The sequence below is a fragment of the Anomaloglossus baeobatrachus genome, chromosome 5 (assembly GCF_048569485.1).
Source record: "Anomaloglossus baeobatrachus isolate aAnoBae1 chromosome 5, aAnoBae1.hap1, whole genome shotgun sequence".
In the NCBI taxonomy this organism is placed as follows: domain Eukaryota; kingdom Metazoa; phylum Chordata; class Amphibia; order Anura; family Aromobatidae; genus Anomaloglossus; species Anomaloglossus baeobatrachus.
In genome coordinates this window covers 410,055,752-410,127,840 of record NC_134357.1, presented here as the reverse complement: position 1 = coordinate 410,127,840, position 72,089 = coordinate 410,055,752, and the positions used below count along the sequence as shown (strand labels likewise).

Sequence of the window (72,089 nt, the reverse complement as noted above, 5' to 3'; positions counted from 1 at the left end):
ATCAACGACCTCCTAACACAGTCCCAACGCCCGCCGAGATCGTTATACAGGTCGCTGAGTTGGATTGAGGCACTTTATGAACTTTGGACTAAACATTTTAGTATGGGATGAATGGGTCAAGTCATCCTCAAAAGTCCACCTAACACTGTTGAGTCCGAATAGTCACGGTCCATGGTCTCGGAGTGTGATGATCATTGTGGATGGATGTAAAGGCGTCCGTATACTTTTATCCATGCAGGGTATCAACAATGGACGGCAAGTTCTAAGGTAGCTGCTATGAAATGAAAATAGGAGAATGCAGATTCACGTACACATGCTCTCATTTGAGCAAAGCTGATAGGAAAGCAGAGGTCTGAAATATTTCATCTCTAATCACCGCAGAAAAAGCAGAGAACTGATGAAACTGTTCCAAATGAGGAAAAATTTTTCCTGAAACAGCAAAAATCCATCTACTTCCCATAGCACATAAGAGCTGAGCTGGCATCTCATATGTTTGATGCAGGCAGCGCGCTCCAAACTGCTGTTCTCCCGAGCAGATGGTGCGAACACGCGTATAGCAGCCGTGTGCGAAGAGTGGGGGGGACTGTTATGACAGACTGCAGCAGTCCTGGCCTCTGTTTCCTAACCACTTCCTGCAGGAGCCGCACATTGCCAGGATAGACGCCAATAAGAGCTACCTACGGAGAATGTGAAACTTTCTACCCAGAAGTCTCTGTGCAAGACACGAAGTAATCACCAGGAGCTTTCCAGACACTGGAAGCAAGTTCTCCAGAATACAATCAAGGGTTTGTCTATTTATAACAGCTCTCATACGCTATAAGGAATTCCTCAGGGCATAGCGGTCACAAAGGCCATCTCTCCCTCCGGAGGACCGCTCCTGTATTACACAACTCACTTGAATGGGCACAGTGCCATTTTCAATCTCACCTGTGGGGGCACTGCAAGCAAATGTAACACTTTGTGCCAGCTTTCCCTGACTACTTGAAAGTTTAAAGGGAATCTGTCACCAGGTTTTTGCTCCCCCATCTGAGAGCTGCATACTGTAGAGACAGAGACCCTGATTCTAGCGATGTGTCACTTACTGAGTTGTTTGCTGTCATTTTGATAAAATCAATGTTTTCTGTGCTGCAGATCTAGAAGTTAGACTCCCTGATGAAGCAAGAGTTCACATTTCTGTGAAACGTACGTTGGAGTCCTGTGCTGGGGGTAACCTCCTCTTCACCATCCTGACCTGTTTGCACTTTCTCTGGCACTTAGCGCTCATTTACTGGTATGTGAGAAGTTCTCTTATGCGCCCTGTGTTATTTACATGCTTTCCCCTGTTCCATTCAAGCTTAGAGCCGCCACAGTTCATTTTTTGGTGTAACAATATGATTACTTATAACCTTTTCTATGATAATATTGATTAATTCAAGTTACTCTTATGAATATCTGTTCCCAGCTTGTTGGAATTATTGGGGATGTAACCAATTGACTTGAGTCCATCTTCCATTCTTATACTGGTTAAGTTTACACTTCTATCTACGATTTATCTTGTGCCATTCAGTCAATGTATATTGTGGTGTACCATTATTATTTCTGTGATGTGTACATGGGTTTTGTTTTTACAAATACCCTTCTATAGCAGTTTTCATCATATACACAACAGGTCAGGATTTTGCCTTTTAACATAAACACAATTGAAGCATTATTACTCGTCTTTTCTCTTGTTTTTTATTTCCTATTTGAGTAGCTTTGCATGCTGGGAGTGATCCTATTTTTTTTAGGACCCTCCTGATTTTTTCTCTGTACATGGACTTTCTGTGTCTAAATCTAGAAGTTAGGCCTGTTTCACACATCAAGTGAAAAACACAGACATTTTTCACTGATGTGTAAAAAACGCATGTGTCGCTGTGTTCCGTGATTCACGGCACACGTGGGTTGTCCATGTACAATCCGTGATATGTACTCCGTGATTGCACATGGAGATAAACTCACCTGTCTTCGCTCCTGCTGTCCGTGGTGCTGAACTCTTCGGCTCTGCTGTGTTTCCGGCCGGCGCTGATCCCTGCTGCAGCTACTTCTGGGTCGGCTGTGGCTGCATACATGAATATGGATGCAGTAATGAGCTGGCCAGGAAGCAGTGGCAGCAGAGGCCAGAGACAAGCAGCGCTGGAGAAGGCAAGTTAAAAATGTTTATTATTTTCAAAGTCCGTGTTTTTCTGGTACGTGTTTCATGGAGAACACCACAGTGTGGTCCGCAGGACATCAGTGATTCCAGAAAAAAAACAGACTCATCTCCGTGCGGCAATCATGGACACACGTGTACGTCGCACAGAGACACTGTGGGTGACAAATCACTGATGTGTGCGCAGACCCATTGATTATAATGGGTCTGCGTATGTCCGCAATTCTAGCACGTATAAAAACTAGAACATATGTACCAGAATCACTGACGTGTGAAACAGGCCTTATACAGAGCTCATGAACGCCATGATAAAATCACTGTTTAAACAGCAGGAGATTATCAAAACTACACTAAGCAGCCCAGTAAGTAACACATCGCTGAAATTAGGGTTTCTGTCTCTACATTATGCGGAAGAAACCTGGTGACAGATATGTCTTTTACTGAGTTGCTTTCTGTAGTTTTGATAAAATCACTGTTTTATCTACAGGAGATCATTATTAGTATTAGAGCACTAGTAAACATGTTGCCCTCCATATTCCGGAGCACAACACCCCTACCACTGATTGGCAGCTTTCTGTGTACACTGTAAATGGGCAGAAAGCTGCCAATTAGTGGTGTGGTGGGGTTATACACAGCTCAGTTTTCAGAGAATTTTAGATCTGCAGCAGATGAATGTGATTTTAACAAAATGACAGCAAACAGCTTAGTAAGTGACACATCGCTGGAATCAGGGCCTCTGCCTAAACGATATGCTCCTCTCAGATGGGGTAGCAAAAACCTGGTGACAGCTTCCCTTTAAGGGGACCCATAATTAGAGATGATCGAGTACCTATGACATCAGAAGATCGTACTGTCTCTTTTACGATTCCATTGACTATAAGTAGAAATACAAATCACTGATCACCCATCTTAAGCAGTTATCTCTGAAGCAATATACAGGAGAATGCAGCCTACTTATTCATCGAGGACCATTAACATCAGCGCTGCCTTTTATGACTAATAATCATGAGATACTGGCTCCCCATAAATTGATAGGAAGCAAGCTCGTGAAAATTGATTCAGATAAACGGCTGCCTCCTTTTCTAGTAGATAACACACGCAAATCCAGGCATTATCTCATGTAGGAGTTGAACGGCGCAGACACATCTGACGGTTTACTGCAGTATTACTTGAGTCTTAAAGTCTTGAAATCTGGACTAGCCAAAATATCAGCATTTAAAAAGAATCTGTCATCAGGTTTTTGCCACTTAATCTGAGAGCTGCATAATATAGAGACAGAGACCCTGATTCCAGCGATGTGTCACTTACTGGGCTGCTTACTGTAGTTATGATAAAGAAGGGAATTTTGTTTACTTACCGTAAATTCCTTTTCTTCTAGCTCCAATTGGGAGACCCAGACAATTGGGTGTATAGCTACTGCCTCCGGAGGCCACACAAAGCATTACACTTAAAAGTGTAAGGCCCCTCCCCTTCTGCCTATACACCCCCCGTGGGATCACGGGTTCCTCAGTTTTAGTGCCAAAGCAAGAAGGAGGAAAGCCAATAACTGGTTTAAGAACAAATTCAATCCGAAGGAACATCGGAGAACCGAAACCATTCAACATGAACAACATGTGTACCCGAACAAACAAAAATCCCTAAGCAAACAGGGCGGGTGCTGGGTCTCCCAATTGGAGCTAGAAGAAAAGGAATTTACGGTAAGTAAACAAAATTCCCTTCTTCTTTGTCGCTCCTAATTGGGAGACCCAGACAATTGGGACGTCCAAAAGCAGTCCCTGGGTGGGTATAATAACCCCTCGTGATAGGACCGTAAAAACAGCCCTACCCTACAGGTGGGCCGTCGCCGCCTGAAGGACTTGTCTACCTAGGCTGGCGTCCGCCGAAACGAAGGTATGCACTTGATAGTGTTTGGTAAAAGTGTGCAGACTCGACCAGGTAGCCGCCTGGCACACCTGCTGAGCCGTAGCCTGGTGTCGTAATGCCCAGGACGCACCCACGGCTCTGGTAGAATGGGCCTTCAGCCCTGAGGGAACCGGAAGCCCAGCAGAACGGTAAGCTTCAAGAATTGGTTCCTTGATCCACCGAGCTAGGGTGGATTTGGAAGCTTGCGACCCTTTGCGCTGACCAGCGACAAGGACAAAGAGTGCATCCGAGCGGCGCAGGGGCGCCGTGCGGGAAATGTAGATCCTGAGTGCTCTCACGAGATCCAACAAATGCAAATCCTTTTCAATTGATGAACTGGATGAGGGCACAAGGAAGGCAAGGAGATATCCTGATTAAGATGAAACGGGGATACCACCTTAGGGAGAAACTCCGGAAGGGGCGCAAAACCACCTTGTCCTGGTGAATCACCAGGAAGGGAGATTTGCATGACAGCGCTGCTAGCTCAGACACTCTCCGGAGAGACGTGACCGCTACTAGAAAGGCCACTTTCTGTGAAAGGCGAGAAAGGGAAACATCCCTCATAGGCTCGAAAGGCGGCTTCTGAAGAACAATTAGAACCCTGTTCCGATCCCAGGGCTCTAACGGCCGCTTGTAAGGAGGGACGATATGACAGACCCCTTGCAGGAACGTGCGTACCTGAAGAAGTCGTGCTGGGCGCTTCTGAAAAAATACAGATAGCGCTGAGACTTGCCCCTTGAGGGAGCTGAGCGACAAACCTTTTTCCAACCCGGATTGCAGGAAGGAAAGAAAAGTAGGCAAACTAAATAGCCAGGGAGAGACTCCCTGAGCAGAGCACCAAGACAAGAATATTTTCCACGTCCTGTGGTATATCGTGGCGCAGGTAGGTTCTCAGGCCTGTCTCATGGTGGCCATGACCTCTTGAGACAATCCTGAACCCGCTAGGATCCAGGACTCAATGGCCATACAGTCAGGTTCAGGGCCGCAGAATTCTGATGGAAAAAACGTCCCTTGAGACAGCAAATCTGGTCGGTCTGGTAGTGCCCACGGTTGGCCTACCGCGAGGTGCCACAGATCCGGGTACCACGACCTCCTTGGCCAGTCTGGAGCGACGAGGATGGTGCGGCGGCAGTCGGACCTGATCTTGCGCAGCACTCTGGGCAACAGAGCCAGAGGTGGAAACACATAAGGAAGCCGGAACTGCGACCAATCTTGAACTAAGGCATCTGCCGCCAGAGCTCGGTGATCGTGAGACCGTGCCATGAAAACTGGGACCTTGTTGTTGTGCCGGGACGCCATTAGGTCGACGTCCGGCATCTCCCAGCGGCGACAGATTTCTTAAAACACGTCCGTGTGAAGAAACCATTCCCCTGCGTCCATACCCTGGCGACTGAGGAAGTCAGCTTCCCAGTTGTCCACGCCTGGGATGTGAACTGCGGATATGGTGGAGGCCGTGGCTTCCACCCACGTCAGAATCCGCCTGACTTCCTGGAAGGCTTGCCGACTGCGAGTTCCTCCTTGGTGGTTGATGTATGCCACCGCTGTGGAGTTGTCCGACTGAATACGGATCTGCTTGCCTTCCAGCCACTGCTGGAAGGCTGGTAGGGCAAGATACACTGCTCTGATCTCCAGAACGTTGATCTGAAGAGTGGACTCTTGCTGAGTCCACGTACCTTGAGCCCTGTGGTGGAGAAAGACTGCTCCCCACCCTGACAGACTCGCATCTGTCGTCACTACCGCTCAGGATGGAGGTAGGAAGGATTTCCCCTTTCGACAATGAGGTGGGAAGCAGCCACCATCGAAGAGAATCCTTGGCCGCCTGAGAGAGAGAGACGTTGCTGTCGAGGGACGTCGACCTCCCGTCCCATTGGCGGAGAATGTCCCATTGTAGTGGACGCAGATGAAACTGCGCGAAAGGGACTGCCTCTATTGCTGCCACCACCTTCCCTAGGAAGTGCATGAGGCGTCTCAAGGGGTGTGACTGACCTTGAAGGAGAGATTGCACCCCTGTCTGCAATGGACGCTATTTGACAAGCGGAAGCTTCACTACCGCTGAGAGAGTATGAAACTCCATGCCAAGATATGTTATCGACTGGGTCGGGGTTAGATTCGACTTTGAAAGTTGATGATCCACCCGAAACCCTGGAGGGTCTCCAGCGCCACGTTCAGGCTGTGTTGGCATGCCTCTTGAGAAGGCGCCTTGACCAGCAGATCGTCTAAGTAAGGGATCACGGAGTGTCCCTGAGAGTGTAGGACTGCAACTACAGCTGCCATGACTTTGGTGAAGACCCGTGGGGCTGACGCCAGACGAAAAGGCAGGGCTACGAACTGAAGGTGTTCGTCTCCTATAATGAAGCGTAGAAAACGCTGATGCTCTGGAGCAATCGGTACGTGGAGATAAGCATCCTTGATGTCTATCGATGCTAGGAAATCTCCTTGAGACATTGCGGCGATGACGGATCGGAGAGATTCCATCCGGAACCGTCTGGTTCTCACGTGGATGTTGAGAAGTTTTAGGTCCAGAACGGGACGGAAAGACCCGTCCTTTTTTGGTACCACAAACAAATTGGAGTAAAAACCGTGACCCTGCTCTTGAAGGGGAACAGGGATCACCACTCCTTCCGCCTTTAGAGTGCATACCGCCTGTAGGAGCGCATCGGCTCGGTCGGGAGGCGGAGACGTTCTGAAGAATCGAGTTGGAGGACGAGAACTGAACTCTATCCTGTACCCATGAGACAAAATGTCTCGCACCCAACGGTCTCAGACCTGTGGCAGCCAAATGTCGCCAAAGCGGGAGAGCCTGCCACCGACCGAGGATGCGGAGGGAGGAGGCCGGAAGTCATGAGGAAGCCGCCTTAGTAGCGGGTCTTCCGGCTGTCTTTTTTGGGCGTGACTGAGCCCGCCAAGAATCTGAACTCCTCTGATGCCTTTGAGTCCTTTTGGACGAGGAGAATTGGGACCTGCCCGAACCTCGAAAGGACCGAAACCCCGACTGTCCCCTCCTCTGTTGGGGTTTGTTTTGTCTGGGCTGAGGTAAGGATGAATCCTGACCCTTGGACTGTTTAATGATTTCATCCAAGCGCTCGCCAAACAACCGGTCACCCGAAAATGGCTGGTTAAACATTTTTAGGAAGCAGAATCTGCTTTCCATTCCCTTAACCACAAGGCTCTGCGTAAAACCACGGAGTAGGCAGATGCCACTGCCGTACGGCTCGTAGAGTCCAGGACAGCATTAATCGCGTAAGACGCAAATGCAGACATTTGAGAGGTTAAGGGTGCCACCTGCGGAACAGATGTACGTGTGACCGTGTCAATCTGTGCAAGACCAGCTGAAATAGCTTGGAGTGCCCATACGGCTGCGAATGCAGGAGCAAACGACGCGCCGATAGCCTCATAGATGGATTTCAACCAGAGCTCCATCTGTCTGTCAGTGGCATCTTTTAGTGCAGCCCCATCCTCCATTGCAACTATGGATCTAGCCGCAAGCCTGGAGATAGGGGGATCCACCTTGGGACACTGGGTCCAGCTCTTGACCACGTCAGGAGGAAAGGGATAACGTGTATCCTTAAGCCGATTGGAGAAACACTTATCTGGATAAGCGTGGTGTTTCTGGAGTGACGCTCTAAAGTCAGAATGGTCCAGAAAAGTACTTAATTTCCGCTTGGGAAATCTGAAATGGAATTTCTCCTGCTGTGAAGCTGACTCCTCCACTTGAGGAGCTGGGGGAGAAATATCCAACACTTTATTGATGGACGCGATAGATTGTTCACTATGGCGTCACCATCAGGAGTATCTAGATTGAGAGCGGTCTCAGGGTCAGAATCCTGATCAGCTATTTCCGTCTCATCACACAGAGAATCCTCCTGCTGAGAGCCTGACCAGTGAGATGATGTAGAGGGCCGCTCATAGCGAGCCCTCTTAGGCTGTCTGGGACTGTCGTCCGTGTCAGAGCCATCACCCTGGGATGCGTGGGACACCCCCGAAGCTGTTCCAACTGAGGGGGGCCAGGGAGCAATGAATCAACAGCGCCCATGTCTGAGTTACTGGTCTAGACTGCATAGTTTCTAGAATCTGAGGCATAGTCACAGATAATCTATCCGCAAAAATTGCAAACTCTGTCCCCGTCACCTGGACAGTATTCACAGGTGGATCTCTCTGGGACACCTCCAGCAGAGGCCCTGGCCGAGCAGGGGGCACAGGGACCGAACACTGCACACAATGGGGGTCAGTGGACCCTGCCTGTAGAACAGCCGCACAAGCGGTGCAAGCAGCATAGAAAGCCTGTGCCTTGGCACCCCTGTTTTTTGCGGATGACATGCTATATTCTCCTCCAGGAGGGTATATAGCCAAGAATCACCAGCGACTTAGTGCAATGTATAGCATGCATGCATAAAAATACAAATGAACACTTTCACTAGTGGGGTCAGCACCGGAGGGTGCCGCTTACCGCCCGCTAAGAGCGGGTGTGTAGTCGCCAGAATCCCGTGCCTGGGTGTCCCAGAACTTGTCTCCCCTTTCCAGCTCAGCCTGCACATCAGGAATGGCTGCCGGCGTTCTGTGAAGAGGGGCGGACCGTGGGCGTGCCTCAGACAAAGTGCGGGAAACTGGCTTCCCACTGTGCTCAATGTGAGGGCTGGAGTATGTAAAGCAGATTCCAGCCCTCGGCGCTGATTTTCTGTATAGCGTCCCGCCCTTCCCCTGACTGGCAGGCCTGGGGGCGGGAACGAAACGGAACTAGGCCGCAAAAGCCGGGGACTCTAGTAAAAAGCGCGGCCGACAAATCTGCACGGCCAGCGCGGAAGTCCCCGGCGCACCACAAGTCCCAGCCGCGTCACAGTAAAAACTGTCAGCAGGGGCCGGCGCGGCAGTTCCCCACACACTAACTCCCTTAGCAAGCTGTGGAAGTGTGGCACAAGCGCAGCAGCGCTATTGTCCCCGGCGCACTAACACACCCAGCAATGCTGCAGTGTGTGCGCGGTCTGTACGGGGACACAGAGTACCTTGGCGTAGCAGGGCCCTGTCCCTGACGAAACTCCGCTCCATATCCAGCAGATTCCCCAGGGGCTGTGGACGGAGCACGGTCTCTGTGCCTGGAGACCGGTAAATCCCACTTCACCCAGAGCCCAAAGGGGGATGGGGAAGGATGCAGCATGTGGGCTCCAGCCTCTGTACCCGCAATGGGTACCTCACCCTTAACAAACACCGCCGACACAAAGTGGGGTGAGAAGGGAGCATGCTGGGGACCCTAGTATGGGTCCTCTTTTCTTCCATCCGACATAGTCAGCAGCTGCTGCTGACTAAAACAGTGGAGCTATGCGTGGAATGTCTGACCTCCTTCGCACAAAGCTTGAAAACTGAGGAACCCGTGATCCCACGGGGGGTGTATAGGCAGAAGGGGAGGGGCCTTACACTTTTAAGTGTAATGCTTTGTGTGGCCTCCGGAGGCAGTAGCTATACACCCAATTGTCTGGGTCTCCCAATTAGGAGCGACAAAGAAAATCACTTTTATAAGCAAACATCATCATTAGAGAACTAGTAGACCTAAAGTTGGGTAGCCCTCCATATTCATGAGCGCCCCCACCACTGATGGCCAACCTTCTGCCTATGCACAGTGTACACCGAAACCAGCCAATCAGTGGTGTGGGCAGGGTTATACAGAGTTTAACATTCATAGAACTGGGAGATCTGATCCAGATAAAACAGTGATTTTATCAAAATTCCAGCAAGCAGTAAATGATACAGCACTGGAATCAGGGCCTCTGCCTAATCATCATGCTTCTCTAAGATGGGGTAGGAAAACCCTAGTGACAGGTTCTCTTTAAGGACTGTTGTTTCATACAGTTGCTCATTATAAACACATAACGAGCGTAGCGCTTCATTACCATAATATAGATTGAATGAAGCTATAGTGCACTTAGTGATGAGCGAGCACCACCATACTCGGGTGCTCGGTACTCGTAACCAGCAGTTGAACGCTCAGACAGGCTCAATTTGTGTGCAGAGTATAATGGAAGTCAATGAGGAAATCGATCATTGTAATAGAAGATCTTCTGGAAAAATACTTGGGTTCCCTATTGACTTGCATTATACTCCGTACACAAGTCCGTCCGAGCCGCCAACTGCCCATTATGAGTACCAAACACCAGAGCATGGTGGTGCACGTCCATCACTAGTAACCACTGAAGTTGAGTGAAAATATCTGCAGGACCTTGGTCCAACTTCTTCGTCCAGCACTGGAATGACGGTATTATAATTACTAAGCCTCATAAGACGCCATGACTTACTCCAATCAAACGTCACAAGAATGGTGGAATTGATACCCCCTAACGTACACTAGATCTTAAGGGTCCAATTGATCATATATTTTATCACCCGCCCTATGCTTTTCATAGAAAAAACCCTTTGATTTTGAGGCGCAGCCACAGAAAACCTCCAGATGTTGGGCTCAGCATATTGGGGGAGTGCTGATCTGCAAGGTCCGTGTACTCTATTATCCACCCACCCTTACAAAACTGTTTTTAAATTAGAATGAAGTATCACTGGATCTTATCCTTCCCTAGGTCATGAACTGAGGTATCTTTACAATGTCGTTCCATCTATAAGAGGTCAGGTGGAATATGGGCTGACACACTGATCAAATTGAGATGCTGGGTGAAGAGCGGCCATGTGGTGTGGCACACCAGTTTCCAGGCCTTTGGCTGTCTCGGTCTGCACAGTCACATGTGGCCCATAGGCTGCACTTTTCCCAGGTCTCCTTTAAATTATTGATGATTGTTTTTATAAAGCCTTCCATACACTTTAGACAGTTTTCAGACGCACAATAGTTCTAGCTCATCAGACTCTCCTATACACAGGAGCGCTCGAAGCATCCAAAATGAGACGTGCCCAATCCTTAAAGGGAATCTAGCAGCAGATTTTTGCTACCTCTTCTGAGAGCAGCATGAGGTAGAGACAGAGTCCAGTGATGTATTACTTAGATTACTGGCTGCAGCCGTTCTAAAACAATGTGATGTCTTAGGTTTAGTCATGTAGTAGAGCCCAGAGAGCTGTCCCTGCCCACACTAGGCCATCAATAGATTACACTGCCATGAGGTGCAAATCACAGCAGGGAGTGTGCTAGACTTCTCTGTAGGTGGGTTTCTACTCCTGTAATGATAATGGTCCTGCTGCTTAAATAAACATAGCAAATAAACAAAAGGTTGGACTACAACTGTGATGGTGGGGTATGGTGTACTGTGTATCATGCTATGTAGGTTCGTATTTTACGATTGGATCACTGTCCATTATTTGTATTGCTTCTGTGTACATTGTATTGTCTGTAGGTAATTACCGCCTGTAGTGTTCCTGTCCCTAAGTCTGGGGGAGGGGGCCTAGGATCCACCTACTGTAAACTGATTTGTCAGTCTGGCTGAGCAGGAGAAGAGAGAAGGGCAAAGATTGATGCTCTGAGTAGAGGCCGACACCCCAGAGAGACTGAGACACCCCGATTTGCCTGGAAAAGGACTGCTGGAGGATTGTGACTCATCCCTGGGACAGTGATGCCATTATTAGAATATTTTACCCTGTGTGATGGATTATTTGATGGACATTCTGGATTGCATGGAATAAATATGCATTGCTCACTCATCTCTCGCTCTGTTTATTGTGTGATATGGGATTTTTGCTACCTCAACTGAGAGCAGCATGAGATAGAGACAGAGTCCAGTGATGTATTACTTAGAAGGGCTGTAGCCAGTAATCTAACACAAGCTGAAGTCTTAGGTTTAGTCATGTAGTACAGCCCAGGGAGCTGACCCTTCCCACATCAGGCCCTCAATAGATTACATTGCCATGAGGTGTTAATCACAGCAGGGGGCGTGCTGGACTTCTCTGTAGGTGGGTTTCTACTCCTGTAATGATAATGGACCTGCTGCTTAAATAAACATAGCAAATAAACAAAAGGTTGGACTATGATAAAACAGGCATGTCTGAACTTTGTGTTAACCCTTGCAGCATGCTGGCTTCAGCTTGCATAGCAAAAACTTGCTGACAGATTCCCTTTAACTCTACAGACAAAGATCAGTTAGGAGTCCACATACACATACACATTAGAATGTCGGCCAAACCTGACGATATTGGTTGACGTTAGTGTAATGCCTTAAGCGTTATAGCACATAGTACATTGCGAATCCTCCTTCATTCTTCACTGCAACCCAGACACAAACACCCTCCAAATCCCATATCCCTATAATGCAGATAGCTTAGCAAATGTTTTTATCAAAAACTAATGTGATCGAAATTTATATTTTCAGCATGTTCTTTGAAAAGCGAATTTAACAAATATCATCCACAAGCTAAACCTTTTTCTCTTGCTTTTTACTTAATGGAACCATTAAGCATTGTGACGAGTCCACTCTCTACATTGTGCTGAGCTGAGGGGAAGACTCGAGAATGCAAAAAATGGAAGGTCAAAGAAAGTGATGGGTAACCTTGGGTTCCACGGCTATTGACAAGGCTGACTGTATTGTTAGGTATTCTGCGTACACTCAGTAACTCCTGAAAGTATTGCACGCTCTGTATACCAACGAGAGCCCGGGATTAATTAGAAGAGTGAAAGTGAAGTACTTCTTCTATACAAATCTGAATTTGCTTTAATGCAAAGAGCCACAGAACTCAGGCTAAAGCTAGATCTAGAACTAATTACTAGTGTAGTACTCCCTTCTCCGCAGGTTACAATGGGGGGGGGGGGACAAACACTTTAAAGATTACATTTAAAGTGAATGCCCGCCTTTTAAACCTACAAAATAGTTCTTAGCGTTTGTAGCGATAAATCTCTGAATACAGCTTTACAACAGTTATTACACAGCTCCAAAAACTTACTACAGCCTTAGGGGTAAAACATTAAATTCTGCATTCCTACTGCCACCACTAGAGGGAGCATACAGTAATAACGTTCTATTATTAACTTCAATGTATAGTTTACACTGAGCTCTCAGCTCCCCCTATGGGTGACTGCAGGAAGAGTGTTTTATCATTTAAGTGGACACTATACTGTCAGCCAAATTGGTAAATTGACAAGCAATTAATTTAAAAATTATATTCTGTCTTACCTCCCAAAAAATTAATGTGAAATGCCAGCCACTAAGCGTCTCCCTAGCTGTCCACTTTCTGTTGCCAAGTATAATATTTCAGTAGCTGCAGAGATCTCAAGACAGATTATATAGGGGTAAGGGGGGAGGAAAAGCAGTATTTGTCTCTCTGTTCATGTTTGCATGCAGGCATAAAAAAAAAAAAAAAAAAAAAAAAAAAGAAGATGTGTACTATCACTCCAAGACAGGCAAACCACTGGACAATGACAGGTGCAGTGGAAAGTGAAGAATAAGAAGGTACAGTACCTATAGTGCAGGCAGAATGCTGATAATATAGTGAATAGCAAGTTACCGAATCAAGACATATATACACACACACATTATATATATATATATATATATTATATACACACACACACACACATATATATATACTAGAAGGTGGCCCGATTCTACGCATCGGGTATTCTAGAATTTACGTATTGTGTAGTTCATGTATGATTTTTGTTATATATATATATATATATATATATATATATAGAGATGTTGTTGTGTGTAGTTACCAAGTGTTTGTGTAGGGCACTGTACATGTTCTGAGTGTCGCGGGGGGTGAGAGCGGTGTTGTATGTGTGTTGCGTGTGTTGCGTTGTTTGTGGAGCGCTGTGTGTCTGTAGCGTTGTGTGTGTGTGTGTGTTGTGCGGTTTGTGTGGGTGTGGTGTGTTTTGGGGGGAGGTATGTTTTGAGCAATGTGTGTGTTGTGCAGTATGTGCGTATATTTGTGTGTGCAGCGTTGTCTGTGTGTGTGGGTGTCTGTGTAGGGCGTTGTTTGTGATTCCTAGTGTGTGTGTGTTGTGCAGTGCGCGTGTGTGTGTGTGTTGGGGGGAGGTGTGCACCTCCCATCGTGCTCCATCCCCCATGCTGCGCACTCCCAAATGTGCTCCATCCGCCATACTGCGCACTCCCCATCGTGCACCATCCGGCATGCTGCGCACTCCCAAACGTGCTCCATCCGTCATGCTGCGCACTCCCAAACGTGCTCCATCCGTCATGCTGCGCACTCCCAAACGTGCTCCATCCGCCATGCTGCGCACTCCCAAACGTGCTCCATCCGCCATGCTGCGCACCCCCCATCATGCTCCATCCGCTTGGGAGTGCGCAGTATGCCGGATGGTGCACGATGGGGAGTGCGCAGTATGGCGGATGGAGCACGTTTGGGAGTGCGCAGTATGGCGGATGGACCACATTTGGGAGTGCGCAGCATGGCGGATGGACCACGTTTGGGAGTGCGCAGCATGGCGGATGGACCACGTTTGGGAGTGCGCAGCATGGCGGATGCAGCACGATGGGGAGTGCGCAGTATGGCGGATGGAGCACGTTTGCTCAGCCTCTCTCCTTCCAGCCTCCCTCAGCATCAGCCTCCCCCTCCCAGCCTTCCCCAAGATCAGCCTCTCTGCTCCCAGCCTCCTCCAGCACGCCGTGCTCCTCTGCCGACACTCACCCACACCCGATCGCATCCACTCACCCACACAACCGATCGCATCCACTCACCCACACAACCGATCGCATCCACTCACCCACACAACCGATCGCATCCACTCACACACACAACCGATCGCATCCACTCACACACACAACCGATCGCATCCACTCACACACACAACCGATCGCATCCACTCACACACACCCGATCGCATACACTCACACACACAGACACTGACGATATTGCACATACGCGCTGATACTCACAACATCCGGGGATATCACATGCTTCTGGCCATGTGATCCTCCGTCAGGTCCTGGAAGCTCACAGCACAATATCGCCGCCGAGAAGCAAGCGATATCCCAGGATGTTGTGAGTATTTGGATGCGATGTGATGTGTGTGTGTGAGTGAGTGTGATCTGATTTGTGTGTGTGTATGTGTGTGTGTGTGAGTGAGTGTGATCTGATTTGTGTGTGTGTATGTGTGTGTGTGTGAGTGAGTGTGATCTGATTTGTGTGTGTGTATGTGTGTGTGTGTGTGTGTGTGTGTGTGTGTATGTGTATGTGTGTGTGTGTGTGCTGTTATGTGTGTGTATGTTCCGCAGCTGCAGGACCTTGATGTGTGGATGCAATGTGATGTGTGTGTGATGTGTGTGTGAGAGTGAGTGTGAGCCGGTGTACACTGGTAACTATGATACACATCGGGTAACTAAGGGACCTTAGTTACCCGATGTGTATAATGGTTACCAGCTTTCACGGCCTCCGTTAAGATCCCAGCATCGCAAGGTTATGTCTGGCGCTGCCGGGATCCTGACGGAGCCGGTGTAGAAGCAAGTGATATCCCAGCATGTTGTGATGTGTGGATGTGATGTGTGAGGTGTGTGTGAGAGTGAGTGTGATCTGATGTGTGTGTACTCACCTGGGAATCGGAGCCCCGTGTCAGTTGGGCCACAGCGAGCGTGCATTGCGTGAGGGGGGCGGGGCCTGCAGAGAGCCGGGGCGAGAGGCCAATCCGTGTGGGGGGGCGGGGCCATGGCGAGCCCAGCGGCCAATCAGCTTTGTGTCACCGTAAGGACACAATTTCGGAGCATGACAGACAGACAGACAGACAGACAGAATGAAGGCAATTATATATATAGATATATCTAATATAATATATGTATGTCTATATATTATATATACACAAAAAAATCACACACACACACATATTATATATATATACACACATACACATACACTATATATATGTGTGTGTGTGTATATATATTAGACTGGCATGTGCCCTCTAAATCTATGTTTGGAGCTCTGTAACAAACACTAAGGCCCAGGCAGAATGATGTATTATGAATCTGATCCGCAACAAATTAGGAACTAATATAAAAAGTGAACAAATCAGAAGATTCAGAGTTCTACAAAAAGAGAAAAATAAACCTGCTTTCTCCCATATGTAACAAACCTGTCCGTGGGTTGCGTCTGGAATCGCAACTCATCTCCAATGACGTTAACGGTTCCTAAAAGGAACCTGTCACTCGATTCACACTGCCCTAACCACGAGCAGCATGACTCAGGGCCTGGCTACATGATTGTACTCAGTATTATTCTGATATGCTCCAGCATTTCATGGTGGGATGATGTCCCCAGCTGGCTTTACCTCACCCAGTTTTGGGTGATTGACAGGTCTCTCTCATCTGTGTACATGGGGAGAGATATGTCAGTCACCTGGAGCAGGGCAAGGAGAAGCCAGCTAGGGGGTGCATTCAACTCATTAGGCCTCCCCCTCTGGTCCTCAGATGGTTATTCCAACTTTCTGTGAAATGCCAGAGAAACAAACCTGGCTGAAAATCGTGGGGTCAGTTCTGATTCATGCTACGAGTGGTGGTGACTCAACTGACAGGTTCCCGTTAACAAGAATGCCGATAGGCAACTTCATGACAGGTATGGCGTTGGTTTTTCCAATTAAGAAGATACGTTTTCCTAACACTGAACAATCCCTTTAAGTTGAAATCAAATTGCTTGGACATAAAAATACGTAGACATTCCTACACTGCAGTCACCTGTGCTCAGTGAATAGCGAGATCTTCATTCTTGATACTTCCCTTGAAGGGGAAAAGGTTTTGCTGCTGTAAGCAATCTTCAGTAATCGCTCTGCTCCCAAGATGCCAGCTACATAACTGTGTGCGTGCGGCTTCACAGGATGGCATAGTCTTTGCACATGATAAAGAACAGACCACTTCTGAAGACCCAGCCCCCTCCCCACGTGCCCCTTAGTGAGATTAGCCTAATGACGGGCATATTTAATTCCACAGTACTCTTGTAAGATGGAATGCGTTTAAAGGATAGTGATGCACAATACAAAATAGGAATTATTTATGGTCTCCAAAAACAAAAGAAATCTCTACTGACTTTGAAGCATCAGTGGCTGAGCCTCACAACGTAACATAGAAGCTCCTGCAGGTACGAGAATGCGAAGACAAGGTCAAAGCAAAGTAGGTAACATCACAGTCATGTCAAGCAGTCTGTGGTTCGGATTGCTGGATCCAGCATCTCAATGCCAGACACACCCCGATAAAGGCCGATACAACCTGAGGTGTCTTGGTCGAAATTTATCTTACCAACCATTGGTTAAAAACTGCATATATAAATACCCCATTGTTCAATGAAATTTCATTATGAAGTCACAGACCCTAACCAAATTCATATTCCTGGGGTAATAAGAGTTAATGAAATGAGGACCCCGAGACTGTATCCAGCAAACTGACCGCAGACTGAACGGTCAACGATAACGATAACTTGGAAAATGCAAGTTTATAGTGAGGAGATGCTCTAATCTTATGGAACGGTATTAAAAGCAAAATTAAAAAGCTTTTTTTCTTTAAAAAAAAAAAAAAAAAAAAAAAGAAGAAGTTTACCCCCTGCACTGTTTGGGGAAAACAAAAATTTGGGGTCAGAGGGCAGCTATGGAAAGCTTGCAGTCTCAGCCCTTAACGTCTACTCCAAAAGTCCTCCATGGAGATCGGAAACTTCTCTCCGCCCCTATAAATTAAGGTAAAGTTCCGGCAGGGAAACACCTGCAGGGAGGGCAAGTCTATTATTCTCCCTGCTCCTCACAGGATACGGGAGACAGAAGGCTCAGTCTGGCCACGTGGCAAAGGAGAGTAGGGTGGCAACACACACAATGTCGGGGAGGTAAAGATAGAAACCTCCTCTCTCACCCCCTCCCCCACCAGTGTCTCTCATGCGATGAGGAAGAGGAGAGAGCGGCTCCAGATCAAGAGTGGATTATCTGTACAAGAGCTGGATTTTAGGATTGCTTCAGGCGCTTGCGAGGAGGGCCCAGGAAAGGGCACTGAGCCGAGGCCAAGGAACGGTATGCTTCTGCCACCAGGTGTGGGTGTGAGACCACCATAGACTTCCATCCTGACGTTTCCATGACATCAGACGCATGGCTGCAGGGAAAGAGAAGAGGAACATGAGGCAGGCGGCTTATAGTAGAGCCACAAGATCTTACAAAGTACATAGGTCTTTTGAGTTTGTAGGGTGAGGCATAGCTACAAATTCGCTGTATAGTCATAAATGGAAACTTTCTGGCTTCTTGCAGCCACCACTAGAGGGAGCAGTTACACTACTGGCTCCATTGTAAAACAGTATAGAAAAGTGCTCAGCTGAAGCCAGACAATATGAAGGGAGCTCTCTAAATGGACAATTGTAGTGACCACAAAAGACCACCACACAATGATATAATAATCTGGATTACTAACAATGGAGAACCATGTCCAAATTAATAAATACAAATCACTTACTAGTTGATGAAGTCCACGGCCTGAGTCTTGAGCTGGTCTGCACTGTGCAAGTCAGCCAAGATAAGGATCTCAGCGGCGTTCTCCACGGACAGGTTACTGCACAAAGCCTCCTCGCACATCACCTTCAGACGTTCCAGAGCATACTGTGGACAGGAGCAAAAATCGGCTTAGACTGTGGCAGCATTGCAAGGGTTAAAAAGAAAGCCCACCTATTCTAATATTTTGTTTTTTTAAGTCAAACATCAGTACAGAATAATTTCTTAGGGGTCATCCCCAGTGATCGGGATGTGATCGGTGCAGAGGATGCTACTTTGGCCTGTGCCAGCCGCGATGTGTGGCTGACCGGTCAAGTATCAGGCACTTGTCGTATTCATTAGAGCAGGATACCCACTGACCAATCACGTCCTGGCAGGCACCTAAGCTCTTGGAGATGGGAATACCACTCTAGCTCAAGGTCAGGACACCCAGAAATCAGGCCGGGTTTCCCGATCTAGGCATGGACCTGTGAACCCGGCCTTAAAGACTCGAAAAAAGAAGCGCCACCTGCTGTGACAACCCCATGTCTACAGTTGGACAAGGAGATCACAACGTCCATCATCAGAGACCTATATAAAGAAATCACTATACAGGCAATTCCCTTATATAATAGAGTGGATTCGTCACATATTGAGGATTCGGTGAGATAACAGAAGATGCAGCGTCCGTTCCTCCGGAGCTGCGCTTCACACATTCACAGCTGATGAGCAGCAGCAACACGTTCGTCTTGTTCAATTTCCCCGCTGTCTGGTCGTATATATATCTACTTTACAGAGTTTACACCGCATCCCTGCGGCTTTCTACAGACGGCTGGAAGTCTTTTCCTCAAAGAGCTGTAATTACTACAACTTTGTTGCATTATTGACACGGCCGCTAAATCCGCCTGTAGCTGAAATACATTCTCCTTTACGATCCCGCCTCTTATTTATAACCCGGTGGCATGAACAGATCGCCTCGTCTTTATCACCCCGTGCTCCGGATCAATCAGCGGCTCCCTAAGTGAGGTATAAGCACCGATGGAGGGGTCACTTCTGGCCGCACAGCATGACCAATGAAAAGCTGGAATAGATGGAGGTTTTTCACACTTGCTGACTAGGTGAGTGATCAATTACGTCATAAATGGAAGGCCAAAAACCACCACCAAGTGAACCCCATGACCATTAGCCGGTACGACTGATGGTTGACCCCCCTCTACAATGTACATTTTTACCCTAAGGCCATGTGGCCACGGGGAAAGTGTCCTGCGGATATATCGGCAAGAGCTCCCAGAAATCCGCAGCACAACTTTGTCCGAGTTGCGCTGCGTTTTTGGTGCGGAGGTCCTGCGGATATGCTGCGGTCATTCTGCATTGAGGACACAGCACCATGGCTTGGGCACTGCATCCTCAATGCAGAACAAGTGCTGCAGTGATCGGTGAGTTCATACTTACCTGTATCGCACAGCAACTTGGTTTCCGGCTGGCTCCCCGACTAGCTCCGGCTGTCAGATGACCGGAGCTTGAGCGGCCACATGACCGCAGCTCGTGCAAGCCCCGCCCACCTCTTGCAGCCCACTCCTAGCTCTGTCCCGCTCTTCTACACCGAAGGAAGAGTCTCCGGTGTCTTCAATCAAGGCAGGTAAGTATAGAGATCCATGCGGAAAAATCCGCATGACTAATTGACATGCAGTTACGTGCGGCTGCCACAGCATTTTTCGCCGCCGTACATACCGCATTATTGATACAGCACTCCCCAAATCCTATATGATAAACATGGGGAGCGTCTGTACTAGCGTAAACCTGCGGATTTGTCTGGAAAATCCGCAGGCTTTCCACAGCAAAATCCGCAGGTAATTTCTCCCGTGGGCACATAGCCACGCTATGTGCCCACAGGAGCTCGCACCTGCGGATATATCCGCAGGTACGTCCACAGGTTTCCCGCAGCAGCTCCACAGAATCCGCAGCTATACATAACTGCGGGATTCCGGCGAAATAGCTGCAGTAAACCTGCAGACATCCGTGCGACTTACCTGCGGAAGTCCCGGCCTCTATCTCCATAGTGGAGGGCCGGGATTTCCGCAGGTATTTCCGCTGGAATAATTAGCATGCAGTTACGTGTGGCTGCGGGACATCCGCAGCCGCACATACCGCAGCATGGACACAGACACTCCCCATGTCCCATAGGATAACATGGGGAGTTTCTGTAATTGCTAAAACCTGCGGATTTATCTAGAAAATCCAGATAAATCCGAAGGTTTTCCACGGCAAAATCAGCGGGTACAGAGTCCCGTGGGCACATAGCCTTACAGTATACTGACTTGGTTTGCACAAATTAAACAGCTCCTCTAAGTGCAATTCTACAAATGAAAAAAGGGTCAAAAGTGAAGATTTACTAAAGCCGGGGCAAAGTAATTGTGGAGCAGTTTTTCACTCACGGCAACCAATCAGATTCCAGCTCTCATAGTTCAGAAGCCCATTTAACAATGAAAGAAGCTATCTGATTGGTTGTTGTGTGCTAAAGCCACACTTTCCAAGCCTTTAATGTGAGATGAAACCTGTCAGAAACCTCCACGCCCCAAAAACTATTTATATGACTGTGTAGCCCTTTAAAAAAAATGAGCAGTGATACAAGCCTTCAAGACGTGATCTCTCGCTGCTGGAGCATCATTTTGGGGGGGGGGGGGACCATAACAGGGATCAACATGCTCTACACAATAATATAAATGATCTGGGGGGTGTATAAGTTTCTGACAGGTTCCCTTTAATGGCCTGTTCTGTTAGACCATCAATCTCAGATTGGTGGGGGTCTGACCGCCAGCAGACCACTCATTGAAGCTGGCAAGGCTCCAGCGAGCACCACATCCCCTTTATTTTTTTTGCAGGGACAGCTCTATATATTTGGCGGTGGTTGTACCTAGTACTGCATCTTTCTATGGCTCAGTACCATTCGAATATATACAGAAAACTACAGAGCTGTGCCTGCTGAAAAAGACTGGCAGAGGGGCTCAGAGACAGACATCACCGATTTGATATTAATGGCCAGCCTAAGGACATGCCGTGCATACTGAGGTGATGGAAACCCCCTTTAATAAATCTCCCCCTGTGCATTATGGGTAAAGGAGCAGAGAGCCTGCTGTAATCAGCCCAGCTCTGCCGCCTTGGCTTTCACAGACTCAATAAATGAGAGGTCTATGTAGCAAATCAAACAATAACGCAGTGTCAGATATCACCAGATATGCCCCTGAGACTGGCGGAGGAGCGAGCCCGGCTGTCTGTTATTCCTCACTGGCGAGATTGTGGAGGATTACGAGCAGGGAGAGGATGAGGAGCGTTTCTTCTGCTGTACTTATAAAATGTTTACAAGGAGATGATTCAGAAGACGAGAGGAAACAAAAAAACCTTGTACTTCAACTTGTGGCTGAACCGGTGAAGATTTGTGCTGGGAGGATTCAGGCCTCTTCTGGGCCAAGAGTTAATCATTTGATTGCATCTAAAACCAGTACAAACCAGTAAAGCTGGGACAATGTGACCCTGAACTGCGCTGAGGTTATGCTGTATGGGGAGCTGCTCATCAGAGGAGCAAACACCGAGATTTGGATAGGAACCATCTCCTAGTACAATATTGCAGGATAAATACACAGTATCTCCCAGCAAGGTCTGACCGGTGGTCTACATGTGGGTGCCAAGTGTCACTAGCCCCTGCTTCCCCCACTACTACTACTGCACAGATGTTTAGGTTAATCCCAGAATGACAATCAGGGTACCATCTTGTGCATTCAATAAACAAGTCAGCACTTCACCGCCAAAGATTGAGCGACTACGAGACAAACAGGTAAGATGTTCTCAAAGTAAGATGTTCTCCCCTTCCTCAAGGCACTGTACAATGCTTTAGGGTGCTACACACAGTGCCATCCAGAGTGCCCCCATACATAGCATCATTCAGGGTGACCTTCCCTTCATGCACAGATGTCATCAAGGATGCCATCCCTATGAACAGCCTCCATCTAGGGTGGCGCCCAATAAAACAGATTCCATCTAGGATACAGGCACCATGCAGGGTGTCCTCACCTATGGACCTGTGTCCCCCCAAGTTCCAGCATCCCATGTAGAGATACCCCTCCAGGGTGCCTCCCTATGTACAGGTTCCACTGCCCCTCATGCATGGCATCATCCATCGTGCCCAACCTCCATACACTGGTGTAACCCCCATACACCATAAAGGGGTGCCATACCATTATGCACAGGTGTCCCCTTACGTAGAGAAGTCACTTCTGGGGGTTTGCCTACGTCCCTCCTGGAATAGTGCCATGCCGGATGCCCCCTCCAAACACAAGTGCCCCTCCACACCATGCATGGGTACCACCCGGGATATTTACCATGCACAGCTCAATCCCTTCTTTCACCTGATGATATGTGAATACCCTTCTCTCCTCGCCTGGTGTTCAGAAGCCTCTCAGTCCTGATCATGATTGATAATTAGTCTTCATTAATAAATCAGCTAGTGCCGGTGATAATCATACCTTGTCTGCAGCAGCCAGAAGATCATCAGCCATCTTGTCAAGGTTGGATGCCTTCCCGGTGTATATAAAACACATCATTTCCTTGAAGACATCTGGCTCCACATCTTTAATCTCCACACGATTCTAGGTTTGAAAAACACATAGTAAATATTCCAAATCTTATTTGTGCCGGATCCTTCCTCATCCCTCTCGTCATCATCAGTCCAAGTGGGTACAAACATTACCGTCTATAAACATAATAGACAAATGGAAAAACCTACAGCGCTGGGCCGGTATAAAATAGACTCGGCAGGCAGCGCACAGCTGTCAGGCTGCCCATATACACGGGATAAGCCAAATGGACACCGCTAATGCTCTATTAAAGGGGAACCAAGCCTCATTTACAGAGTTGCCAATAGCAATCACAAATGTGTGAATAGATTATTATATATATCTCAGTCATGGCCGAAAGTGCTGACACCCTCGAAATTGTTCCAGATAATGATGTTTCTCCCAGAAAATTACTGCAATTACACATATTTTGTTATACATGTTTATTTCCTTTGTGTGTATTGGAACACAAAAAAACCTGAGAAATAAAGACAAATTGGACATAATTTCACACAAAACTCCAAACATGGGTTGGACAAAATTGCTTGCACATTAAACTTAATATTTGGTTGTACACCCTTTGGAATAAATAACTGCAATCGCTTCCTAGAACCATCATGAAGCTTCTTGCCCCTCTCACCTAGAATTTTGGACTCTGCTTCTGCAAACTTCTCCAGGTCTCTCATACTTGAAGGCGCCTTCTCCCAACTGCAATTATAAGATCTCAGGTGTTCAATGGGATATAGATCTGGACTCACTCCAGACCACTTCAGAATTCTCCAGAATTTTGTTTCCTCCATTTCTGAGGCTTCTTGAAGTATGTTTGGGTTCATTGCCCTGCTGGAAGACCCATGACTTGAGACGCTAACCAATTTTCTGACACTGGGCACAACATTGCCACACAAAATCCTTTGGTAATCTTCAGATTTCATGAGGTCTTGCACACAGTCGAGGTATCCAGTACCAGAGGCAGCAAAACAACCCCAAAGCATCTTTGTTCTTTTCTTTGAAGCCTCATTCCATCTTTGGTAAACAGTAGAATGATGTGTTTTACCTAAAATCTCTATCTTGGACTCATCTGTCCACAAGACGCTTTCCCAGAAGGATTTCGGGATACTGAAGTCTAGCTTTTTTAGGTCTCTATGTCAGCAGTGTTGTCCTTCTGGGTCTCCGCTATAGCATTTCCTTCAAATGTTGATGGATAGTTCGTTCTGACACTGATGTCCCTGAGCCTGCAGGACAGCTTGAAGTTTTTTGGAACTTGATTGGGGCTGGTTATCCACCATCTGGACTAAACTTCGTAGCAACTTTTCATCAATTTTTTTCTGTCATTCACATTCTTGATTATGTTGCACACAGTGGACAAAGGAACATCAAGATCTCTGGAGATGGATTTGTAACCTTGATATTGTTGATATTTTTGTTCTCAAATCCTCAAACAGTTCTGTTCTCTTTCGGATCTCAATCCTTAGTGTGTCACACACAATGTAAAACATTAAGTCAACTTCTCCCCTTTTTATCTGGTTTCAGGTGTGATTTTAATATTGCCCACTACTGTTACTTACCACAGATGAGTTTGAACGAGCATCACTTGCATTAAACAAAGTGGTTTACCAACAATTTTGGAAAAATGACAATTTTGTTCAGCCCGGGTTTTTTTGGTGTGAAATAATGTCCAATTTGCCTCTTTTCTCTCCTTAGTTGTTTGTGTTGCCCCAATACACACAAGGGAAACAGAAGTGTATGACTAAATGTGTAATTGCAATATTTTTGTGGGAGAAAGGCTTCATTTTCTGGAACAATTTCGGACAGGACTAAGCAATATTTCTTTATATAGTTTAGGTTTTTTTAGTGTGATCATTGATGGTGGATCCAGTGGAAATGTGTATATGTGTATAACATACATTCCTGGTTTCCCTATCAGTGATTACAATGGAGAGGATTAGTCAAACTCTCGGTAGCACAATCTGCCTGATAAAGGGAGGCAATCACTTTCATACGTACTGTATTTTTTGTTTTATAAAAGACACACCGGATTATAAAACGCACCCCAAATTTAGAGATTACAAAAAAGAAAAAAAAAAATATGGGGTCCGTTTTATAATCCGGTGGTGTATTACCTGGGAGTTGGGGCATCAGCAGTGGTGGAATGGGGATACAGGAGGCAGGGGCGGTACTCTGGTACGGTGATACTGCGGGCGGTGCACAGGGAAGCCAGATGTTCACTGCAGGCTGCGGCAGCTGGTGAGGCACCGGCCATTCTGAAGATGCCGGCAGCGCGGGCTTCAAATTAATGGCGGCCAGAGTCAGCGCGTGTGCAGATGAGAGTTGGCGCACACGCCTAGTTGGCACTCTGGGCGCCATTATTGAAGCTCTTACAGTCGACATCTTCAGAATGACCCGAGCCTTACTGCCTGCCACACAGCGCAACACCGCCCGCTGCACAGAGCAGGGCCACCCGCCGCACAGAGCAGGGCCACCCGCCGCACAGAGCAGGGCCACCCGCCGCACAGCGCAACACCGCCTGCCGCACAGCGCAACACCGCCCGCTGCACAGAGCAGGGCCACCCGCCGCACAGAACCTCCTGTGACCCTCTCCACTACCCCCTGGTAAGTTACATTCGGATTTTAAGACGCATCCCTCATTTTCCTCCCAAATTTTTGGGAGGAAAAGTGAGTCTTATAATCCGAAAAATACGGTATATACTGCAAGTAAAAAGACCAATTCCATGAAAGAAGGCCATCTTGTGCCCATGTTGCACATCATATATTGGAATTGCCGTGTTATTATCGGCATTGATCTTTCCATGAAGTTCGAGATGCATTTGTGAGGTCAGAGGTGGCAGCAGAATGGGAGCGCCATTTCTGGCAATCTGATATTGGCAGATTACCAGTTCCTTTTAACAGCACCAGCATAGCTGAGGCAGGAGACCACTCCACAGTAAGTTTGGGAACCGGTCATCCTGCAGCACCATAATATATTATAAAGTATCTGCAAGGTTAGACTTGAATATACAGGGTGGTCCAAAAGTAGGTGGACAGTATGTGTAATAGGGTTATCAAACATCGTGTAAAGTGAAACTGACTCAATTGCCCTTAGCAACCAATCAGATTCCACCTTTCCTTTTCCAAAGAGTCTGAAGAATGAGAAGTGGAATCTGATTGGTTGCTAAGGACAACTGAATCAGTTTCACTTTACACCATGTTTGATAACCCTATTACACATCCTGTCCACCTACTTTTGGACCACCCTGTATAGGGGCTGCTTGGTATGGAAAGTCAATATTTGTTTGAAAAGTCTGCGTAGATAAGGGTCATATGGCGTATGTGTAGGGGAAGAATATGACAAACTCTTAAAAGTAAAACCATAAAACACTGTAGAGCGTACAAAAATTATAATATTATATATATATATACATATATATATTTATTATATAGTCGTGTTGCAATGAGATTTATGGGGTTAATTTAGCACACTGGTGGACACTGTTACGGCAGACTGTAATCTTTCACTTACTCCTAAAAAGATTGATCTCCCAATGGAAAAAGACCCCACAAGAAAAAAAAAAAAAACTAGAAATATAATAATATTTTCAGTGCTGTATGTTACACACCCTGCATACGCTTCAGACAAACTTTTTTGTGGCCTGGAGAGATAGCTATGAATCCCGCTGGACAAGTTTATAGGAACACAGCCTATAACTTCTCTGAAGAAAGCGAGTAACAAATTTACTGGACAAGTTTATAGGAACACAGCCTATAACTTCAGTGAAGAACGGTAATAACATATCCAATTGACAAGTATACAAGAAGACTCTTAAGTCCCTAATGACCAGATGCGAAAGTGCCTTAAAGGGGATGTCCACCTTTGGGAACACCAGGTCTTATGAAGCAGAAGCTTCTATATACTGCATAGCGCTCATTAATAGCTTTGCAGAAGACAGAAGCAGTGATAAACCGCTGCTATTTCCTCCCCAGGGTCCTTGGCTGTGTAAGACAGCCGGGGTCCAGACTTGCTTCGGCTAGATTGCGGTAGCTTTAACCCTGAGTAGTGTGGGGTTAAAGCCCATGACCAAGGGCTGTAAATGTATGGCTAAGCAAAGCTCGAAATGACAATACTTTACCTTCTTACTCTCTTCCATCTCATGCTCAAACATAGCGCTGAACACGGGAGACCGGGCTACAAGAGAAAAGAGAAAAATAGAGAGAATGATCCTCGGCTCATCATCATCCATTACACATTCAATGCACTGACTAAGCTAATTACCATAGGTGCAGTTCTACTTGGCCAAGCATGTCTGTGTATATCTATATTAAGAAAACAGAAGGCTGATGCTTTGCCCGAAGCCAAATTGATGATTCTTATTAGTTGCCCGTGTGAAGCCAGACTGAGGATATTTAGTGGCTGCGGTCCAAGGCAGCTGAATTATTGGTTCCCTCATTTGGAAGCGGCAGCTATAATCAGATAGCTGGCTACTAGCTTCTTCATCCACACCCACCTCAGCATTACACCGACTTTATGAGATTGCTTTCTGCATCATACAAATAAAAGGAAAGAAACCAATGGTGCTAATGTGCTGTGGATTTAGAGGGGGCTCGTCACCAGGTCAAAAGTGGACAGGGTTTGCTCTTATTTTATTCCTGCTGCTCCCGAATATTCCGTTTTTTGTTTTCTTATTTTAATCCTCCATACGGTTCATGAGATAGGAGCCTTTTATTTAGTGCTGTTTATGGGCTTTGGTGAAGGGGCGTGGCTTACACAGTCATTATGCAGAGCAGCCTATTGACACGCCCCCAGGAGGATCATGCGAGGCGCCCCCCCCCCCCCCCCCGGAGGATCGTGCGAGACGCAGACACACCCCCCCTTCCCAGGAGGATCGTGCGAGACGCAGACACACCCCCCCTTCCCAGGAGGATCGTGCGAGACGCGCCCCCCTTCCCAGGAGGATCGTGCGAGACGCGCCCCCCTTCCCAGGAGGATCGTGCGAGACGCGCCCCCCTTCCCAGGAGGATCGTGCGAGACGCGCCCCCCTTCCCAGGAGGATCGTGCGAGACGCGCCCCCCTTCCCAGGAGGATCGTGCGAGACGCGCCCCCCTTCCCAGGAGGATCGTGCGAGACGCGCCCCCCTTCCCAGGAGGATCGTGCGAGACGCGCCCCCCTTCCCAGGAGGATCGTGCGAGACGCGCCCCCCTTCCCAGGAGGATCGTGCGAGACGCGCCCCCCTTCCCAGGAGGATCGTGCGAGACGCGCCCCCCTTCCCAGGAGGATCGTGCGAGACGCGCCCCCCTTCCCAGGAGGATCGTGCGAGACGCGCCCCCCTTCCCAGGAGGATCGTGCGAGACGCGCCCCCCCTTCCCAGGAGGATCGTGCGAGACGCGCCCCCCTTCCCAGGAGGATCGTGCGAGACGCGCCCCCCTTCCCAGGAGGATCGTGCGAGACGCGCCCCCCTTCCCAGGAGGATCGTGCGAGACGCGCCCCCCTTCCCAGGAGGATCGTGCGAGACGCGCCCCCCTTCCCAGGAGGATCGTGCGAGACGCGCCCCCCTTCCCAGGAGGATCGTGCGAGACGCGCCCCCCTTCCCAGGAGGATCGTGCGAGACGCGCCCCCCTTCCCAGGAGGATCGTGCGAGACGCGCCCCCCTTCCCAGGAGGATCGTGCGAGACGCGCCCCCCTTCCCAGGAGGATCGTGCGAGACGCGCCCCCCTTCCCAGGAGGATCGTGCGAGACGCGCCCCCCTTCCCAGGAGGATCGTGCGAGACGCGCCCCCCTTCCCAGGAGGATCGTGCGAGACGCGCCCCCCTTCCCAGGAGGATCGTGCGAGACGCGCCCCCCTTCCCCGGAGGATCGTGCGAGACGCGCCCCCCTTCCCTGGAGGATCGTGCGAGACGCCCCCCCCGCCCCCAGGAGGATCGTGCGAGACGCGCCTCCCCCCCCAGGAGGATTGTGTGAGACGCGCCCCCCCCAGGAGGATCGTGCGAGACGCGCCCCCCCCCCAGGAGGATCGTGCGAGACGCGCACCCCCCCAGGAGGATCATGCGAGACGCGCACCCCCCCCCCAGGAGGATCGTGCGAGACGCGCACCCCCCCCAGGAGGAGGATCGTGCGAGACGCTCCCCCTTGGAAAAGTTGACAAATCATTTAAAAAAAAAAGGCAGCCCTCATCTCTAGAAACGGATGTCGAATTTAGAAAATAAATAAATAAAATACGCAGAGGAGCAGCGGGAATAAAGAGCAAAAACTGGACGATCCACTTTAAAAGGACCCACACCACACACAGAAATATATACATGGTCATCAGAATGCCAAGTGACTAAACCAGCCACCGCTCTATTAATGGTCTCTGGTACTGCCAGGAGTAGTGTACAGTGCTCAGCTTTGATTAGAACAGTGGCGGCCACCACCTCTTTCTAGTCGTATTTCATAGGCGGGATTGGTGGGGCTCCCAACAATTAGGCCCCCAACGATCAGCCCGTTATCACCTATCCACAGGATGGCTTTCAGAGCTTGGACCACTGCTGTCATAGCTTTTACTAGTCCTTTCACCAGGTAAGAAATGAAAATCTCCACATCAGCATTAGGTCCCTACCCAGTCTGCGCTACCCAGCCCCCTTAGGCTTAAGGGGGTATTCCCCTCTCCAAGAGCCTATCCCAATATGTAGTAGATATAATAATAATAATATTATTACCAAATACCTCCAATTAGAAATGTAGTATAGTTCTCCTGATATAGCCATGTCTTTTACCTTATGTGCAGGGCACTGCAGCTTACGACCCCTCATATAATGACAGTTAGATGCTCGTGGTCATAACCATGGATATCCAAGCTGCAATGCCCTGCACATGAGGTAGGAGACATGGATATATCAGGAGAACTATACTACATTTCTAATTGGAGGTATTTGCTAATATTATTAATACCGTACATCTGCTACATATTAGAGTAGGGTCTTTGAGATTGGAATACCCCTTTAAAGGAAATGTTTTGTCACATAATGACCTATTGTTTTTTTTATATAAAGTATTTTGTTACTTTTTTTTTTTTATTTGCCAATAAGTTTTTTTTGTATTTTCATTTCACGATCTAAAAAAAAAGAAAAATTTGTCATCTTGCCAATTTAACATTGGCCACTTGGACAATTTTAGACTGATACATGTTCTCCCCGTGTTTATGTGGGTTTCCTCCGACACTCCAAAGACTTATTGAAAGGGAATTTAGAGTATAGCACTGAGAAATATAATGGCGCTATACAAGCGCGTAAAATAAATACTTTTAAGAAAGAATTTTCAGCAGGTTTGTCAAAGGCAGGATAAGGCTATGTTCACACCATGTTTTTGCAGCAGTTTTTTGACAATTTCTTTTTCTGCAGAAAACATGTTGGGTTTATAGTAACAGCCATAAACAATGTTTATGTCACGCATGGAGTATCTGCAGCAGGGCAATTCTTTCAGTGATTTTTCACTTTTTTCAGAAAGTGAAAAAAAACACTGCTAAAATTGCAGCAAAACTTTTGTGCTGTTTGTAGCAGTGTTTTGATGAATAAATTTAACTTTATTAATACACATTGTAGAGAAAAGAGAAAAAAAAAAATCTAATGTTTGAAAAATATAGCAAAATACCCCACAGCTGGTGCTGTTTTTTTTTACTTCCAAGAATGAAGGTTTGGGCAGCAGAAAAAAAAAGAATGAAATAAAAATGGCTTCCAACTCACCAAGTGTGAACAAAGCCTAAGGCTGCTTTCACACTACATTTTTTTTTTTAACATGCGTCATGAACGTTTTTTTACTGTAAAAGCGGATCCTGCTTTTACAGCAAAAAAAACGCATGTGCTATTTTTCAGGATCCTGTCACTAAGTTTATGAGCGGGCATTGGAGTCATGTGATCGGGAGTCAGTGGAACTGAAAGTGATAGACTGGGAGCCGGCTTCTGACAGCTGCGGAGGCTCGTAACCAAGGTAAACATCGGGTAACTTGCTTGGATACCTGATATTTACATTGGTTACGAGCATCCGCAGCTGCTAGGAGCCGGGCTGCCTGCTCCCTGCACACCTAACCAATGTAAACATCGGGTAACTAAGAGAAGCGCTTTGCTTGGTTACTCGATATTTATCTTGGTTACAAGTGTCCACAGCTCTCAGGCGGGGGGGGGAGAGAGGGAGGGGGACAGAGGGAGGGGGACAGAGGGAGGGGGACAGAGGGAGGGGGACAGAGGGAGGGGGACAGAGGGAGACTGATCACACCAGGCTGGTTTCTGGGCATGCTCAGTAGAGCAAGCAGTATCCTGTCTATCAGCATGCCAGCGTTCACATGGGTTTGCGTGCTGTTTAGTCAGGATCCAGCAATTTGCAGTATTTGGACGCAGCTCAAAAACACTACAAGTAGCGTTTTTGAAAAATGTTAAAAAACTGCAAGTCGCTGGATCCTCACTATAACGCACGCAAACGCAGGTGAACGCATGTTGACGCGAGTCCATTGCAAATGCATTGAAATGAAACTGCATTTGCACTGGATCCGTTTTTGCGTTAAAAAACGTTCAGGACGCATGTCAAAAAAACGTAGTGTGAAAGCAGCCTAACACGTCCGGACATAATTGATAACTCAGGATCCACCAATCACAACAGGAGGTCCCCCCTCCCTTTACTATAACCTTTGAACACACTCATTAAATGCGTCACTACAAAATGATAGAGCTGGGAGCCTGACTATTGTGGATGTTAATGTGTTTCCAGAAAAAGAATGAGTGTAATAAAGCCCCCAGTGTGCAAAACTGCAAAAATTTCACTTTTAATAAAAAGTTGATGGGGGAGAGGGGGGGGGACATTGCTGAAAGTTGTTATAAAATGTATGACACAAAAACAATTATCCAATGACACATCCCCTTTAACATGATGCCAGAGTTTTGACAGGGACATGAAAGTTATACTGAATAAAAATATAAAACACTTTTGTTTTTGCTCCAATTTTTCATGACCTGAACTCTAAAGCGGGCTTTACACGCTGCGACATCGCTACCGATATATCGTCGAGGTCACGTCGTTAGTGACGCACATCCGGCGTCGTTAGCGACATCGCAGCGTGTGACACCAAGGAGCGACGTGCAACGATCGCAAAAGCGTCTAAAATTGTTGATACGTCGCTCCTTTTCAAAATATCGTTGGTGGTGCATGCCGCTGGTTGTTCATCGCTATGTGTGACACCGCAGGAATGACAAACATCTCTTTACCTCCATCCACCGGCAATGAGGAAGGCAAAAGGTGGGCGGCATGTTCCGGCCGCTCATCTCCGCCCCTCCTCTGCTATTGGGCGGCCGCTTAGTGACGCCGCAGTGATGTCGCTATGACGCCGAACGCACCTCCCTCTTGAGGGAGGGATTGTTCGGCGGTCACAGCAACGTCGCTGACAAGGTATGTGCGTGTGACACTGCCGTAGCGATAATGTTTGCTACGGCAGCGATCACCAAATGTCGCACGTACGATGGGGGCGGGTGCTATCGCGTATGACATCGCTAGCGATGTCGCAGCGTGTAAAGCACCCTTAAGAGCTAAGACTTTTTTCTATGTGCACAAAAGGCCTTTTTCTCTCAAATATTGTTCACAAGTTTATCTATATCTGTGTTAGTGATCACTTCTCCTTTGCCGAGATAATCCATCCACCTCACAGGTGTGGCATATCAAGATGCTGGTTAGACAGCATGATTATTACACAGGTGTGCCTTAAGCTGGCCATCATGATTATTGCACATGTGCCTTAAGCTGGCCAGCATGATTATTGCACAGGTGCGCCTTAAGCTGGCCATCATGATTATTGCACAGATGTACCTTAAGCAGGCCAGCATGATTATTGCACAGGTGTGCCTTAAGCTGGCCAGCATGATTATTGCACAGGTGTGCCTTAGGATAACCACAATAAAACAGCCTCTCTAATATGTGGAGATTTATCACACAACACAATGCCACAGATGCTGCAAGTTTTGAGAGAGCCTGCAATTGGCACTGACTGGAGCTGTTGCCCATGAATTGAATGTTCATTTCTCTACCGTAAGCTGTCTCCAATAGGTGTTTCAGAGAACTTGTCAGTACATCCAACCAGCCAACAACAGCAGACCACGTGTAACCACACCAGAGCAGGACCTCAACATCCACCAAGGCGGTGGCCTTTTATTGTGGCCAGCCTAAGGCACACCTGTGCAATAATCATGCTATCTAATCAGCATCTTGATATGCCACACCTGTGAGGTGGATGGATCTCAGCAAAGGAGAAGTGATCACTAACACAAATATAGACAAATTTGTGAATAATGCCTGAGAGGAAAAAGCCATTTGTACATAGAAAAAGTCTTAGCTCTTTAAGAGTTCATCTCATGAAAATGAGAGCAAAAACAAAAGTGCTGTGTTTATACTTTTGTTCAGTGTAGATGTAGGTGATCGAGAGTACAGGAAAGTGAACATTTCAGTTGATGCTGCCGCTCCACCGGCTACTCCATTATATTAGTTCCCTTTAGAGAGATTGACGTGTTAAGAGTCATGTGACCAAGACCACCCGTATTAATATGGAGCTTGCCACCACAATCAGGCGTAATTAGCCCGGGGGAAGCCAGGTCTAAAGTGGACCACACACATGAGATGGCCAGAGAGCTCTCCCAAACCACCATACACAGCAGACTAATGTCATCCAAAACCGCTGCAGCCGATCCTCTAATGTGTGGTAGGCGGCAGCTAACGGATGGTCGAGGGAGATGTTCATCAGGCATGTGTAATGTCAGACTGTCGACTGCATGGTCTCCCAGATATACGGTAAGGTGGCAGTGACTTTCTCAGAGCACACAGGAGCGCTCGGCCGAATGAGTACACCTATGTCGGCTGAAGCATCGCTCTGCTGACAGCCATATAGTATGTATGGCCGGCTTACACGAGTGCTTGTGTTATCAATGGAGAAAGGAGAACGCCGCAGATGACACCTCTGGGAGCAGCTCCTCCTCTCTCCTCTGAACACAGAAGGATTAGAGCTGAAACTCTACCTGCTTTACCCCCTCTCCAAAATCATCTGTCGGGTGAGTCAGGAGGGCCCCGGACGTATCAGATGGTCGGCAGGTGGGCCCTACTTTCACCTAACATGTATGAGGGCTTAAGGCTAAGTTCACACATCCTGTGTTTTGCATCAGTCACAATCCGTAGCCTTGAGGAATTACGGAATCCTGCAAAATATTTTGCAGGAATCCTGTATTTCCCCATAGACTTCTATTAGTGACGGATTGCGACTGATGACCCTGCGTTGCATCCGCTGCGTCGCGGTCCGTCGTTTTTGACTGACCGCCGAGCGGGGAGCAACGCAGAATGTAACGTTTTTCGGGCCGTCAAAATTAACGCGCCGCGCAGGAATCCGTCGCCATCCGTCAAGCTTGTAATGCATGTCTATGGTGCTGGATTCCGTCGTAATCCGTCTTACAACGGAATCCAGCGCAGGATTCCGTCATGCTCTACCGAGCATGCCCAGCATGCTTGGCACGCCCACTGGGCTGTCCCAAACACAGACGGATCATGACTGATCCGTCAAAAAACGGACGCACAGCGGATGTAACGGACGCAACTGATCCGTTTTTTCACAGGATTCCTGTGAAAGGAATCCTGTGAAAAACACATCAGTTGCATCAGTTGACATCTTGAAAATGACTGATCCGTTGCTGACGGACCTGACGGATTGAAAACACAGGATGTGTGAACTTAGCCTTAGGAGTACATCTCCCAAGCAGTAGGGTTGGCGTGTAATGTACGGCCCGCTAGGCTGGTCAGAAGTGACCCCAGGAGAGCCCCCATGTAATGTACAGCCCGCTAGGCTGGTCAGAGAAGTGACCCCAGGAGAGCCCCCATGTAATGTACGGCCTGCTGAGCTGGTCAGAGAAGTGACCCCAGGAGAGCCCCCGTGTAATGTACAGCCTGCTGGGCTGGTCAGAGAAGTGACCCCAGGACAGCCCCCGTGTAATGTACGGCCTGCTAGGCTGGTCAGAGAAGTGACCCCAGGAGAGCCCCCGTGTAATGTACGGCCTGCTAGGCTGGTCAGAGAAGTGACCCCAGGAGAGCCCCCATGTAATGTACGGCCCGCTGAGCTGGTCAGAAGTGACCCCAGGAGAGCCCCCATGTAATGTACGGCCCACTGAGCTGGTCAGAGAGTGACCCCAGGAGAGCCCCCGTGTAATGTATGGCCCGCTAGGCTGGTCAGAGAAGTGACCCCAGGAGAGCCCCCGTGTAATGTACGGCCTGCTGGGCTGGTCAGAGAAGTGACCCCAGGAGAGCCCCCATGTAATGTACGGCCCGCTAGGCTGGTCAGAGAAGTGACCCCAGGAGAGCCCCCGTGTAATGTACGGCCTGCTAGGCTGGTCAGAGAAGTGACCCCAGGAGAGCCCCCGTGTAATGTACGGCCTGCTGGGCTGGTCAGAGAAGTGACCCCAGGAGAGCCCCCATGTAATGTACGGCCTGCTGAGCTGGTCAGAGAAGTGACCCCAGGAGAGCCCCCGTGTAATGTACAGCCTGCTGAGCTGGTCAGAGAAGTGACCCCAGGAGAGCCCCCGTGTAATGTACGGCCTGCTGAGCTGGTCAGAGAAGTGACCCCAGGAGAGCCCCCATGTAATGTACGGCCTGCTGGGCTGATCAGAGAAGTGACCCCAGGAGAGCCCCCATGTAATGTACGGCCTGCTGGGCTGGTCAGAGAAGTGACCCCAGGAGAGCCCCCGTGTAATGTACAGCCTGCTGGGCTGGTCAGAGAAGTGACCCCAGGAGAGCCCCCGTGTAATGTACGGCCTGCTGGGCTGGTCAGAGAAGTGACCCCAGGAGAGCCCCCGTGTAATGTACAGCCTGCTGGGCTGATCAGAGAAGTGACCCCAGGAGAGCCCCCGTGTAATGTACGGCCCGCTAGGCTGGTCAGAGAAGTGACCCCAGGAGAGCCCCCGTGTAATGTACGGCCTGCTAGGCTGGTCAGAGAAGTGACCCCAGGTGAGCCCCCATGTACGGCCTGCTGGGCTGGTCAGAGAAGTGACCCCAGGAGAGCCCCCGTGTAATGTCCTATGGCATGTATACAAGGGACATTTCAGTTTGAGTTCAACCAAACATACAAATGTTGTGAGGAGCAAGTTACCTGTGGATTGGGCTATAGGGCACCCTGGAGTGATAATGTACTTAGCATTACAATGCTATGCAAAATGTGCAGCAGTCAGGCTAAAGGGCTAGACTCAAAAATTAAGGCATCTCCTAGGCTTGGATTTTTGCTCTGTAGCCCAATCCTGACTGGAGCAGAGGTGCTCTGTCTATAGGACTGTCTAGTACAGCACTTGCCTATTGCGGCAGTCCCATGGACAATGAATTGAGGAGAGGTGCTCTCGACAGTCCCATAGACAGGGCACCTCTGCTCAATTCATTGTCTATGGGACTGCCTGAATAGCCGAGTGCTTTACTGTCTATGGAAATGTTCAGTACACCACTTGGCTATTGAGGCAGTCCCATAGACAATGAATTGAACAGAGGTGCCCTGTCTGTGGGACTGTCCTCTGCTCAATTCACTGTCTATTGGACTGCTGCAATAGGTAAGTGCTGTACTGGGTAGTCTCATAGACAGGGCACCTCTATGGGACCGCTGGAATAGCCGAGTACTATACTGGACAGGCCTATAGATGTGGACCTCTGCTCAATTCATTGTCTATGGGACTGCCTGAATATCAGAGTGCTGTACTGAACATTTCCATAGACAAAACAGCACTTTGCTCAATTCATTGTCTATGAGACTGTCAGAATAGCCGAAGTCCACATCTATAGGCCTGTCCAGTATAGTACTCGGCTATTCCAGCGGTCCCATAGACAATGAATTGAGCAGATGAGCACTGTTTATGGGGCTGTCCAGTACAGTACTCGGCTATTCCGGCAGTCCTATAGACAATGAATGGAGCGGAGGCAAAACATGAGCACCTTCGCTCTATTCAGGAGGGTGCCCTTTCTTGGGGCCCAGCAGTCAGTTCAGATCATTAGTACATAGATGTCTACATTCAGAGCAAAGATTGGAGCAAAACATTATAGTGTAAAGGAGTTTTCCACCAGTTTGGGAAGACTTGTCCTTCAGCTCTGCTGCTGCTCACAGTGTCTGCAGCGCTGCAGCCAATCGGAGAGCGGAGTGGCTCTGCTTGGGTTAACAATATGAGCATGTGAGTTATTGGCTGTAGAGCAGTCGATGTGAAGTCAGCGCTGCAGATAATAACAGACACTGGGTGCAGCAGCAGAGATATAGTGCTGGACCAGGGGAGGGTGGGTAAAGTAATTTTGTGGTTGTTGTTTTTTTTTGTTTTTTTTTAACACACAGTACAGTATTTGTGGAATATCTCCCCTAGTTATGCAGGGATATTGGAGCAGGGGGATACAACTTTGCCATTCTGGAAGCAGGGAAAGCTGGGTGACAAACAAGTGGCTGCACATAGATATGAAGGACAGTATGACACTTCTAAAGATTGCTGAGAGGCGGCCATGTCCCCGCCTGTGAATCACTGCACTCTGCAGGGCCCGGCAGCTATTACAACCTCCACAATGTGCGCATTACTTGCCTTTGTCACACAATATACTCAAGGCTGGAATTATCTGCAGCATTAAAGGCCCCCGTTCACGGTGACACTGAACTCTGCAGAGATCAATATGACAAGAGCGCTCGTAATAACGCGTTTCAGGGTCACCTGCAGGGATCACAGCCCCAGAAGTGCGTGCACACAGACATTACAGGGGGACGGACGCCAGGATGACTCTCAAACTTTGTGAAACCACCAAGCGGGATTACAAACACAAGTCGGGAATTTCCTTTGAGTAGAAGTACCGTAACTAGGCGACTTGTGAGGAAGACGCACAGCAAGTAATCTTACAGGTACAGAGCCATGAGGATTGTATATGGAGGATAAACAGAAAACTGCTCAGATGACAATTCCCTAAAAGTTTCCTACCCCTCATTGTGAGCAGTGGAGGAGCAGAGTATATCTAGAGCTCAGGATGCTACCTTTATTAAAAGGCCATGAAGACTTTAGGCTATAGTTCAATGGACTTAGATCCTGGCAAGACCAGGAGACCTTCTAATGTGTGTGGGGGTTAGGGATTGGGATTCCTGACTCCCCCCCCCCCATATCATCTGTTGGGGAAGACGAGACTTGGGCAGCTGGAATTTCAACCCCGACTCTTTTGTGGGGACGAGGAGCCTCTGCCAGCCGCAGCTTTCTGCTTTCTCTCCATTGAAAACATGAGTCCATGTCTAAGCGTTCACACGTATGGGGGAGTAGGGTGACATGGCTGTCCGGCAGCAATCTCATATGTATGGTCTTCACAGATTATTTATAAAGGGGTATTCCCATCTCAATAAGAAGTAGCCATAATAATAATATTAACAAATACCTCTAATTAGAAATGTGGTATCGTTCTCCTGATATAGCCATGTCTCTTACCTCATGTGCAGGGTATTGCAGCTTAAGTATCCATGGTTATAACCATGAGCATCTAATTAACTGTCACTATATGATTGGACATAACTATGGTTACAAGCCCTTATATAATGACAGTTTCTTTTGGTGGTAATCATGGATACCTAAGCTGCAATGCCCTGCACATGAGGCACGGTTATATCAGAAAAACTATACTACATTTCTAATTGGAGGTACTTGCTAATATTATCATACCTACCACATATTGGGATAGGATCTTGGAGATGGGAATACCTCTTTAAGACCTCATTTTGACACCATTCATGGCAAATAATTTGTGAATAACCCTTTAACAGTGAGCATCGTGAAAAGTACTCGCTAAAACAAAGGAAAAGAGGACGATTAGCGCTTTTGCCCCTATGGGATCTGCCCTCCTCATACTTCTAGGCTTCACACAAATTGAGACCACGCTCGCTCTGATCTCAGGGGCACGCTTAAGAAAAAAAATTGGCAGGTGGACACCCCCCCAATCAAAACTTCAGAGATTGGTGGGTACCTTTTAAATAGATGGCACAGTAGCTCCCCATTGTAGACTATGGCCCCCAGAGGTGATCAGCTGCAGATTACAGTGCAGGAAAAAAGTGGCATGGGTGTTTGTGCAAAATACTAATTGCTAGAATCTGTCACAAAGGGTGCACTTGATATAGATATATATATATATTTTTATATATATATATATATATACACACACACACACACACACGTATATATATAATATATGTGCGTGTGTGTGTGTGTGTGTGTGTACGTATGTATGTATACACAAGCACACATATACACACACACACACACACATATATACACATATATATATATATACATACATATATATATATTATATATATATATATATATATATATATATATATTATATATATATATATATATATATATATATATTATATACACACACACACACACACACACACACACACATATACACACACACACACACCCTATTAATGGCTGAGGAGGTAGCGAGGTCTACAGGAGTCAACCCCTTTAAGACACTTAAAGGGGTATTCCCATCCCAAGATCCTATCGTAATATGTAGTAGGTATAATATTAGCAAATACCCCAATTAGAAATGTAGTATAGTTCTGCTGATTCACAGTGTCACTTACCTCATGTGCAGGGCATTGCAGGACCTTAGGTATTCATGGTTACAATCACAAGCAACTAACTGCCTTTATATGTATAGCCGTAACCATGGATACCCAAGGTCCTGCAATGCCCTGCACATGAGGTAAGCAACATAGTGAATCGCGAGAACTATACTACATTTCTAATTGGGGTATTTGCCAATATTATTATTATTACACCTGCTCTATATTGCAATAGACTCTTGGAGATGGAAATACCCCTTTAACTCCTTCACGACCATGGACGGATATATCCGTCATGGATCGTGTCCCGGTAAGCCCCGCCCCCTGCCGCGGGCAGGCGGCGTGGATCGGCACACATATCAGCTGTTTTCAACAGCTGACATGTGTGCCTACATGTTCCGAGTGGAATCGCATTCCACCCGGAACATTAACCCCTTAGATCTCGCTGCCAAAGTCTGGCAGCGAGATCTATATGCGCGCGGCCATCTTTTTTACTTACCGCCGCCCCCTCCGGACGTCACGAGTGATCACGTGACGTTCGGTGGTTGCCATCGTAGCACAGGGTCATGTGATGACGCCTGGTGCTACGAAGTTTCACTTTCATTCTTCCTCGGCACGGAGCAGAGGAAGAAAGAAAGTGACTATTTCTGCTGTTTACAGCGGTATAGCTGTGATCAGCAGATAGCGATCAGCAATCGGATTGCTGATCGCTATAGCCCCCTAGGGGGACTAGTAAAATAAAATAAAAAAAGTAAAAAAAAGTTTTAAAAAATTAAAAAAACAACAAAAAACCTAAAAGTTCAAATCACCCCCCTTTCCCCCCCATTGAAAATTAAAGGGTTAAAAAATAAATAAATATACACATATTTGGTATCGCCGCGTTCAGAAATGCCCGATCAAAATATAAAATCAATTAATCTGATTGGTAAACGGCGTAGCGGCAAAAAAATTCCAAACGCCAAAATTACGTTTTTTGGTCGCCGCAAGTTTTACGCAAAATGTAATAACAGGCGATCAAAACGTAGCATCTGCGCAAAAATGCTACCATTAGAAACATCAGCTCGAGACGCAAAAAATAAGCCGTCACTGAGCCATAGATCCCAAAAAATAAGAACGCTACGTGTTTCGGAAAATGGCGCAAAACGTGCGCCACTTTTATTGGACAAACTTGTGAATTTTTTTTAACCCCTTAGATACAAGTAAACCTATACATGTTTGGTGTCTACAAACTCGCACCGACCTCAGGTATCACACCCACACATCTGTTTTACCATATAGTGAACACCGTGAATAAAACATCCCAAAAACTATTGTGCCATCACACTTTTTTTGCAATTTTTCCACACTTGGAATTTTTTTGCTGCTTTCCAGTACACCATATTGTAAAACTTATGGTTTCATTTAAAAGTACAACTTGTCCCGCAAAAAACAAGCCCTCATATGGCAAGATTGACAGAAAAATAAAAACGTTACGGCTCTCGGAAGAAGGGGAGCAAAAAACAAAAACGCAAAAACGGAAAGTGCCCCGGGGCTGAAGGGGTTAAGGTCTCCATGCACAGATTAGGTTCGGCCAACTGTATGTGAACTTATCACTTGCATTCTTCTCCCGGAGATACGCACCGGCTGGTAGGTGAGCTTTATCACCTGAGTGTGCGCTCCAGTGTATGGAGGAGACATCTGAGATCATTGTCAGCTGAAGCATTGTTTGGGTGACAGCAATCTAATGTGTATGGGGACCTTTACACAGAATAGGTCAGAAAAGGGTTGACGTCACACCTCCTGGACCCCGCACTCACTGAATCAGATGGCCATACATGAATGTAGCACTCAGAAGTCAATCATATGGGAGTTATATAAAGTGACAACCAAGGGTAATAACGATCAGGAGCTACCAAAGGAAAGGCCCCCACCTGTCAGATATTTATGGCGTATCCCTTTAAGCACCTTCTTGAATTTCTAGATTTGTATAAGAAGCTAATCCACATCTACCTTCTCCAAAAGGAAGACAATAAGCATATAAATCCCCCTCCCCCGCCAACCAACCTGCACCCAGGACATGCCTTGTGATATGCTAATCCACATTTCATGACAATTCTCTCTATAAAGTGACTAAGGCACCAGCTGCAATCCCATCCAATTTCAATGAAAATGATATTTTTATGGCAAAAAGCGCGGATACACAGGTGCAACATTATACAGCCCCGGGAACAACATTCAATGGGAAAATATATATATTTTTAAAGAAAAAGTTATTGCTTACTAGTGCAATATTATGGAAATACTCAAATATCGTCAAAGGCTTAGTAAGGGAAACAGCGCCACTCTTGTCTACAGGCTGTATCTGGTAATGCAGCTCTGTCCCCTAAAGGGGGCGTCTGATCCAACAGCTGATTTCACCAGGGGAAGACAAAAGGTAGTATATATAAGGCTGCTTTCACACTACGTTTTTTTTAACATGCGTCATGAACTTTTTTTGCTGTAAAAGCAGATCGGTGTTATTTTGCAGGATTCTGTCACTTTAAGTTTATGGGCGGGCATTGGAGTCATGTGATCGGGAGTCAGTGGAACTGAACGTGAGACTGGGAGCCAGCTTCTGACAGCTGCGGAGGCTCGTAACCAAGGTAAACATCGGGTAACTTGCTAGGTTACCCGATATTTACGTTGGTTACGAGCATCCGCAGGTGCTAGGAGCCGGGCTGCCTGCTCCCTGCACACGTAACCAACGTAAACATCGGGTAACTAAGAGAAGCGCTTTGCTTGGTTACCCGATATTTACCTTGGTTACGAGTGTCCGCAGCTCTTAGGCGGGGGGAGAGAGAGAGGGAGGGGGCGAAGGGGGGGGGGAAGGGACTGATCACACCAGGCTGGTTTCTGGGCATGCTCAGTAGAGCAAGCAGGATCCTGTCTATCAGCATGCCAGCGTTCACATGTGTTTGCTTGCAGTATAGTCAGGATCCAGCAATTTGCAGTATTTGGACGCTGATTTGAATGTTAAAAAAACTGCAAGTCGCTGGATCCTCACTATAACGCACGCAAACGCAGGTGAACGCATGTTGACGCGAGTCCATTGCAAATGCATTGAAATGAAAATGCATTTGCACTAGATCCGTTTTTGCGTTAAAAAAACGTTCAGGACGCATGTTAAAAAAACGTAGTGTGAAAGCAGCCTAAGATAATAGGAGAGCTCGGGTCCACCATAAGGGACCCACTATGACATCTAGATCGTAAGAATAGGGGTTATTTTCAGGACTCAACCACCTTGACTTGAATGGGGTGAGTTGTAATACCAGACACAACCTGTGGACAAAAGTGGCGCTATTTGTGGGGAAAAAATAAAATATATATTAATATATATATATATATTATATATTAATATATATATATATATATATATATATATATATATATATATATATATATATATATATATATATATATATATATATATATATATATATATATATATATATATATATATATATATATATATATATATACACACATACATACACACATACATACACACATACACACACTTTTTTTTTTTTTTTTGAATGGCATTTTGTAAATTCACTGGTCTAAGAGACAACATTTCAGGCCGTTTTACAACAGAAAAGAGGTGAAAGCTGATGAGTCAGGGCCTGCGTCTGTGATCACCTAATATTTCTCTTTCGGTCGTGGTCACAGGTGGTAATACCACTTTGCCAACACTTTCCTAGCATCGCTATTCCCCCAGGATCGAAACCCAAGAGTAAAACTGAGCAAACACTGAGCACAAACACTCCCCGAATGAAAAACTACGATTCCAATAGCTGCAGACTGGTCACAAAAGGCATCTCCATCACATGCCACTCTGGCGCCTAGGAAAGTTGGGTGCCGGGCCCTGTATGAGCTTTCAGGTGGCGCCTAGGAAAGTTGGGTGCCGGGCCCTGTATGAGCTTTCAGGATAGTCTTTGACTTTTCAGAAAAACAGATGTGGATGAAATAAAACATGGAGCACAGAGACGTGGACGCACTGATCAGATACTGATGGACTACCTAGGAAGAGGTCAACAGGGTCATGGAAGTGGAAAAACCCTTTAATGTTAGAGGACGGTTGTTAGGAGATCTACTGTGCCCCCATGATAACACTTCCTAGCTTATGGCCCAGTCTTTTTATAAAGATAATTAATTATATTTGTAAAAATCTCTATCCACATCCCTGCCACTACAGGCGGGTAATGTGGATAGATTGTTCAATCCCTACAGTGTCCAAATAAGACAGAAAGGGTTATGAAAGGGACAACATTATCTTAAAATGGGTTTTCCTGGCTCGTGAGAACGTTCTACAGACAGTGTGTGTGACTGCAGATGGGTGAAATGGGACAGTGTGCAATGTGCACACTGTCAAGATTCTCCTCTCACTCCGGAACTGAGTGGGAGGTCACTTGATCGCAACTGTGCGATTTGCATACTTGAGGCCATGTCTGGACTACATTCTCATCTGCCTTTTTTTAATGTTCTATTCAGAGAAGCAGATGAGAATCTAGTCCACACATGATCGCAACAATGCAAACATGACAACCTACTTCTGCGGGATATACAGGGGAATCCTGGCAGTGTACATATTGCGCACTTACAAATTGGCAATCCGCATTCACAGTTACTGCAGAAATTTCTCTTGAACTCGGAGAACCCTTTAATTCACACAATAAAGTCGATAACAGACATGATGCTGATAAACCAATACATGCAAGAAATTTAGAGAGTTGGTGGGGTAGGGGGATTGTACACATTATGGCTTAGCCATCTACCTTTATAGTCTAATCATCTGTTAGACTGGTCTGATCACCATCGTGATGCTCTCTCACCATGTGTATGGCTTCTATACTCCAAAAGAGACCTGACAATAGACAAATTCTAGCCCTTCCCCCATGTAATGAATAACTTGCAATAAACAATGGGCGACATTTGGATATTTTAATGCTGCCGCTCCTATCAGTTCATCTCGCACTTACTTCTCCTAACAATCATGGAATAATTTAACACTGCGTGGATTTAATTAAAAAGAAATCAGACGGCAGCCAATCAGACGCCAGGAAACGACAATGGCGAGAATTTTGTGGACTTGATCTCAAGGGATCAGTAGACACAGAAGTCAGGACTCGCTATAACTGGGTTATATGGACTGAACATGATCTATAATTGATTTTTCAGCTAATATCACTACATTTTGGATTTCTTTGTAGCGCCTCGCTCATCAGTCTTCTGCACTGTTTAGGCCGGTAGGTAGAATTACTGTGTTGGTGACAATCCAGTGCTGGATTAAAGGGGTTGTCCACTTCTCAGACAGAGGGTTTGCCCCCATTACAATAAAACCACTTATACTCACCTCCGGTGACGGCAACATTCCAGCGGTGTCGGCACTCGCCCGCCTGGAGCTCACGTGAGGTTGTTAATTCATGTGAACCCTGCACCCAATCAGCGCTACCTTCAATAGAGTGTGAACAGCAGCCACAGCTCGGACTACCTCGATTTTTCCAAACGTGGGGAGAGGGATGTTGAGGCGTGGGGTGCACATGATGCAACAACCTCACATAAGCCCTGGAAGAGCGAGTGTCGACACCACTGGAATGGCGCCGGCATCGGAGCAGAGTATAAGTAATTTTATTTTAACAGGGGCAAACACTGATTCAGAAGGAGTTGTAAGAGTAGCGGACAATCCCTTTAAAGAAATGTCCCTGAATATGGCGAACAGGGCCGAGCGGAGTATGGATTTCCCTGTAATTTGCTCTGTCTTTATGGATGAGGTGCGGCTCCTCTTCAGCTACAGGTCTACATCATGGCCACGACATATGGTCAATAAAAGGAGGAATTTATTCATTATTCACGATCCGCATGTGGACTGCGAGGTCTTGATCAGCCGTAGGTTTCCTGACCAACTCAACAGCTTCATAAACATATATAAGGCTAATGTGTTCGGTGGCGGGTGCGGACATCATGGACCATACACACATCATGAATTACGGATGTATGAAGCTAGCCTAATGGGCAATTGACCTTTAATTGTGAGGATAGACTGTAAATATTCCCTTTACAGGTCTATTCCCAACTCAGACATTTATCGCATAGATCTACAGGAAAAAGCTACAAATGTCAGAGATACAAGCGCCACTGCTCAGGTGGCCACGAGCAACTGAATCTGGGCAGAGAATGAATGGAGAATTGGCCGCACACATCCACAGCCACCTCTCAATTCACTTTCCGCCTGAATGCAGATCACTATATGTATATGGCCAGCGTAGAAAGGAAATCCTGCAGAAATGGTCCACCAATCCTGCCATAGGCAATCCCATTGGTGACTTCTAAGATCTCCAACCACCATTACTTGCAGAACAAAAGGTTCTGGGTGTCTCAATCACCTTTTTTGTCGCTTCCTAAAGATTTCAGTTACTGGAAATCTGATATACACTTGTATTACAAGCTCCATTCAAGTCAAAGGTAATGTGTGAGATTCCCTTCACTGGAAATCTCCGAGCAGTGCTAAAAAGTCTGTATGACCTGAAAAGTGTAAGGCAGTTCGGATTTTAAACATGTATGTTTTTAACATGTTTTGTGAATAAAGGATGTCTTAATTGGCACTGAAGACTGGACTTAAGGGGGCTTTACACGGTAGCGATATTGCTAGCAATTTGTAGCGATAGCGAGCGTGTAAGCACCCGCCCCCATCGTGTGTGCGATATCGTGTGATCGCTGCCACAGCGAACATTATCGCTACGGCAGCGTCACACATACTTACCTGGTCGGCGGAGTCGCTGTGACTGCCGAACAATCCCTCCTTCAAGGGGGAGGGACGTTCGGCATCACAGCGACGTCACCGCAATGTCACTAAGCGGCCGGCCAATCAAAGCGGAGGGGCGGAGATGAGCAGGACGTAACATCCCGCCCACCTCCTTCCTTCCGCACTGTGGCTGGCGGCAGGTAAGGAGACGTTCCTCGCTCTTGCGGTGTCACACACAGCGATGTGTGCTGCCGCATGAGCGATGAACCACCTGGATAAACAACCCTTACCGATTTTTGAGTTTGGGACGACCTCTCCATGGTGAACGATTTTCACCATTTTTGAGGTCGCTTAAGGTCGCTGGTCAGTGTCACACGCTGCGATATCGTTAATGACGCCGGATGTGCGTCACTAACAACGTGACCCCGACGATAAAACATTAATGATATCGTAGCGTGTAAAGCCCCCTTTACTCTTATTTAGACTGACTAAAGGGGTATACACTCTCTCAAGGGCCCTTTAAAAGAAGGGAATTTTGTTTACTTACCGTAAATTCCTTTTCTTCTAGCTCTAATTGGGAGACCCAGACAATTGGGGTGTATAGGCTATGCCTCCGGAGGCCGCACAAAGTACTACACTTAAAAGTGTTAGGCCCCTCCCCTTCTGCCTATACACCCCCCGTGCTCCCACGGGCTGCTCAGTTTTGGTGCAAAAGCAAGAAGGAGGAAAAATAATTATAAACTGGTTTAAAGTAACTTCAATCCGAAGGAAACTCGGAGAACTGAAACCATTCAACATGAACAACATGTGTACACAAAAAAACAGGGGCGGGTGCTGGGTCTCCGAATTAGAGCTAGAAGAAAAGGAATTTACGGTAAGTAAACAAAATTCCCTTCTTCTTTTTCGCTCTATTGGGAGACCCAGACAATTGGGACGTCCAAAAGCAGTCCCTGGGTGGGTAAAATAATACCTCGTAAGAGAGCCGTAAAACGGCCCTTTCCTACAGGTGGGCAACCGCCGCCTGAAGGACTCGTCTACCTAGGCTGGCATCCGCCGCAGCATAGGTATGCACCTGATAGTGCTTCGTGAAAGTGTGCAGGCTCGACCAGGTAGCCGCCTGACACACCTGTTGAGCCGCAGCCTGGTGCCTCAAAGCCCAGGACGCTCCCACGGCTCTGGTAGAATGGGCCTTCAGCCCTGAGGGAACCGGAAGCCCAGCAGAACGGTAAGCTTCGATAATTGGCTCCTTGATCCACCGAGCCAGGGTTGATTTGGAAGCCTGTGACCCTTTACGCTGGCCAGCGACAAGGACAAAGAGTGCATCCGAGCGGCGCAGGGGCGCCGTACGAGAAAAGTAGAGTCTGAGTGCTCTCACCAGATCTAACAAGTGCAAATCCTTTTCACATTGGTGAACTGGATGAGGATAAAAAGAGGGTAAGGAAATATCCTGATTGAGATGAAAGGGGGATACCACCTTAGGGAGAAATTCCGGAACCGGACGTAGAACCACCTTGTCCTGGTGAAAAACCAGAAAAGGGGCTTTGCACGACAACGCTGCTAGCTCAGACACTCTCCGAAGAGAAGTGACTGCTACTAGAAAAACCACTTTCTGCGAAAGTCGTGAGAGGGAGATATCTCTCATTGGCTCGAATGGTGGTTTCTGAAGAACCATCAGCACCCTGTTTAGATCCCAGGGTTCTAACGGCCGCTTGTAAGGTGGAACGATGTGACAAACTCCCTGCAGGAACGTGCGTACCTGTGGAAGTCTAGCTAGGCGCTTCTGGAAAAACACAGAGAGCGCTGAAACTTGTCCCTTAAGGGAACCGAGCGACAAACCCTTTTCCAGTCCAGATTGAAGGAAGGACAGAAAAGTAGGTAATGCAAATGGCCAGGGAGAAAAACCCTGAGCAGAGCACCACGACAGGAAAATTTTCCACGTCCTGTGATAAATCTTGGCGGACGTTGGTTTCCTAGCCTGTCTCATAGTGGCAATGACTTCTTGAGATAACCCTGAAGACGCTAGGATCCAGGACTCAATGGCCACACAGTCAGGTTGAGGGCCGCAGAATTCAGATGGAAAAACGGCCCTTGAGACAGCAAGTCTGGTCGGTCTGGTAGTGCCCACGGTTGGCCGACCGTGAGATGCCACAGATCCGGGTACCACGACCTCCTCGGCCAGTCTGGAGCGACGAGGATGGCGCGGCGGCAGTCGGCCCTGATCTTGCGTAACACTCTGGGCAACAGTGCCAGCGGAGGAAACACATAAGGGAGCTGAAACTGCGACCAATCCTGAACTAAGGCGTCTGCCGCCAGAGCTCTGGGATCTTGAGACCGTGCCATGAACGTTGGTACCTTGTTGTTGTGCCGGGACGCCATGAGGTCGACGTCCGGCACCCCCCAGCGGCAACAGATCTCCTGAAACACGTCCGGGTGAAGGGACCATTCCCCTGCGTCCATGCCCTGGCGACTGAGATAATCTGCTTCCCAGTTTTCCACGCCTGGGATGTGAACTGCGGATATGGTGGAGGCCGTGGCTTCCACCCACATCAAAATCCGCCGGACTTCCTGGAAGGCTTGTCGACTGCGTGTGCCGCCTTGGTGGTTGATGTATGCCACCGCTGTGGAATTGTCCGACTGAATTCGGATCTGCTTGCCTTCCAGCCACTGCTGGAACGCTTTCAGGGCAAGATACACTGCCCGAATTTCCAGAACATTGATCTGAAGCGAGGACTCTTGCCGGGACCACGTACCCTGAGTCCTGTGGTGGAGAAAAACCGCTCCCCACCTTGACAGACTTGCGTCCGTCGTGACTACTTCCCAGGATGGGGGTAGGAAGGATTTCCCCTTCGATAATGAAGTGGGAAGAAGCCACCACCGAAGGGAAGCTTTGGTCGCCTGAGAGAGGGAGACGGTCCTGTCGAGGGACGTCGGTTTCCTGTCCCATTTGCGTAGGATGTCCCATTGAAGAGGACGCAGGTGAAACTGCGCGAAAGGGACTGCTTCCATTGCTGCCACCATCTTCCCCAGGAAGTGCATGAGGCGCCTCAAGGGGTGTGACTGGCCTTGAAGGAGAGATTGTACCCCTGTCTGTAGTGACCGCTGCTTGATCAGCGGAAGCTTCACTATCGCTGAGAGGGTATGAAACTCCATGCCAAGGTATGTGAGCGATTGGGCCGGTGTCAGATTTGACTTTGGAAAATTGATGATCCACCCGAAACTCTGGAGAGTCTCCAGGGTAGCGTCGAGGCTGTGTTGGCATGCCTCTTGAGAGGGTGCCTTGATCAACAGATCGTCCAAGTACGGGATCACCGAGTGACCCTGAGAATGGAGGACCGCTACTACAGTAGCCATAACCTTGGTGAAAACCCGTGGGGCTGTTGCCATGCCGAATGGCAGTGCCACGAACTGCAGGTGTTCGTTTCCTATGGCGAAGCGCAAGAAGCGCTGGTGCTCTGGGGCAATCGGAACGTGGAGATAAGCATCTTTGATATCGATCGATGCAAGGAAATCTCCTTGGGACATTGAGGCGATGACGGAGCGAAGGGATTCCATCCGGAACCGTCTGGTCTTTACGTGTTTGTTGAGAAGTTTCAGGTCTAGGACAGGACGGAAAGACCCGTCCTTCTTTGGGACCACAAACAAGTTGGAGTAAAAACCGTGGCCCTGTTGATGAAGAGGAACAGGGACCACCACTCCTTCTGCCTTCAGATTGCCCAGCGTCTGCAGAAGAGCCTCGGCTCTCTCGGGAGGCGGAGAAGACCTGAAGAATCGAGTCGGGGGACGAGAGATGAACTCTATCTTGTAACCGTGAGACAGAATGTCTCTCACCCAGCGGTCTTTTATTTGTGGCAGCCAGGCGTCGCAAAAGCGGGAGAGCCTGCCACCGACCGAGGATGCTACTAGAGGAGGTCGAAAGTCATGAGGAAGCCGCCTTGTTAGCGGTGCCTCCAATGTTCTTTTTAGGACGTGACTTAGACCGCCATGCATCAGAGTTCCTTTGTTTTTTCTGAGACCTTTTGGACGAGGAGAATTGGGACCTGCCCGCGCCCCGAAAGGACCGAAACCTCGCCTGCCCTCTCCTCTGTTGGGGAATGTTCTGTTTGGGCTGGGGTAAGGATGTATCCTTTCCCTTGGATTGTTTGATGATTTCATCCAGACGCTCGCCAAACAGCCTGTCGCCAGAAATTGGCAAACTGGTTAAGCGCTTTTTTGGAAGCAGAATCTGCCTTCCATTCCCGTAGCCACAAGCCCGGCGGAGTACCACCGAATTGGCGGTCGCCACCGCCGTACGGCTCACAGAGTCCAGGACAGCATTAATAGCGTAAGACGCAATTGCCGAGGTCTGGGTGGTAATGGATGCCACTTGTGGCGCGGCCGTGCAAGTGGCTGCTTCAATTTGCGCTTGACCTGCTGAGATAGCTTGCAGCGCCCATACGGCTGCGAATGCTGGGGCAAAAGAAGCTCCGATAGCTTCATAGATGGATTTCAACCAGAGCTCCATCTGCCTGTCAGTGGCATCTTTGAGCGAGGCCCCATCTTCCACTGCAAGTATGGATCTAGCCGCCAGTCTGGAGATTGGAGGATCCACTTTGGGACATTGAGTCCAACCTTTAACCACGTCCGGGGGGAAAGGATAACGTGTATCCTTAAGGCGCTTAGAAAAACGCTTATCTGGACAAGCATGGTGATTCTGGATTGCCTCTCTGAAATCAGAGTGGTCTAGAAACATACTCTGTGTCCGCTTGAGAAACCTGAAACGAAATTTCTCCTGCTGAGAAGCTGACTCCTCCGCCGGAGGGGCTGAGGGAGAAATATCCAGCAACTGATGGATGGACGCAATAAGATCGTTTACTATGGCGTCCCCGTCTGGAGTATTAAGATTGAGAGCGCTCTCAGGATCAGAATCCTGATCAGCTGTCTCCGCATCATCAACCAAAGATTCCCCCCGCTGAGACCCTAAACAATATGATGTCGAGGGAAATTCTAAGCGAGCCCGCTTAGTCAATCTGGGGCTGGGGTCTAAGTCAGAACCCTCAGACTGGGATGTAGGAAATACCCCGGGAGGACATTGTTGGTCCAACTGAGGGGGGCCCGGGAACAACGATTCAACAGGGTCCCGTTGCTGAGATACCGGCCTGGACTGCAAGGCTTCTAGTATCTTAGCCATAGTCTCAGAGAGTTTAGCAAACTCAGTCCCCGTCACCTGGACAGTGTCAACAGGTGTCTCCCCCTGGGCCCCTCTTAGCATAGGCTCCGGCTGAAGAAGTGGCACAGGGGTCGAACACTGCACACAATGAGGGTCAGTGGAACCTGCCGGTAGTGGGGTCTTACAAGCGGCGCAGGCAGCATAATAAGCCTGTGTTTTGGCACCCCTGCCTTTTGTGGGCGCCATGCTATAGTTTTCCTTGAGTTACACAAAAGGGTATATAGCCAGAATGCACTGTGCTCATACAGTGTAAAGTATATATGATACACAAATAATGTACCAATACACTACAGCACCATGGGGCTAGCACCAACAGGTGCTGCTTACCAGCCGCCTAAAGCGGTTGTGAGGCCACCAGAGACCGTGTCTGGGTCTCCCAGGACTTGTCCCTCTTCTGCAGCGTCGGTGGAGCTGACAGGAATGGCTGCGGCGTCCTGACGAGATGAGGGAGCAGTGGGCGTGGCCGAGAAAGAGCGCGAACTGGTGCTCACACCGTGCACAGTGAGGGGGGTGGAGTATGTAAATCATACTCCAGCCCTCAGAGCTGCTCGCTCCGTGCAGCGTCCCGCCCTTCCCCCTGCCTGTCAGGGCTGAGGGCGGGAGAAAAGTAAACTAGGCCGCAAGGAAGCTGGCGAACTACAAGTCCCAGCCGCGCCGCAGTGTCCCATGGCAGCAGCGGTTAGTGCGGTAGCCCTTACATATAAACACACTCAGCGACGCTGAGTGTGTAATGGCACATATAGACCCGGTCAGCGCCGCGGTCCCCGGTGCACTAGCACACCCAGCAAAGCTGAGGTGATGCCGTGCGCGGTCCCCACAGGGATACAGAGTACCTCCAAGATGCAGGGCCATGTCCCTGAACGATACTCGGCTCCTATCCATCAGGCTCCACAGGAGTTGTGGATGGAGCACGGTCTCAGTGCCTGGAGACCGGTAAGATCCCACTTCACCCAGAGCCCAGAGGGGGATGGGGAAGGAAAGCAGCATGTGGGCTCCAGCCTCCATACCCGCAATGGATACCTCAACCTTAACAACACCGCCGACAAGAGTGGGGTGAGAAGGGAGCATGCTGGGGGCCCTATATGGGCCCACTTTTCTTCCATCCGACATAGTCAGCAGCTGCTGCTGACCAATCTGTGGAGCTGTGCTGTGCGTGTCTGACCTCCTTCGCACAAAGCAAAAACTGAGCAGCCCGTGGGAGCACGGGGGGTGTATAGGCAGAAGGGGAGGGGCCTAACACTTTTAAGTGTAGTACTTTGTGCGGCCTCCGGAGGCATAGCCTATACACCCCAATTGTCTGGGTCTCCCAATAGAGCGAAAAAGAAAGGGAAAATTAAGTAGGGTTTCTTAACGTCCGTGATATCATAAACACCCGTTAAGAGGCGTCCCCCTTTAAAGCTGCATGTGGCGGAGACAGGTTATACGCAGGAGCGCTCTGTAATAAACCCACCTGCAAGGATGGCTTTGTGCGCCTGAAATTCCTGGCCGGCCACGCACAGGCAGCAGTCCGTGAAGCGAGAGTTCTCCCATAGCCCTCCGAGCTCATCGGCCAGACGACATTCTGGAACTTTCACCATGTTCATTGTGTTCTGGCCAGAAATGTTTACAGAATCCTGAACCACGCTGACCTAGGGGGCAAAACACAGATTAGAGCATTCATTCCATCGTCCCTGTGTAAAAGGGTCCTACGAGGGCTGTGCAAGCCCCCTATAACGAAGACGTTAGAGTATAATATACTGTGCTTTGTGGTTCAATGAGCCGCCATATTCAAGATCTCTGCTTGCTGCCAGTGAGTAGCACATTTACTGTTATACCTAGAGACTAAACCCCCTCCTCCTCCCCCCTGCCCCCCCCCCAAAAAAAAAAAAAAATCAGGCACAATCCAGTGTAAAAACTGATGCAATGGATCAAACGAAAAAAACGGATCAGTTGCATTCGTTTTTTCCATCAGTTCCTTCAGTTTTTTGGACGGATCCGTTGTGCCACTGAGCATGCTCAGTAGCAAAAAAAACGAAATCCGTCGCTGTAATGCGTTGTATGCCGCATTAAGAGGCATCTGGCGCCCATAGGCTTTCATTGTAAAACACGCCGGATGGCTCCGGTGCAGTTTTTAGCTGGGGACAAAAAAAAAGTTTCATTCTGCGGTCTTTCCGGCCGCCGGGCAAGCAAATTTTGCCGGATCCGGCGAAAACCGGATAGAACGCAAAGCCATGCAGCACAATCCGGAGCTAATGCAAGTTTATAAGGAAAAAAACGGATACTGCTGCAGCAGACACTGGATCCGTTTTTTCTGCAAAGCGCCGGATTGTGCCTGACGGTGAACACTGGATGTGTGAAAGCAGCCTTATTAGTCCAATGCCTTCTTTCAGCACTCAAGGTAGCAGAACATTTCTTTTGCGCTGTTTTGGCTACTTCACCTACTGAAGGTGTTACACGGACCATTCTGCTTTAAAGGTTATGCCTATAGGACAGGGGGTAATGTACGGATTGCTGTGACGATCAGTGATCCTAAGAGACTGGGAGCCATGCTCTACAGAGGCCCGTCTGGAATGCCCATGCTCGACCTCCGCTCCATTCATCGTCTACAGTACTGGCAGATAGCGGAGCCCTGTTCTCAGCTTCCTCATGCAGTCCCATAGAGTTATTCAGTTACAATCTTCAGAATGACCCTTTAAATACAATTGTATCCAGTGTAGGAAATCATCTGTGTGTTCACCAGCCTGGGCTCCAATATAACACTGATACATTGTGACAATTATCAGGACAGGAGAAAGCTGCGGAGGATTGTACAGGCTGGATACATTATAACAAAGCTTCAGGGAGAGAAGAAGTTGGCCTGTACCAGTTTTCAGCTTCTGAATATACACACATTTTCTTATTCACAGCACCAACTGTCATGTATCTCGGTACAGTGAAAATCTGTATTCTCTAAACACAGATTTAGCTTGAGATTGACGAATTAGCCCAGGAGGAGAAACATGCTAAGTTTCTTATTTTCACATGTACTAATGATTTATGAAAAATAATAACACGATGGTTACTCTTTAATCCCTTCATGGCCTATGATGTACCGGTACGTCTGTCCCTTTAATGCGGGCTTGCATGTTTGCCCGCACATGTTGGCAGATCTGATCAGCAAACACGTGCAGGTGGATCTCCGATCCACACACTCCTGTTAGCTAATTAAATCCCACAGTCAAACTTTAACAGGATTAAACATGTGGTGGCAGGAAGCACGCCATTCCCCACCCCCATCGGCAGGGCAGAAACGTGATCACGGGTTGCCGATGGATTGTCATGACAGCTGGGGAAAAGGGATGGGGGGGGGGGGTAGTCAGCTGATGACCCCTGTGTCTGTCATGACGTAGTTCCTGTGAATGTTGGCTGAGCGCTGCCACTCACAGGAGATCAGAACTTCTGCTGTACAAAGCGGTGCTTACTCCAGAATTGGTTATTCTTTCTATAGGGTTAGAAGAATATGAGAAAAAGTATAGATACATCGTCTGTCACATTTTCTTAGTTATTAAGAATTTATTAGCAGCCAACTGGAGAGAAGAAAGAATCCCATCTATTTCAGAAGTTACGGACAGGGTTTCAGCTCATAATTTATATGAGTATAATATTGCGTTAAAAGAAAAAAATTATCAAAGATATAAAATAAGATGGTCTCTTTGGTCCCAGAAATACATGCCAAACCTTGTTTTGAATTAGTTCCTTGACACTATCTAAATAATATAAATGTAATATGTTATTTCCGAATGTGTTTATATACTGTGCTAAATGAATATGAGTTTATAATCTTGCTTGACTTTCAAACTTAACGAATTACCTCAACGTCTTCCTCCTTCCCTTTCTCCTCCCCCTTTATATTCCCTAACTCCTTCCATTCCCACTTCCCCTCCAATACCCCTTCCCATCCACTTTTAGCCTACCCTTTCTTCCCTTCCTCTTCCCCTTCTTTGTTATTTCAACAATATTTTTAAGAATGCATTTTAAATACTTCAATTACCCCCTCCCCTGTTATTGTAAACCCCTTAAAATGTAATAAAGTATACAAAGCGGTGCTGAAGACTCTCTCTGTACAGTAGAAACCAGAAGCGATCGGAAAGTGCAGGCATAAAGTCCCCTAAGGTGATCAGAAAAATATAAAAAAAAAAAAAAAACACACCACACAACAGAGCAAATCACCCCTCTCTTGCTCCATTAAAAATACAGAAAAAAAATTATATATACAGTATATTATATATGCCGGCGTATAAGACGACTGGGCGTATAAGACGACCCCCAACTTCTGCCCTAAAAATATAGAATTTGGGATATACTCACTGTATAAGACTACCCCGCTCCCAAATGAAAAAAAGTCTGCTTTGATTGCAACATGTTAATTTTAATTCCGCGAGAGCCGTACAATATGTTTTTAAAGGGCCATTGACAGATCAATCGCTCCAATGTTCACTTAGTACAGCAAGGAATGCTCCTCCCTGCTGTATAAAGCCACAACTGGACTGAAACAATGGTACTACACTCTGCTACAAACAGACAAACACACACAACTCTGCTACAAACAGACAAACACATACAACTCTGCTACATACAGACAAACACATACAACTCTGCTACATACAGACAAACACATACAACTCTGCTACATACAGACAAACACACACAACTCTGCTACATACAGACAAACACACACAACTCTGCTACATGCAGACAAACACATACAACTCTGCTACATACAGACAAACACATACAACTCTGCTACATACAGACAAATACACACAACTCTGCTGCTCTGTGGGGCCTGCACCCGCGGCTCGGCGGGTACAGCACCCGCGGCATCGGCGGGGGGGCATTGGCAGGGCATACATCTGGGGGGTTAGAAGCAGCTCACCGGGGCCCATAATGGGGAGGCGGGGAGGGCATTTACCCGATTAGGTCACGGTGGAGAGGGGGCCCACACAGCGCCGGACAGAAGCTCGCCTCCTTCATCTGTGGGACTGAGAAGGCGGTAGCTCCGCCCACAGATGAAATTCAAAACAGGATGTCTGCGCGCCTTAAAGTGACGGCTCCGCAGATTGCTGCCGAGGACTGCGGTCCCCGGAACTCGGCCGGGGGCAGCAGAACTATAAAAGGCGAGTGGGCCCCGGCCAAGGGACAGGAGAACTGACGAGGCCGAGTGGGCCCCCCCGGCTCTCCAGGGCCCCGGCATTTGCCCATAGACAGGTAGGAGCCCTGTCTGCGAGCGAGATACGGCCATCAAAAGAGCCATATCTGGCTCGCGAGTCATAGGTTCCCGACCCCTGCTGTATGATATATACCGTATTTTTCGCTTTATAAGACGCACCTGATTATAAGACGCACCCCCAAATTTGGTGAAGGAAAAGAGAATTTTTTTTTTTTTATGTTAAATGGGGTCCATCTTATAATGCCAGTGTCCCTCTAACAAATCATATAGGGTATATGTCCCTCATAGCCCCCCATCCTAAAATTAGCCCCCTTAATCTGGATATGGCCCCCTTATATTGAATATAGCCCCCTTGTGATGGCACACATTCCCCTGTGCTGCCTATGGTCCCCTATGGATTGCACACGTTCCCGTGTTAGATAACGCCCCCATGCTGCTGCCCATGGCCCCTATAGATCGCACAAGTCCCCCTGTGTTAGATATCGCCCCCATAGTGCTGCCCATGGCCCCTATAGATCGCACAAGTCCCCCTGTGTTAGATATCGCCCCCATAGTGCTGCCCATGGCCCCTATATAGATCGCACAAGTCCCCCTGTGTTAGATATCGCCCCCATAGTGCTGCCCATGGCCCCTATAGATCGCACAAGTCCCCCTGTGTCAGATATGGCCCCTAGGCTGCTGCCCATAGTAAAATAAAACCCTCTTTCCTTATCTCCTCCAGCGCTGAGCTCTCTCCTGTCTCCCTCCGTGCTTCTGTTCTTCCACTTCCTGGTTCTCAGTGTGGTCATGTGATCGGCACAGCAGGCTGAGCTCTCTGCCTGATCACAGTGGAAGCAGGGACACGGGGAGAAACGCTGCAGGGGTAAGGAAAGCTTTTTTATTTTAGAATGAGCAGCAGCCTGGGGGCCAAATCTAACACAGGGGTGGGCATGTGCGATCACACTGGGACGCAGGCTCATATAATATGCACCGCTGCCCCAGCCCCTCACTGCGTGCGATTTCAGCACCATTGGAGATGGACAGCGGCTGTGCATATTATATGAGCGGGTGCAAAGGCTGCAGCCCGCAGCGTTCCCCTGTGCTCCAGAGCTGCTGCCCCCACCTCCCCTGGACGCTGCAGTGTACATATATATATACACACACACACACACCCCCCCCCCGTATATCCGGCGTATAAGACGACCCCCCACTGTAGCCATTATTTTAAGGGGGTAAAAAGTCGTCTTATACGCCAGTATATACGGTATAATATATATATATATATATATATTTTACACACACACTATAATATACATATATCTATATCTCACACACGCATTTGGTGTGCCTGATCTATCAAAATATTAATCTCATTAAAAGGGTGTAATGAGAAGAAAAAAATTAATAAACAAAAAATTCCAAAATTACATTTTTTGGGTCGCCGCAACATTACAATAAAATGTAATAAGAGGCGATCAAAACATCACATCTACACAAAAATAAATAAAAACCATCAGCTGAAGACACAAAAAATAAGCCGACACTGAACCCCAGTTCTCAAAAGAAGGGAATTTTGTTTACTTACCGTAAATTCCTTTTCTTCTAGCTCCAATTGGGAGACCCAGACAGTGGGTGTATAGCTACTGCCCTCTGGAGGCCGCACAAAGAACTACACTTAAAAGTGTAAGGCCCCTCCCCTTCTGGCTATACACCCTCCCGTAGGAGTACAGATTCCTCAGTTTTAGTACCAAAGCAAGAAGGAGGAAAGCCAATAACAGTTTCAAAAACAAATTCAATCCGATAACACGATCGGAGAACTTAAGAAACAACATGAACAACATGTGCACCCGAAAAAACGAAACCCTAAGAACAAATAGGGCGGGTGCTGGGTCTCCCAATTGGAGCTAGAAGAAAAGAAATTTACGGTAAGTAAACAAAATTCCCTTCTTCTTTTTCGCTCCTAATTGGGAGACCCAGACAGTGGGACGTCCAAAAGCAGTCCCTGGGTGGGTAAAAAGATACCACATGAACGGGCTGTCAGACAGCCTCTTCCTACAGGTGGGCCACCGCCGCCTGAAGGACCCGTCTACCTAGGCTGGCATCTGCCGAAGCGTAGGTATGCACTTGATAGTGTTTGGTAAACGTGTGCAGACTCGACCAGGTAGCCGCCTGGCACACTTGCTGAGCCGTAGCCTGATGCCGTAATGCCCAGGACGCACCCACGGCTCTGGTAGAATGGGCCTTCAGTCCAGATGGAATCGGAAGCCCAGCAGAACGGTATGTGTGAAGAATTGGTTCCTTGATCCACCGCGCCAGGGTGGATTTGGAAGCTTGCGATCCCTTATGCTGACCAGCGACTAGGACAAAGAGCGCATCCGAACGGCGTAGAGCCGCCGTGCGAGAAATGTAAATCCTGAGTGCTCTCACCAGGTCCAATGAAAACTGGGACCTTGTTGTTGTGCCGTGACGCCATCAGATCGACGTCCGGCGTCCCCCAGCGGCAACAGATCTGCTGAAACACGTCCGGGTGAAGTGACCATTCTCCTGCGTCCATGCCCTGGCGACTGAGAAAGTCTGCTTCCCAGTTTTCCACGCCTGGGATGATGACAAACTCCTTGGAGAAACGTGCGTACTTTAGAAAGCTGTGCCAAGCGCTTCTGAAAGAATACGGATAGCGCGGAGACTTGACCCTTAAGAGAGCTAAGCGACAAACCTTTTTCCAACCCAGACAGTTATCAGCGCGGCCGCCGTAAAAGCGCGGGCCGCGCTGAAGTCCCCGGCGCACCACAAGTGCCAGCCGCGCCGCAGTCCCAGCGGCCGGCGCGACCGTTTCCCGCTAGTGTGCCTGCTTCAGCGAAGCTGAATGAGGCCTGGCACAAGCGCCGTAGCGCTGATGTCCCCCGGCGCACTACAACACCCAGCAAGCTGCGGTGTGAGCGCCTGCACGGGGACACAGAGTACCTTGAGGATGCAGGGCCATGTCCCTGATGTACTCCGCTCCATCCAGCATCTTCTCCAGGGGCTGTAGATGGAGCACGGTCTCAGTGCCTGGAGACCGGTAAATCCCACTTCACCCAGAGCCCTGTAAAAAGGGATGGGGAAGGAATCAGCATGTGGGCTCCTGCCGCCGTACCCGCAATGGGTACCTCAACCTTACAAACACCTCCGACATACAGTGGGGTGAGAAGGGAGCATGCTGGGGACACTATATGTGTCCTCTTTTCTTCCATCCGATATAGTCAGCAGCTACTGCTGACTAAAAACAATGGAGCTATGCGTGCGTGTCTGACCTCCTGCGCACAAAGCTAAAACTGAGGAATCTGTACTCCTACGGGAGGGTGTATAGCCAGAAGGGGAGGGGCCTTACACTTTTAAGTGTAGTTCTTTGTGCGGCCTCCAGAGGGCAGTAGCTATACACCCACTGTCTGGGTCTCCCAATTAGGAGCGAAAAAGAAAATGAGAATGCTACGGGTCTTGGAAAATGGCGACAAAAGCACAAATTCTATTATTTGACAAATTTTTCATTTTTTTTTTCACCACTTAAAATAAAAAAAAAAACAAAAAACAAAAAACAAAAAACAAAAAACAAACCTATCCATGTTACATTGCCAGGTCACTTTTACCATATAGTGGACGTGGTAAAAACCAAAAATTGTGGAATTGCATGTTTTTTTGCAATTTCACCGCACCTGGATTTTTTTTCCCCCTTTTCCAGTACAATATGGGGTAGAATGAATGGTATCATTCAAAAGTACAACTTGTTCAAAAAACAAGCCCTCGTATAGCTATATTGACGGAAAAATTTGAGTCATGGCTCTTGGAAGAAGTAGAGAAAAAAACAAAAACGAAAAATTGCCGGGTGGTGAAGGGGTTAAATAATATTTGCATAAAATTAAATCCATAGAATGGTTTTTCTACTTCTGCCAATCCCTTGTTAGACAAGTGTCCTGACAGTATGCACATATTAGGTGGTCCTGATGTGAGACCCCCAAGCTGTAGTCTGTAGGGGAAGCTGTAGATGGATTCCCCTGCAGTGCCACTGGAAAAACATTGAAGAATTACTTGAGGAGTTCCCACTGTAAGAAGCCTTCACTCCATTTTACCCGAAAGCAGTCTCCAATCAAGGGTCCGTGTATAACACAATTCCATACCTCACAAAATAGAGTCAACTTGTCATCAGGGAGCAATCCATTGGCCTCGTCAAGCAAGAAATCCCTACGAATAAACTTCTTAAAGCCCCAATCCTTGCCCTGGACAAAGCGGTATGCCCGCTGGCTCTCTGGAAGAGAACACACGCATGGTGACATCAGGGCCCGGGGAGAACGACAAGGAGAACACGGAGAGGAACATATGTGCCACATACCCATTGCCTTGGTCTCTTCCCCTTTGGCATTGAGGATGGAAAATTTAAATTTGGCGCGGACCTCGCTCTTTGGACAACTGACTAGGAGCAGATAGAGCGATAAATAGTCCTTACTCTCTTCATCCAAACCTTTAGGATTGACTCGTAGGCACCTGCAAATAAAGGGGACAATGCATTAAAATGCTCCAGGGAACATCAAGAGGTAATCTAAGTTTATACAAGCGACATGTCATCCTGGTGATAATGGCGGGTTCTAGTAATCACACATGGAACCCCTGATTGTAAACCGCTGCGAAATATGATGGCGCTACAAAAATAAACTTTATTAACCCCCAGTAATCACACATAGATACTGGTTAGTGGGGACCCCAGGTCCAACCCCCAGTAATCACACATGGATACCGATGATTGTGGGGGTCCCCCCCAAGTCCAAACCCCAGTAATCACACATGGATACTGGTGATCGAGTGTGTGCCCTGGGTCAACCCCAGTAATCACACATGGATACTCATGATCGTGGGGATAGCCCCATCAAATTCCCAATAATCCCACTTGAATAGTGTGTTCAATTCCAGACGATCCCTTTACTCCCCTAAAGACTGAACAATTTCAGCCTAGAAGAGCAGAACAATTTCTCAATTTTCTCTTGCCCTCCAGCTGTATGCTGTTTTCTTTGGAACGTATAAATGAGTACATCATTTTAAAGGGTAACTAAGCATTTGGAAAGTTTTTACCTTTTTATTGGCTTTATCATTACAAGCAGTTAGGTGTTGGTCCAGGTCCTGAGACCACCCCCCGATTGCTGAATAACCCCACCAGAGGGGCACAGCTTAGTAGATGGCAGGGACCAGCTCCTGCCCAATTGTGCTCACACCCTGGAGTACAGATTCAATAGGGAGCATAGGCTAACTCCCACTAAGCTGTGTACTTCTCTAGGGAGGGGGGGTTTCAGTAATAGGTGGGGGTCTCAGGACCTGGACCACCACAGATTTGCTTGTAATGTAATTACAAAGGCAATGAAAGGTGTAAAAACATTAGAAGGGTTTGCTGTAGAAGAATGCATATATAGTATTCAAGATTTTGTGACTAAGGCCGGGGCCACACGGGGATTACTGCGATCCCCTCGCATGACACTCAGCCCTTGCTGGCAGTACAGCACAGCCGAGTGCTATGCGAGGGTCCCTGCGACTGAGATCAGACTGTGCGAGCGGACCTCAGCTGCGGGGGCGGGCCAACTCTGCGGAGGGGAGGGCGGGATTTATCTCCCTCTCTCCTCCGTAGCCGGCTATTGCCATTCTCGCACTGCACTTGTGGTACACCGGTGTACTGTACAGTGCGATTTTTCTCTCGCACCATAGACTTGAATGGGTGCGAGAGAAAGGGTCTCGCATTACAGTCGCAGCATGCTGCGATTATTTTCTGAGCCCTAATCGGACCGAGAAAACGATCGCTCATGTGCGCTGACACACAGGCTAATATTGGTCCGAGTGGAATGCGATTTTTTAATTGCACTCCACTCGCACCGAATTTCATGCCGTGTCTTAGGCCTAATAATTAAAGGGAACCTGTCAGGTCCCGTATGCCTTGTAACCTACAAGCATACACCTTCCTACCCATCCATGTGTTGTAATATTGTGTAAAATTAATTCATAAAAAAAAAACAAAACATTTTATAAACTTACGTGTTCCCTATGTAAATGAGCAGAGGAAATAGTCCCCAGGGCATCGCTTCGCCCCGTCTAGTTTGCCCTCTTTCTGTGGATTTACATATTTACATGAGCACCGTCAGCTCCTGGAAATCCCGCGCATGCGCACTTCTCATTCGCGCTTCTCATTCGCGCAGCCTTCTTAGCCTGGTGTTTGCTTGCCAGCTTTAGACGCGCTCTGCGCTTGGTCGGAGGCACATGAGCCTTCAGGATCATGTGCAGTGTGCTTGTGAAGGCAAACAGCATACACCTGGCTAAGGCTGCGCGAAGGAGAAGCACGCTCGTGCTAGATTCCAGGAGCTGATGGTGACGTCACTCATGTAAATCCATGGTGTCACAACCACAGGAGCATGATACCACGGAAAAGGGCAAACTAGCCGGGGCGATGCGACACCCAGGGGGACTAGTCCCTCTGCTCATTTACAGAGGGAACACGTTAGTTATAAAATGTATTTTTATAAATTCATTTTACACCATATTACAACACTGGGATGGGTAGGAAAGGTTTCTAGGCCACACATCACCATGCTTGTAGGTTACAAGGCATATGGGACCTGACAGGTTCAACTTGTAGGCATGGCCCTCAAATGCATCATTGGTATTCCCACCAAACAGCATCTCAGTCCGTCCCCGACTTTCAATGCTGTCAGTTGTGGGATTCATAGGACACAGCCGGGAGCAGAGGTGTGAGTCTGACAGCCATTGTGCCCCTCCTGATGGCAAGGGCACGCCAAGACTAAGATGCATTGCCTACTGTCACGGAAGCCACAAGACAACATGAGTACCTTGAATGTTACTTATGTAAATACTAAGGCACCGTCCTTTTTTTCCCACTTTGTGAGGGGAAACATACTGATACATTTTTATTACGCTCACTTATATTCCAATCATATTAAACACCAAATTTACACACACCACTGTCCCCATTGGGGCTCACAATCTAAATTCCCTATCAGTACGTCTTTGGAGTGTGGGAGGAAATGGGAGAACTCGGAGGAAACCCACGCAAACACGGGAGAACATGCAAACTCCTTGCAGATGTTATCCTTGGGGGTTTGACCGCAGAACTGCAAAGTAACCACTGAGCCACGTGCTGGTGGCCATTTAAAACATAATTTGGGGTATTGTCATTCCTAGTTGTTTGTCACTGCAGAATCCTTAAGGTTGTAAAAAGGCCGTGCTCTTACCATTTTAGTTTATCATTGGCTCCGGATGAGAACGTGGAGCTTTTTATCACCTCGCCCATCTCCTCCCGGCAGAAGCTGAAATTATTGATTGTCCACATGTATGAAAACTTCACAACTTTTATCTGTGGTGGGAAATACAAGAGAACAATTACAATCTGTAGGATGTGTGGATCCGTAGTCTGAGCCGCTTTCTGTTATATGGTCGGTAGAACAGGGTAACTCACCTGAGTATAACACCAGCTTTCAGCCACGGGACCACTGGACATCTCAGCCGGGGGAGGGGGACTTGGAACTCGCGACATCGCCAGCTTGGAAGCGTTTGTGAAGCGGAGGAAGGAGCCCAAAGGGCCTTCTCCTGATAAGAGACAAACAATCTTTAGGGCTCATACATCTGGCCACATATCAGTTTTCTACATACATGAAATGTAGCACACAATATGGCGGATATTCTACCATTAATCCAGAGATATTAAGTCTATGTGCCCACGGTAGCTCGCACCTGAGGATATATCCGCAGGTACGGCCGCAGGTTTCCCGCAGCAGCTCCCCGGAATCTGCAGCTATCCATAGCTGCGGGATGCTAGCGAAATATCTGCGGTAAACCTGCGGACATTCATGCGGCTTACCTGCGGACGTCCCGGCCTCTATCTCCATAGTGGAGGGCCGGGATTTCCGCAGGAATAATTGACATGCAGTTACGTGCGGCACATCCACAGCATATTCCGCAGCCGCACATACCGCAGCATGGACACAGACACTCCCCATATCCCATAGGATAACATGGGGAGCGTCTGTACTTGCTAAAACCTGCGGATTTATCTAGAAAATCCAGATAAATCTGCACGTTTTCCGTGGCAAAATCCGCAAGTGCGAGCTCCCGTGGGCACAGGGCCAAACAGGGTTGTACTGCACCTCTTATTTCCACATTGCACGCCAGGAGGGAGAGCAGCCAAGGCGGCCATTGTGGACATGTGCGATTTTCAGCACCAGATGTGGAAATGCAATGTGTAGCCTAACGTCTCTGAAATGTAATGAAGGTATATAGGACCCCAGCCATAGGGTTTTCTCTGGAGAGGTGACCACCATTGATGGAGGGGTTGTTATGTTTGGCAGAGGATTGTCATCTTCAGTCATCTTCTCACAGGAGAGGTAAAGACAAATAAAGTGCATTACACTTGATGGACTTTCTTAAAGGGGCAGTCCAGCTGTGCTCACTATATTGGGAGGAGCGTGTGGCCAGTGACGGGCAGGCCATGTGAGACTAGTCTCTTGCTTCTGTTGTATTCTAATGAATAGTCATCTGTAGCCGTGATATTGCTGGCCCCGATTGCCTCCAGATACAGAAATAGTATTCTAACTGTCCACGTGAAGCAATCAGGAACCAAAAGCGGTGCAGAGCTCAACCACAGATCCTCTATTCAAGGTATCATTAGGGGAATCAGAACCTGAAGTGTTGAGCCCCCGTCCACCTTACATTGGGCAGGATTATCCATTCCCTCCCACCGCCAACAAAGGAGACGAGGCGGACATGATGTCACCTACCGGTTGTCATCAGGTCTTGTGGACGTCCAGACAGGTATCACCCTCCTGCCCTAGTAATTAAAATAGGACATGTGCATGATACCTGCTGCCCGCGCAGAAGACCTGGCATAATGTTGCCGGTGTCTCTCGCCTCCGGAGGCAAAGCTGCTGGACAACCCCTTTAACTCACCTTTCAGTACCGTAGAAAACGCAGAGCAGTCGCCGAATAAGCAATTGCTGACGATTAAATTCCAACCCAAATTGTTGATGTCAGTAACCTAAAGAGAAATAAAAAGCAGAATTCATAAGTCTCAGGGACTGCGGAGGTGAAAGTCACGCACTGAGCGCACGCAGAACCGCACTGAGCACACGCAGAACCGCACTGAGCGCACGCAGAACCGCATCCTATCAGCGCCGCAGTAAAGGCTGTATCGCCACTGCCATCGGCCCAATGGTCGGGGGACCCTGGCGGCTTTACGCACTGCTCACGTGGGCTGGACGCAGTCCAACATATCATATAATCATCTATGATGGAGACGGGGCGCTGCGGGGGAGGGGACGGACACCGATCTAAGGAGGATTAAACATCACAGAAATTAGAATAAAAAAGTGAGATTAAATATGAAATAAGGAAGGGAAAGTGTCATTTGTGGAGCACACGGCGGCGTCCTCGGTCACACATCCACCGGCCACGCTCCTGTATACATCCTATATACCGCACACAGCACAGATCACCAGGGCACAGCAGATCACCAGTGACACACAGCACTCAGCCACTCTACCTCTGTCCTGACAGTGTTATCTCACTGCTGATCACCCACAGGAAGTCTTCATTCCATGTATTAAGCAGCTGTCAGTTCCTGGTTCGTAGCCCCTCCCCCTTCAGGTTCCCAGGGGCCCCAATTGACTCCTCTTCGAGCTACGAGGTACCAATACCCCGGAAACCGGCAGCTCCCCCTAGTGACCACTGCTCAACAGCCCCTAGAGCCTCAACAGGCAGGGCAGCTCATAATGTGGCAGCATATGGGGAGCAAGGAATGCTCACTATCTGGCAAGAGAGAAACCCTGCAGAGCTGCACTGCGCAGGCGTAAGCCGATAGGCGGTAAAGCGCCGGCGCAGATGATCATAGCTCTTTCCTCCATATGGGAAATAGTAGACGCTACGCAAGCGCAGTTCAAACTAAAAATGAAGGGGAAAGGCGCCTGCGTAGTAAGAACTCTGAAGGGGCATGCGTGATACCGTACGAAGATGTAAATGGCACATGCGCATTACAAGTGCATGGGGAGGTACCTACCAATAACCAAGCTGTAGTACAAAATCATTGTTAACCAGGTTATCGCGAGCGACCGGTTAGCGGTTAGGTTCTCCGCACAGCGATAATTGCAGTCCCCATATTATAGAAACGGGACGTAGAACCCTGGTGACGTCATCGCGCACCCTATTCGGGCCCTGTAAAGGGAAGCTGCGCATGCGCGGCAACTTTGCTCAGCCCCCCCCCTGTAAGTTACCAATGTAACAGACTCGTTCTGGTGACTTCATCACAAGTCAGAGATGTGTGGTCATGGCCAGCCAGTGCTGGAGAGCTGAGCAGGGCAGGAAGGCGGCGTGTTATGGAGAATCCTCTAATAGGGGACGAGAGACATCTGTAATGGAGAATCAGCTGCTCTAATAAGGGAAGAGACATCTGTAATGGAGAATCAGCTCAGGCTCCTCTAATAGAGGACGAGAGACATCTAGTATCATAGTATAGTAACGGGGTGCCAGGGGTGCCTCGGGGATTGTAGTCGTGGCCCCCTCTGCTAGGCTTACCCCTGGCTCCACCGTCACTATCGGGACAGGAGATGTCTTGGTGGGGCAGATTGTGGTGGTGCAGATGTCGTCCGACGTACAAACACTTTCCAGGCATGATTCGGTGCAAACAAAAGGCATTCTTTATTACACAGTTCTTCACACAACCGGCAGTTAGATGACACTTCACACTTCCTTTAGCTGGCGGGGAAAGCCTGCCCTGACGTCTCCTCCAGTGGGGATGTGCCGGCTAATCCTCTTCACCTGGCTCCCACTACGGCTACCCACAGACCGGACCCACACCGGTACCGCTTCGCACTTTGAGGTTCCGCCCACTCCTTTTCTCTCCGGCTTTCCTTTTATCCAGCTCCCACACTCTGCCCCTGCTCTGCTTCTTCTCTCCCGTCCCGGACTGCCTGCTTACTCCCACTTTTTCCTCCACCTCTTTTTCTCTCCCTCCCCTTCATCTTCATCTTGCCGGCTCCCCCTACCACTTGTTTCTGTGAGACAGCCGTCCCACCCGGCCACTAGGGGAACCCACTAAAACAGTGCATTAACAATAAAAACATTTTTATTAAACAACATCAACATTGCGGGCTTCTTTGTAAGGGGTCTGCCCACCCCTTACAGTATCATAGTATCATAGTATCATAGTTTTTAAGGTTGAAGGGAGACTCTAAGTCCATCTAGTTCAACCCGTAGCCTAACATGTTGATCCAGAGGAAGGCAAAAAACCCCCAATGTGGCAAACAAGTTCCAATGGGGAAAAAATTTCCTTCCTGACTCCACATCCGGCAATCAGACTAGTTCCCTGGATCAACACCCTGTCATAAAATCTAATATACATAACTGGCAATATTATATTTTTCAAGAAAGGCATCCAGGCTCTGCTTAAATGTTGGTAGTGAATCACTCATTACAACATCATGCGGCAGAGAGTTGCATAGTCTCACTGCTCGTACAGTAAAGAATCCTCGTCTGTGATTATGATTAAACCTTCTTTCCTCAAGACGTAGCGGATGCCCCCGTGTTCCAGTCGCAGGCCTAGGTGTAAAGAGATCTTTGGTAAGGTCTCTGTACTGTCCCCTCATATGTTTATACATTGTGATTAGATCCCCCCTAAGCCTTCGTTTTTCAAGACTAAATAACCCCAAGTTTAATAACCTGTCTTGGTATTGCAGCCCACCCATTCCTCTAATAATCTTGGTGGCTCTTCTCTGCACCCTCTCCAGTTCAGCTATGTCCTTCTTATATATCGGTGACCAGAATTGTACACAGTATTCTATGTGCGGTCGCACTAGTGACTTGTACAGAGGTAGAAGTATATTTTTTTCATGAACACTTATACCTCTTTTAATACATCCCATTATTTTATTAGCCCTGGCAGCAGTTGCCTGACACTGTCCACTAAAGTGAAGTTTACCATCCACCCATACACCCAAGTCTTTTTCTGTGTCTGTTTTACCCAGTGTTCTACAATTAAGTACATAATCATAAATGTTATTTCCTCTACCCAAGTGCATGACCTTACATTTATCTACATTAAACTTCAATTGCCACTTCTCAGCCCAATCCTCCAATTTACATAAATCTCCCTGTAATATAAAATTATCCTCCTCTGTATTGATTACCCTGCAGAGTTTAGTATCATCTGCAAATATTGAAATTCTACTCCGCATGCCCCCAACAAGGTCATTTATAAATATGTTGAAAAGAAGCGGGCCCAATACTGACCCCTGTGGTACCCCACTATGAACTGAGACCCAGTCCGAGTACGTACCATTAATAACCACCCTTTGTTTCCTATCACTGAGCCAGTTTTTAACCCAGTTACACATATTTTCCCCTATCCCCATTATTCTCATTTTATGTACCAACCTTTTGTGTGGCACCGTATCAAAAGCTTTTGAAAAGTCCATATACACAACATCCACTGCATTTCCCTGGTCCAGGCTTGAACTTACCTCTTCATAGAAGCTGATCAAATTAGTTTGACAGGATCGATCCCTCATAAACCCATGTTGATACTCTGTCATAAGGTTATTTTTCTTGAGATACTCCAGTATAGCATCTCTCAAGAAACCCTCAAGGATTTTACCAACCGTAGAGGTTAAACTTACCGGCCTATAATTTCCCGGCTCAGTTTTTGTCCCCTTTTTGAATATTAGCACCACATTTGCTATGCGCCAGTCCTGCGGTACCGACCCTGTTATTAAGGAATCTGAGAAGATTAAAAATAATGGTCTATCTATCACAGAACTCAATTCCTGTAGTACTCTGGGGTGTATGCCATCCGGGCCCGGAGATTTGTCAACCTTAGTGATTTCGAGGCGGCGGCGTACCTCCTGCTGGGTTAAGCAGGTAATATTCAAGGGTGAATTTATAGTATCACTGGTCATGTCATCTGCCATGGCATTTTCTTGTCATTCAGCAGGTTGGCTTTACCCTCATCCCCTTCCACCATTTCACCAAGACTATTGTTAAGGGGGCCAACACTATCGCTTTTCAGTTTTTTACTGTTTATGTAGTTAAAGAATATTTTAGGATTATTTTTACTTTCTCTCGCAATGAGTCTCTCTGTCTCAAACTTAGCTAACTTAATTTGCTTTTTACATATTTTATTTAATTTTCTATAATTATATAATGCCTCATCACTACCTACCCTATTTAATTCTTTTAAGGCTTTCTGTTTTTCTTTTATTGCTTCCCTTACAGCTCTATTTAGCCATAGGGGTTTCCTCCTATTTCTAGCATGTTTGTTCCCATAGGGTATATTTTCTGCACAAGCCCTATTCAGGATGCTCATAAAAGTCTCCCATTTGCTTTGTGTACTTTTATTACTTAGTACATCATCCCAGTTTATTGCACTAAGATCATCTCTCAACCGTTTAAAATTTGCTTTCCTGAAGTTTAGTGTCCTTGTAGCCCCTCTACTAGACATCTTACTAAAGAATACATGAAAACTTATTATTTTGTGATCACTATTCCCCAAGTAACCCCCAACTTGTATATTTGATATGCGGTCTGGCCTATTGGTTAGTACAAGGTCTAGTAGTGCTCCCCCTCTTGTGGGGTCCTGTACCATTTGTGAAAGGTAATTATCTTTCATTGTTATCAAAAATCTATTTCCTTTGCTGGAACTGCAAGTTTCTGTTCCCCAATTTATATCAGGATAGTTAAAGTCCCCCATAATAATTACCTCTCCGAGACTCGCTGCTTTATCAATTTGCTTTATGAGGAGATTCTCTACCTCTTCCATAATATTCGGCGTCTTATAACACACCCCTATCAGTATTTTATTATTCATTCTCCCCCCCTTATCTCCACCCATAGGGACTCTACATTCTCAGTACCCTCACATATGTTGTCACGCAGGATGGGTTTTAAGGATGATTTTACATATAGACACACACCTCCCCCTCGCTTATTTGTACGGTCATTCCTGAATAGGCTATAACCCTGTAAATTAACAGCCCAGCCATAGCTCTCATCCAGCCATGTCTCTGATATCCCCACTATATCATAATTTTCTTCCAACAATATTAATTCTAATTCCTCCTCCTTATTTGTGAGGCTTCGGGCATTAGTGTACATGCACGTTACGTATGACTCTGTACCTGTATTCCTGCTTACTGTATTAACTGTCCTAACCCTTCCCCCCCGTACCACCCCCAATTTCATTACTTGTGCCCTGGTCACTATCTGCACTACATTCCCCTTCTATAAAGTGAATACCCTCGCCCCCCATTCCTAGTTTAAACACTCCTCCAACCTTCTAGCCATTTTCTCTCATCTGTAATGGAGAATCAGCTCAGGCTCCTCTAATAGAGGACGAGAGACATCTGTAATGGAGAACCAGCTCAGGCACCTCTAATAGAGGACGAGAGACATCTGTAATGGAGAATCAGCTCAGGCACCTCTAATGGAGGACGAGAGACATGTGTAATGGAGAATGAGCTCAGGCACCTCTAATAGAGGACGAGAGACATCTGTAATGGAGAATCAGCTCAGGCACCTCTAATAGAGGACGAAAGACATCTGTAATGGAGAATCAGCTCAGGCTCCTCTAATACAGGACGAGAGACGTCTGTAATGGAGAATCAGCTCAGGCACCTCTAATAGAGGACGAGAGACATCTGTAATGGAGAATCAGCTCAGGCACCCCCAATAGACGATGAGAAACGTCTGTAATGGAGAATCAGCTCACGCACGTCCAATAGAGGACGAGAGACGTCTGTAATGGAGAATCAGCTAGGGCACTTCTAATAGAGGACAAGAGACGTCTGTAATGGAGAATCAGCTCAGGCACCTCTAATAGGGGACGAGAGACGTCTGTAATGGAGAATCAGCTCCTCTAATAGGGGACGAGAGACGTCTAATGGAGAATCAGCTCAGGCTCCTCTAATAGAGGACGAGAGACGTCTGTAATGGAGAATCAGCTAGGGCACTTTTAATAGAGGACAAGAGACGTCTGTAATGGAGAATCAGCTCAGGCACCTCTAATAGAGGATGAGAGACGTCTGTAATGGAGAATCAGCTCAGGCACCTCTAATAGGGGACGAGAGACGTCTGTAATGGAGAATCAGCTCCTCTAATAGGGGACGAGAGACGTCTGTAATGGAGAATCAGCTCAGGCTCCTCTAATAGAGGACGAGAGATGTCTGTAATGGAGAATCAGCTAGGGCACTTTTAATAGAGGATGAGAGACGTCTGTAATGGAGAATCAGCTCAGGCACGTCCAATAGAGGACG

At 47.7% G+C, this 72,089-nt stretch overlaps 1 protein-coding gene across 1 annotated transcript; it reads right to left on the bottom strand.

The window, feature by feature from the left end:
- Positions 1-16,969: 16,969 nt before the first annotated feature.
- SPOP (speckle type BTB/POZ protein) lies at positions 16,970-66,693 on the bottom strand. Its single transcript, XM_075347717.1, has 11 exons — positions 66,332-66,693; positions 65,740-65,827; positions 64,253-64,383; positions 64,029-64,150; positions 61,136-61,287; positions 60,924-61,051; positions 53,056-53,233; positions 27,166-27,221; positions 22,952-23,074; positions 18,418-18,560; positions 16,970-18,063 (listed from the first exon to the last, which is right to left on the bottom strand). Exons 3-11 carry the CDS (start codon positions 64,328-64,330, stop codon positions 17,919-17,921), a joined length of 1,125 nt encoding a protein of 374 aa, XP_075203832.1. The 5' UTR covers positions 64,331-64,383; positions 65,740-65,827; positions 66,332-66,693; the 3' UTR covers positions 16,970-17,918.
- Between the last annotated feature and the right edge of the window lie 5,396 nt (positions 66,694-72,089).

What these genes read in the sequence shown, in the direction of transcription:
- SPOP (XM_075347717.1), bottom strand. Translation starts at nt 64,330, where the DNA reads ATGTCGCGAGTTCCAAGTCCCCCTCCCCCGGCTGAGATGTCCAGTGGT. An exon ending in TTCTGGCTGCTGCAGACAAG is followed by an intron (nt 18,561 to 22,951) that starts GTATGATTATCA and finishes TCCTGTCCACAG; the next exon opens with TATGCTCTGGAACGTCTGAA. An exon ending in GCCGTGGACTTCATCAACTA is followed by an intron (nt 18,064 to 18,417) that starts GTAAGTGATTTG and finishes CTTTCCCTGCAG; the next exon opens with CCATGCGTCTGATGTCATGG.